Here is a 69,297-nt window from a genome sequence, read left to right as displayed (position 1 = left end):
CCCCCCATGTATTTCTTTTCAGATTTCACATTTTTTCTGCAAACCTAGGGCCCTTTTCAAGTTTGTAGAAAGATCAGTCTTGCCTGTTCAGAGTTCAAAGATTGGCCGACTTCACTATTAGAATAGAAGACAAGTGGGGACCTACAAGAAACTTGTGGTAGTGGCCATCCCATTTCCCCACCTATGCTTCCTCTTCCTCCCCCCTTCAAGTTCTTTCCATCTCCCTTTCTCTCCCTTCTCTTTCTTTCTATCTTTCTCTGTCTCCCTCCCCTCTGCCCTCTGTCACATCAATGGCAGCGGTAACTTTCACAGCCGCTTGCCCACTCAGCAGCCCCTGCCTACTCAGCAGCTTCCCCCAGCTTCCCCTTCTCACACAAAGCAACGGCAGTGGTCATTTTCCCTGCCGCCTGTGCAGCAGCTTCTTCCCTCCCACATACATGCCTCAGAGCAGGCACAGACTTAACCCCTCAGTGTATTTCCCCTCTCATGCCATTCCCCATCCCAATTGCTGCTGCTGCTACTCCCAGCCTTTGTAACTAGGCCTGTTGCGGCTCCCTGCCCCCATCATCCCTGCTGCTGTTCCTGAGCCAGTGAGGAGGTATGTTTTTATGTTGTCTGCACATGCACAGACAACACTTTTATTTGGGGGGGGTGATTTACATCCCCCAGATTAAATTTTTAAGGGTTTCAAATTTTTCTGCAGTCATGGGGGTTCCCCTAAATTTGCAGAAATATCTGTGTTCTTTCTGTGCGGCCCCGATTCATTCTCAGGGTGTACACTTAGCAAATTTCTATGTCCCTTCAGGGAACCTGCCTGAGCGCACTTATAAAATAAAACATAATAAAAACAGAACATTTAAAAAAGCTTAAAATCCAGCACTAAAACCCAGGCACAGCATAAGAATATAGACCACTGAACAGCCCAAAATAACACTTTTCAGACTAAAGCACTAAAGTGGTGCTAAAAGATTGCTTAATTAAAAGTCTGGGTGAACAGAAACATTTTGGCCTGGCACCTAAAACAGAGCAGCGTAGGCGCCAGGCAAGCATCAAGCAGAAGCACATTCCATAAGTGAGCTGCCACTACAGAAAAAGCCCTGTCTCTGGTAGCCCCCCCCCCACCTCGCTTCTGAAGTCAGGGGTACAGAAAGCAGGTGAGCTGGATAATATGGGATTTAGCATAAAGAGCATAAATGTTCTGTGTATCTACTCAAGTGTCAGGAAGCTAAGTAATACCACAAGTGTAAAGAAACAGCCCTTACATTGCAATTCTTGACTTCTGCTTTTGACAGGAAATTGAACTTGGGTCCCCAAAACATAGGCCCAGAGCAGCAAACCTAACTTGAGTTCGCAGGGCCCAGCAAAGAAACAGGATACTCAATTGTCATCCATGTATGAGGCCATTTGCAAAGTAGTTCTCTTAAAGAGAATGTGGGGACATGATGCCAGTCTATCTCAAATGCACCTTTTGGTCTCTCTGGGAATGTGTCAAGAGAGAAGCCATCTTCTGAGTAAAACGCCAGTTGAGACATTTTTTTCTCTCTGCTATGTCCAGCCCAAAAAAGGTGTTAGGTACGGGAATGTGTCAAGAGAGAAGCCATCTTCTAAGTAAAACACCAGTTGAGACATTTTTCTCTCTCTGCTATGTCCAGCCCAAAAAGGGGTTAGGTATCCACCCTACCTCCCACACATAGACTGTTATTTCACCAAGGTTGTTTCCTCAAGCCTACCAATTAGCTCACTGGTTTCAGTTGCAACATGTTTGGAGGGAGGAATGTGCTCACTGCTCACCTTCCAGAAGATACCTTGGAGACAGTGTGACAATTGGTTGAATGAGGCCAGGGTTACATGGCCTGTGTTTTCTATAAAATGTAGCCTATCCTACTAGGCCATACCCCATCCCATCCTTATTTCCCTTTCTCCATCCCTGGTACCTGCTTTTGCCGTATGCCACATCTATAATGTATTTGCTGCTTATTTTGGACTGGGTCTGCCAGAGATTTAAGAAGACTTCACTGCAGAACCCGTAGGAAGTGTATTTAGGAAGCTAGTTTTGTTATTTTCTGTGTGCTTGAGCTATCCACTGGAACTATATTATTTTTAAAAATCTTTTTCATTATTTTCTTTCCAATAAAGCTTTATTTTGCTTTGATGTGTCGCTGTGAGTTTACTGGTCCAAACCCAGGTTAAGCTTGGTTATGTTATCACAGAGAGACTTGCTCCAGGGTGTCCTTTTGAAGACAGGAAGAAAATAGGAAGATGTGTAGCCATTTTTAACAAGTATCAATGTTTGACCAGGGAAGCAGATAGTGATCCTGTTGAGAGATTTCCACATTCAAAGCTCTTTTCAGTTATGTCTTCTTGAGGAGGACCTAGTCACTATTATGAATTATCCATGCTGAAAGTGATAGATTCTGGTGCAGTATCATTCCATGATTGTAAATGTAGGCTGTATATAATCACTGAGCACAGCTGGTAAATCTGGACTCATCAACATATAATCATCTGGGTTGATTCAAGGTTTGCCAAGTGGAGCTTCACATTCAGCTCTCTTACTAAATTGCAATATGAGGGGGGAAAGGTGGAATCAGCTGCTGTTAGTAGGAAAATGTGGTGCTTAATTAGTCTCTGTTTTCTGTATTTATTTAGGCTGTAGACTTCTGAAGCTTCCCAAATAGTTTTCCACTTAGGGTTGCCAAGTCGACTTACCTGGAAAGCGGGGGGATTCTGCGCTCCATCAGGAGTCTCCCCGTGTGCGCGCTTTACACGCGCGCCATGACAACATCACCGGAAGTGACATTATTGCGTTGCCCACATTTATTTATTTATCCTTAGATTTGTATCCTGCGCTACCCCAAAGGCTCAGGGCGGCTAACAAGGGCACAAAGTGCCAAGATTAAAACAATAAAACACATAATATAAAGCAGTAAAATACAGTAACAGAATCTCAACGCTCCATTTGTCACAAGATGGGGTAGATCTTAAACCCAATGGTAACTTTCCCGAAATTATCATCCATTTCCTGCCACGGGCACCTCACCCCCCAAAGGGACCAGATAGTCGTGGTAATGGTGCGACAGTGCATAGATAGCAATGATGGAGTAGTAGTGGCGGCGGCTCCTACTCGAAGGCCTGGCGGAAGAGCTCCATCTTGCAGGCCCTGCGGAACTGAGAAAGATCCCGCAGGGCCTGGATCTCCTCCGGGAGCTCCTTCCACCAGGTAGGAGCCACCACCGAAAATGCCCTGGCTCTGGTCACCGCAAATTTAACATCCCTGGGGCCTGGAATCCCAGGAGATGGGGGCGGGGCACCGTGACTCGAGGGAAAACTATAGAGTTTTCCCTCAATTCACAGAGTGTGCCCCCCACAACGTGGCCAGCGTGATGATGTCACCTCTGGGTGACATCATCACTCTGGGGACGCCCTCCGGCAGGGGGTAGAGTTCCCCCTAGGGCCCGATCCGCTGGCGGTGGGTAACGGGCTTCCCGGGCGGGAGTTTACCCGCCTCCAGAGGGGGCTTGGCAAGCCTATTTCCACTAGGAAGGAACAAATTGGGCTTAGTAGAAACTTTCATGTTATCTTCCCTGTATTTCTCCCCTACCTCTCCCAATATTTTAAAGGTGTAAGACCCAGATTAAGTATTCTATCAAGAGAATGGAAGACCCAACAGTTTCAATTATACATATAATGGAAACGATACAGGATTATGGGACAGTTGCTGGATTTAAAATTAATTTGAAAAAAGTTAAAATAATGACTGCCTACCGAATGTGATAAAAGAAATACAAAGGTTATCAGAAGTGAAGAAAGCTAATGCCTAGGAATTATATTATCTAGTAAAAATACTACACTTATAGAAGACAACTACTATAAACCTCTGGAGGAAATTAGGAAAGATCTACAACGATGGAAAGATACACAGTTATCATTGTTAGGTAGAATAGCAACTATAAAAATGAATATCTTGCCAAAGTTTCTTTTTCTAGCTCAAAACATACCCATTCTAAAAAATACACAATTCTTTATAGAAATGGATGAAATTATTAAGAAGTTTATTTGGCACCCAAAACGGGCAAGGATTAAATGGAAAACTCTCCAAGATAGGAAAGAAAGAGGGGGCCCGGGGTTCCCTAATTGGAACGTCGGTCCTATGCTGGATAAAAGAGTGGATAACTTTGGATAATATAAGAGTCTTAAATTTAGAAGGGCATGATTTGAGTATGGGTTGGCATGCTTATGCATGGTATGGGAAGGATTACATACATTCTAACTTTAGATATCACATGGTAAGAGGAGCACTTCTAGGGATTTGGATAGATATAAAAGATAGATACTATAGGAGGACACCAAAGTGGATATCTCCCCTTGAAGCATTCATAAAACCTTCCCTTCTTAATACATGCAATAGAGTAAGTTATGAAATATTAGTGGATAGTAATAATGTTAAAATCAGAAGAGACTCTAACATCATTGTATAAAATTAAATTAAATTGGTGGGAGAAGTTACAAATACAGTCTAGATATTCAAAAGATGCAATAATAGGGTTTCAAGAAACCAAGACGCAACAAGATAAGATTTGGCTATCAAATGATAAAATGGTGCAAAAACTTTATAAATTTTTGTTGGAAGAATATATGCAAGACGAAGCGGTAACTTCAACAATGATGTCTTGGATGAAAGATATAGCCACACTATTGACAAATGGGCAGAGATGTGGAAATCGGTTAAGAGTATGAGAGCTACAAATTATAAAGTAAATATCTATAAGGTCTTTCATCGTTGGTATTGGTCGCTGGATAGGTTAGCAAAATGTAATCCTGCGGTTTCTAAATGCTGTTGGAAGTGAGAACATTTTGACACCGAATTTTGACAAAGATTCAGAAACGAACTTGCAAAACTCGAGATGTTCGTCAATTTCACCTAAATTCACCTATGGAATAAAGAAGAAAATTATTACAGCTTCAGGAAATTTTTCCTTTGTTCTATGTATGCGTGAACTTTTTACAGCAATCACCCTTGATATATATTAACATCTGCCAGGATATTACTAGCCAAATATTGGAAGCAAGAAGAGCTTCCCACCAAAGAAGAAGTAATTGTTAAGGTATTGGAGATAGCAGAAATGGACAAATTAAGCTTAATACTTCAAGGAAAGGATGATAACATTTTTCGGGTTAGATGGGTGTGTTTATATAATTGGATTAATAAGAAAAGGAACCTAGACTCAAATGTATAGATGTGACCTATATTGGAAATTCTTTAATTTGTGTAAAACTGAAAAGAAACGTTATATATATGAAAAAAAGAGAATGGAAGCTTCTGCTCTCCCCCCTCCCCCCAAATTGCACCCCACTGATCGCCACAAAATGTTGCTCCTGGGAGCTGGGAACTCTGAGGAACAACACGAAGGTAATCTGCAGTGGAAGTGCATGGGGTGGGGGGAATCAATAGAAATTACCTATTAAGGGCTTTTCTGCATGGGTTTTTCATTGGTTTTGGCCCCGTAGGGCTTTGGTTTATCCCCTGATTTCCACACACATTTTTGTGCCTTTAGTTTTTACTTCTTTTGTTTCCCCCTTGGTTTTCTTCCAGCTATTTTGAGACTACTTTTACCCTGATACTTTTTGGAAATTGATTTTGAATTGGCTTTTTCCTAGTGCATAATGTTTCTATCAGTTTGGTTTGTTCCATCCACCTCCAGCCCACTTTTCAATTATTGGACTCTTGTCATCATTAAACCACCCCTCTCTCCCCCACAAGATGAGTGATTTAAATTTTTTCAAAGAAATGAACATAAAATATTGTTATAAAGCTGTAGTGTTGTAAAAATAGGCTTAGCAGGTCCTCTGAATTCTCAGCTTTTATTTTAAAAAAGCAAATCTCTAGCTTCTCCCTTTGCAGAAATATAAGGAAAAAGGCATATCTCCATGAGGGAGTAGGATAGAGACTTACTCTTGAAAAAAAATGTAAGAGAACCTGCTATATCTATTGTTATAATACTACAGTGTTATATCGATATTTTAGGACCATTAAAAAAAAAACAACACAAGAGGGGTGCTCTAATGCCACTGATTCCAATTATGACAGCACCCTCCCTTGAAAATCCTCATTATTTAAGCCAAGTGCAGAAGAAAATAAATTGGCTGCAGAACTGTGAAAATACACAGGGGGGTAGTAGACATGCAGAAAGCCCTGCCCAAACCAGTCCCAATGCTTGTGGATTGACTCCCAAGAAAATCAGGAGTAACTCAAGCATGTGGAAAAGGTCTTAGTCTAGATCAACCACAATGACACCAAGCCAGGACCGCCCTAGTATGTGTGTCTAGGAAGAGACCAGTAGTTAGATCCAGCAAGGATATCCACTCCCAGATAAGGATCCCATGCCTGACATTCTGGAGATTATCAGTAGAAAAGAGCAAGAGTTCAGTAGCACTTTAAAGACTAACAAAAGCTGGAGATTATGATTGTCTGAAAGTTTTGTATCTTACCTTTCCATGGACTTCCTTTACTTTTTATTCTGTATCCAAGACCAGTGGTAGGGTTGCCACGTCTGGGTTGGAAAATACCTGGAGACTTTGGGGGTGGATCCAGTAGAGGATGGGGTTTGGGGAGTGGAGGGGTCTCAGCATGGTATAATACCATAGCATCCACTCTTCAAAGCAGCCATTTTCTCCAGGGATCAGTTGTAAAAGCAGGAGATCTCCAGGCCTCACCTGGAGGCTGGCAACCCTAACCAGTGAACTACAATCCCAGTGAGTCAACTGGGTAAAGTCCATAAGTTACAGTGCAATAACGTTGATAAGAGGTCTTCCAGTATCTGACAGGTAAGGGTGGGAGGATCTAGGGATCAGATGAGACCTGTGTCCTTTAGGGCTTTTTGTAACTCTGATGAAACCTGGCAATAGGCTCATGGAAATGAATTTTCAAGGAAACAATAGCAATGATCCCATGGAGTTCCTTCAACTTACAGTGTAGATAAATTTGAGCCATGTTGTGCTGATAATAACAATGAAGAAGAAGAAGAGGAGGAGGAGGAGGAGGAGGAGATTGGATTTATACCCCGCCCTTCACTACCCAAAGGTGTATCAGAGCGGCTTACAAACTCCTTTCCCTTCCCCTCCCCACAACAGACACCCTGTGAGGTGACACCCTGTAGATAAATCTTGGGGTGGAGAAATGCCAAGGCAGCGATTCCCAAACTGCTTACTATAGTGTAAAGCAATTGACTTTGGTGGGGATTAAAGATTGATGGTTGTAGTCAGAAAGGAAACACTTTTATGGAAAGTTTTAGGGATGCAGCTGGTAATATTTTGAAAGTTTAAAAATGAATACATGTTTAAATTAGAAATTATTTGACTGTACAAAAGGAAAGAAATTCTATGCTAGGGATTATTAGGAAAAAGACTGAAAATAAAACAGCCAGTATCACTACGCCCACTTACATCTATAGTGACTTCGGTTGAATTTGAAATGCTGTGTACAGTTCTGGTCACTCTAACTCAAAATGAGCTAAAAAGGGTAAAGCAAAGGTAACAAAAAAATTAAGGGGCAGAACTCTCAAGAAGGCTTAAAGAGTTTGGGGCTTTTCAGTTAAAACAACAACAACAAAGAAGCAGGGGATCTAAAAGGAGTTTTGGGGGAAGGCATATCATTTCCCCTCCCCCCACTATTTCCTCATTCCCTGAAAGTTCCCACAGCCTCTTCCTGCTTCCTTCTCTCCTTCCTATTCACCAGCCAACCTACATTTATCTGTCCCCTATCTTCAGATTTCCCTTCTTCCCTCCCCTGGGCAACTTCTTCCTGTGAAAACGCTAGCCAAGCTGCTTTGGGCAGTGCTAAAACTCAAAGCTGATTGGAAATGCTCTCCTATCTACTTCCATTTATCTTACCAGAAAATGTTTGAATTGTCTAAATATTCCTTTTTTTAAAAAACAGCCCCAAAATATCACCACTCTTTCCTGTTACTTAGATGCAATGCATTACCTTTCGCTGAGATGAAGGGCCATTTCAATAGAATCCCCACTGGGACATGCTTTTGTACTTACTGTAAGAATCAAATTGACTCAATTGCCCATGTCCTTTTTAACTGCCGCTGTTATAATTAACTTTGCAACCAATATATTATGCCCTGGACTGACTATCTACAGGACATTTCTGAACAATGGAAACTAAAGATTTTACTATCCGGCAAGATGAAAAAATTTACAGGTGATTTAGCCATATTCATCTATGCAGCTGCAAATTACTCAGAAAATACTCCAACATATTGCTTGCAAACTGTTAAATCACAGGGAAAGCAAAGCGGGAGACTAATAAATGGTCACATGTGTGAAGATCTATTCACATATAGAAGTCTTTTTTTTTTTTAAAGAAATATTCTCATTTCTAGGATTTTCCTGGAAAGCTTTACTCTTAGGGCATATATGACACCAACACTCACCAGGATTTCCTTTGGAAACCTGAGCCTTTAACTGTTAACAGGTAAATGGCAGAAAAGATGGGGCAGTTAATAACTATATGCCAAGTCCCTACCACCACCTTTTCGGGGTATAAAAGTTAAACCCCCCCACCCCGGTCATCTGATAATGTGGCATAAAGACTTCGAGGACTTGAGAACATTTTATTTCTCAGATGCTACATTTCTAAACCGTTTTGTGTTTTATAAGCGGGGAGGTGCAAAGAAGTAAATAAGATCACAAGATTTCATTCTGTATCAATTAATCTGGAATTAATAAGAATCCAATCCCTGCTGGAGACTCCATCTGTTCTGCCATTCTGTTTCTGACAATGCCCAGCCAGATGCTTCCAAGTATCCCACAAACAAGACACAAAGGCCTTCCCCTGCTCCTTGACACCCACCAAAGGGATTTTGCTTCAGAACAGGGACAGCCCCTTAATCGTCATAGCTAAATGCCACAGTTCTGCTCTTGGAAATCCTAGCACAGATTAAAACTGGTCAAGTGCATATTCTAAAAGGAATGAGGTCAAATTATAACATTCACATTGCTCTACTCTTTTCAAACCTTTTTACAAAGAGTATCGAAGGCCCCAGTCACACAGGAGGTTTTTGGCCCGGAAGAGGGACGGATCGGGGGCGCAGCAAATGGGTGCGATCACACTGCAACATCTGGGAATCGGTGCGCACCTGTCCCCGATCCGTCCTTTCAGGCCTAAACCGTGCAGTGAAAAACCCCCAACGAAAAGGTAGCACCAACCGGAAACGCTGCAGCAAGCGCGGCCGTCGGATCACAAGAGCGCCCGTCTTCAGGAGCATTCGAGGCTCCCAGCCGAACTGCGCATGTGCACAACATGCGCAGCCGGCTGCCTCGCGCTCCCTTCTGTGGTTTTCCCCCCGGCATCTGATCGTGCCAGGGAGCAACTGCGCGGCGGCTCACGGGATCTGTCTGATCCCGCCGCCCCGTGTCTCTTTTGGTGCGACTTTAAAAAGCCGCACTTTGGCCGCATCAATTTCCCCTCTTGTGGCAGGGGACTTAGTAATTTTTGTAACAATTCAGTCACGTAGAGTGACAATAAGAACATAAGAGACGCCTATGTTGGATCAGGCCAAAGGCCCATCCAGTCCAACACTCTGTGTCACACAGTGGCCAGAAATACCAGTGCCATCAGGAGGTCCAGCAGTGGGGCCAGGACATTAGAAGCCCTCCCGCCGGCTTCTAATGCCATCCTAAGCAGGCTTTCACCTAAATCCATTGAAATCAATGGCTTTACAAGTTATAACCAATGAGTTGTAAAAGTTACATTAGCCGCTGGTTAGGATGGCTCCACTGTGCTTCTACCCCATATGGAACTGGTGATAAAAGCTGGGCAGTGTAGCTGTGGGACAGACTCTTCTGAGGTTCCATTCTGTCTGTGGGAGACCTGAGATATGAACTAGATATGGATCCCTCAGCTGACACTATTAACAGCTGTACTACAACAGCATTATCACTTCTTTATTCACACAAATCCAGATCGTGACAGATTTTTGCACTTTTTTAGGGGCCGTCAATAGAGCTGATGCTAACCATCCTGAATTTACTGTCCTTTTGTGTTTTAGATTGATTGTTTTGGGAATGTTTTCAAAATCAATAAAACCAATGAGAATCTTTCCTCTTCTCCCACAGTATTTTATGGAGAAATATGGACATACACACACCCAAGCAACTTCTTGTTTCTTCCTCTCTTTATAAGAACAACGAATGTGGATAAAGAATATTATGTGGTAATAAATCTCTACTTAATATTCTGAGATTTGTCAGACTAGTTTCTTCCTCTGCTTTGCCTTTATTCCTTTCCAACTCTCTTAAAATAATTACAATTGTAACCATTTCGACTGCCTTTTTAGTCTCTCTGCAATCTTTATTGTCACAAATGAATGCTTTACTGTGGCTGTTTCCCCCCCCCCCTCGTTTTTGTTAAAGGAGAATTGTGTTTTGCCTCTGCTATGGTAAAAGTGGGATCGCACACTGGGATTTCATTGTAAGATGTGTATTTGGGTTTCTCTTCATGATGATGGTGTCATGGTGAGTAACGGCTGCTAAAGGATTTTGAGATTATCATATACTCTCTGTATCACTCAAGGAAAAAAATAATTAAAGATGGTAAATCCCAAAGCTTAATGGCTGCAGCAGCTAAAGCCTCTGCTTAATCTTATATCTAGGCTGCATTTGACTGGCATCCTCACTCAGTTAGTTTTTCTACAATCACACCAATCCAATAAGTGTGATATTGGTATGTGCAATACCAATATTAGTATGTGCAATACTAACTAGCAAGCAGTAAAGATAGCCACCATCAAGGCTGCCTACTTTGGACTTGCAGAAACCATAACTTCTGTGGCAAACCACCCAATCAAAATAAACAGTGGAAGCTGTTGATGTCAAGTTAACAGCTAAACCCCAGACCGAAAGGGTTTAGGATGATGATCAAGTGCTATGCTGGTGTACTTCTGGGGGTCGTGAGAGTCAGTTTGGTGTAGTGGTTAAGAGCATGGACTATAAACTGGGAAAACCGGGTTTAAGAACATAAGAGAAGCCAATGTTGGATCAGGCCAATGGCCCATCCAGTCCAACTGTAGAACTTTGGGGATATATGCTGTTGGGTGGAGCAATGAAATACTTAAATTGCATATTGGGAGGAGTGTTTGTAGTGAGTGACTGGAAAAAAGTCAACCTGGGGATGGGGTGGAGCAAAGAGAGGCTTAGTCGTTTGTCTCTCCAAGGACTGGATCACTGAAAGGCCTCAGCTGAAGAAGCTTTTGTCTGGTGGGGGCCCTTCCTTGATGGACAGCACTTCTTCTGGAGGAGGTGAGCCCCCAGACATATCTGACTTTGAACTGACGCTGATTCCTTCTCTTGGATGGTGAGGAGAGAGGCCCTGAGAACTTCCCTTCCCACTGGAGGCCTGCTTCTGAGGGATTGTGACTGGACCAGCTCCAACAAGAGAACAGTACTTCTGGAACACTGACTACTGGACCTTTGGTTTGGGAAGGGAAAGGAGTTTGGGGTTGGGAAGTACAATACCCTGTGTGCAGACCTGTATTTTCCTTGTTGTATTAAATAGTTGCTTTACTTAAGCCGTGTGTGACTGGGAGGGGGTCTTTAAGAAAGGAGGCCCTAAGTCTTGCCCTTATTTCCAATGCCTGGGTTATACAACACTCTGTCACACAGTGGCCAAAAATACCAGGTGCCATCAGAAGGTCCAGAGGTGAGGCCAAGATTCCCCACTTCTCCACATGCAGCTGCTGGTGTGACCTTGTGTCAGTTACAAGTTCTTTCAGAGGAGTTCTGGAAAGAGCAGTTCTCTCAGAGCTCTCTCAGCCCCACCTACCTCACAGGGTGTCTGTTGTGGGGAGGGGGAAAGGAGATTGTAAGCTGCTCTGATCTCGTCTCTCTCTTCTTCTTCTTCTCTTCCAAGTTATGGCAGTGTATAACAAAGGTACACCTGCAGCATGCTGTGGCAGCATAGACCTGGGTGGCGTTAGGGCCACACTGTAGGCAGAGCAGGATTTGAACAAATTACTGCAGCCCAGGGTAGGACCTCAACACTGATATAATATTAACAGCAGTGAAATCCCTGACATAGCCATAGAGGACCACACAAAGGAAAGAATTAAGGGCCCCCCAGCCCCACATAGTTTAGGCTGCTGACTGTGCCTGCAGCCCATAGAGTCCCCTCCTAGAAGCTAGTCACAGCCTGACCAAGCCCTAGATGAAACCCAACTAGGATACCCACAGCTCTGATTATAGTATGTGCGGCATACATCTTTATCTCTCTGGCCCATGTCACATGTGCTGAGAATACTGAAGCTTGGGCTTTGGTAGTGAGGAGGGACTGTGGTTCAGTGGTAGAGCATCTGCTTGGCATGTAGAAGTTCAATCCCCAACATCTCCAGTTAAAAAAAGGATTAGACAGTAGAGGATGTGAATGACCTCTGCTTGAGGCCCTGGAGGGCCACTGCTGGTCTGAGTAGACAATACTGACTTTGATAGACCAAGAGTTTGATTCACTATAAGTTAGCGTCATGTGTGTTCACAAGACTTGCACACAAAGGGCATTTTGAACCACACAGAGAGGGGTAATTAGCACAAATCCATCAGCAAAAGGTTGGTCCTCACAAGCCCCACCCTTGCTGGGAGCCAAATCCTTGGTAGGAGGGGTTGGGGATGGCCCACTGTTTTCACATGTGCCAAATGAGCTGCAGGAGCATGCAAGTGCTGTGGGTGGACTGGCCGTTTTTCAGCCCTTGTGTATTGGCAACTATTTGCCTGGTCCTACAGATGATCTGGAGGTGCTGTGTGACAGTGAATTTTGGGACTGCTTCGACAAACTGGCTTTTTAAGAAACATATTTTTGAAGAAAGAATGGTGGGAAAACTACATTTATTTGCAAGTCGTGTGTCTCTTAGACAACACATGCCATTTATTTCAGATCATTTGCCCTGGACATGTTCCCCAAAGATTGTGATCTCTCTCCCTCTCTCTCTCTCTCTGAATTGAAACGCTCTGCCCATTCGTAAACAGTGATCTCTTCCTGCTCTTTAGGAAGGATTATCATTTAAGCAAACAAATTAACTGTATTTATGTTAGGAAAGGCTAGCTTTAACATACTTTATTAAAAGATCAGTCTCATATTAGCTGCATTTTCCTCAAGTTTTCCATTGTCTCTAATCCTTCCTTAACGACAATTCCAATTTGCAGAAGGAAGCCGGCTGTTTTCATGAGAGAAAGACAGCCGAAGACAGCCTTTTATTATGTATAGACAATACATGGCAACTCATGTGGTGTCCAACGTTGCTTCCTATTGGTTGGCTCTGCTGTCCATCAGGTGGATCCTGAGAATACTGGCTCAGGTTTCTTTGCTACACATGAACAGATGTGCTGGGTCTGGAGGGACAGATTGTTCTTTCAATGGAAAGCAACAGCACCTTTAGGCTTTTTCTTTTCTTTTTCTTTGTAGGCTCTACAGCGTCCGCGGACCAGTTGTTGGGAAGAATGGAGAGGAGGTTGGTGATTTCATGCCTTTGAATAAAAAGCATGGGTGTAGCTGAATGAATGGTGTGTGTGTGTGTGTGTGTGTGAGAGAGTGTGGTGTCTGCATGGTGGGGCTAGAATTTTTAAAAGGTAAAATAGGTAAGGAACATACTGTTTTATTTGTCTTTAAACAGTGCAGAATTGATGCAGAATGAAATTGTTTCAGAATTAACCATAGGATCTGCTGCATGCCATTTATTCAAAAGCAGGACTATAAACATCCGTGGGACTCCTCTTGAGAAAACTCGATTGTCTGTTGCTGATGAAATGAAGCATCTTTCCCTTGGTTTTATATCTAAAGACTGGATGGTAACAGTCTCTATTGCAATCCCCCCCCCCTTTGAGTTTGTGACTTCACCATCCTTCTGAAGTGTTAATAACAGAGATAAAAATAAAAGAGCATAGGCGTAAAACATACTCCCTAAAACACAGTTAAATGCAGGGTTGTAAACAAATTTCTGAACAGAAGTGTGTTATATAGAAGTAGATATACTTTCAGTGTTACTGGAAAATAAGACAATCCAGTGTAAGATCTGTTCATTCATGCAATACAAACAGGCTCTCAGATATTTCAGCAAGTGTTTGAGCCAAGGAAAGTTATACAAAGAAATCATTCTGGAGGGGAAAACAGCTCAGCTGAATTAATGTGCACTGTGCCTCACAGCTAGCAATAGCTGGCCAGGTAACAACGCTGAGGATCACCGTGAGTGATCAGGACTGTGCATTTAGGGTAACAGGGGCATGAGGTGATTTGCTTAAGCTTGTATTAAGAGATCTGTGGCTCAGTTAACTGATAAATTAAAACATAATGTAGCAGTTAAGTTGTTTGTTTGCTGTGATTGTGGAGTGTTCCCACACAATGACTATTTTTCTAATAAGGTATCCATGAAGTATGGTCATGTCCCTAGGTTAAACAAGACATTTCAGAGTATCAGGCCCTGGGTCCTAGCTTTTACTTTCACAAAAGCAAGATCATGCCTTTAAACCCAAAACATAACTTTGGTTCTTTTTATTTAGAAAGAGTCCTCCTGATCATCACTAGCCATCAGCTGGAAAGTAAGACAAATATAGCATCAAATAACCTTTCATGTGCTCAGTGTAATATAGATACAGTTGTAAATAAAGGAACTGGAGGAACAAGCAAAACTTCGAAAGAGCTGACCTTACAAACAAACCAAAGTCCTTTGTAAGAGTGTGTTCCTCAGCTTCTTAAAAAACCTATTAAATTAAGTTATTGGATCATACTTGCAAAAGAGCTCTGTAGTCCTAAGCATGTTGCACCTGCTGTTTTTTTAAAAAAAGGAATATATTCTTAAAACAAGGAATGCTTGGCAATTCTTATTAAAGCATTAGTGGAAGACATATTTGAATCTTAAACCCTAATTTGAACTATTTAGGAGAGGGAGTTGGAGTTACTGTTTCTGTGCTACCTTCACTACCCAAAGGTGTCTCAGAGCAGCTTACAAACTCCTTTCCCTTCCCCTCCCCACAACAGACACCCTGTGAGGTAGGTGGGGCTCTTGACAGAAACTGCTCTTTTTCAAGGACAGCTCTTATCCGAATTAGGGCTTGCCCAAGGTCATCCAGCCAGGAGGAGTGGGGAATCAAACCTGGTTCTTCCAGATTAGAGTCCGCGCACTTGACCACTACACCAAACTGTTGTAGCAAAAATGTCCCTGAGTTGCTGTGTGTGATATGCTCAAATTGCTGTCTTCAAAAAATTTTTTTTTGTAATTTTAGATCCCTCCCATAGCTACACCATAAAAGAACTCTAAGTAGGATCCATAAGAGAAGAAAGGGGGGCTATAAATACTGCAAATAAACTTGAGCCAACTCTCCTCTTTTTAGCATGTCTATAGGAGAATTAGAACATAGGTATCTTAATTTCCCCCCTTATTAACAAGTCTGAAGCAGGTATTTCTTCTATAGGACAACCCTGTTGGACCAGAAGGAGTCCTTGTGCGAGTGGAAGGTACTTCTGCTCTGCCTGCTCCAGGGACGGGAATTGGTGGTTTCTGCAGATTTTATATATATAAAATTTGGTTTTACAATGTTTAACATTGCAATACATAAGTAACTATTTTAGATCCCTCCCATAGCTACACCATAAAAGAACTCTAAGTAGGATCCATAAGAGAAGAAAGGTGGGCTATAAATACTGCAAATAAACTTGAGCCAACTTTCCTCTTTTTAGCATGTCTATATGAGAATTAGAACATAGGTATCTTAATTTCCCCCCTTATTAACAAGTCTGAAGCAGGTATTTCTTCTATAGGACAACCCTGTTGGACCAGAAGGAGTCCTTGTGCGAGTGGAAGGTACTTCTGCTTTGCCTGCTCCAGGGACGGGAATCTGTGGTTTCTGCAGATTTCCCAGGAACTGCAGCCTCGTGTGCTGCATCCCATGCATTTCCTGAGGGTCATTTGGCAGATTTCTAGGTGATGGGTGTGTTTGTGTGTGTGTGTAGGATTAAAATACCTAGGGAGGTATGAAAGATGAGCTCCTCTTGCAGTTCTTTGGTTCTTGACTGCGCTATTGAGAGCATTTCGAACATGAGGATGAAAAATTGGCATGTCTGGTATCCTGAATGCCCACCTGCATCCTGTGCAGATTCTATTTTGTTGCTAGCCCAAATGTTCTAGCAGGTTCAACGTGCAAAGCTTCCTGTCTTGGTAGGTTATCAGCATTGGTTGGAGATGATTCAGTTTGGAAGTGCCCTGAAGTTTATCAGTCATAAAAAAGAGAATATACTTGGTCATTAATAAAACAAATCTTGGTTGCTTAGCAAGAGGGATCCCTGCCAGCGACACTTGTGAATTGCTGGCACAGATATGCATACATTTCTGGATACAAGCCTTTTTGAACAGAATGGATGTGTCTTTTAATGTGAATGGAGATGTACACCAGTATCCAGGCTTCTGGTTCTTATATGCCATTAGCTGTCCACTGCTAAAAAAGTAAAGAGACGAAAGTTTTGGAATGATGGGAAAGTTAATACAAGAACCTGTTTGACTTTGGACTTTAGGCTACTTGATTTTCCATTTAAGCTTTAGTAAAAATCAGTGAATATCTTCAGCCCCAGTTAACCTAATGTTACAAACAGTTAATGTGATTTTTTTCCTTTGGCAGGGCTAATGCCATAACTACCTGTTTGACTGAATTAAGTTCATTTAAAATTTAGCAGTTTTCAAAGCCCATTCTTTAGCATGAACCTGAATAAGTAAGTCATTTCTTATTATCTTGGTGATGACTAATATAATTTGATAGCAGGCATTTACATTCTTTTTTACAGAGGATATTTACAGTCTGATATCACACAGTAATTAGCCATTTTATTTATTCATTTATTAATTTACATTTATGCATTTTACAGAAGGCTAGAATTATGCAAGTGTATAGTAGTCAACAACTGAATTGACCTCAACTGTTACCTGATACTGATCTTCAGCTTTAGATCTAGAAGAATGGAAGAGAAGACTCACTGAGACGAGGAGCTCACACAAATGGTTTCCTCTGGTTCTATACATGTAATTAGACAGGTGAAATCAACGAAATCAGATTGCAGGCTGCCTTTGGTCTAGTTAATATCACCACCAAAGGGAGACTCTGCACTGTTCTCCTTAAAGTTATATAAGTGCATATATGAGTGCACATATTTTAACACTAAAAAAATAAATTGAATTAAAAATTTTTTTAAATTGTTCTAAATGGGCTCTGGCCTGGGATGGGTGTATAAGAAATGTGTTACTTGTTAGTGCCAGTACCCATCAGACATCCAGAACAGTTACATCAGTTATGCCAAAGTTACACCAAAGTATACAAAAGTCTAAGACAGTATTTTACTTATTTATTTCTGCTGCCTCATCAGAGTCATACTCAAGATGGCTTACACTTCAAAAGAAGCAAGAAGAAAAGACTCTGAAACAAGCATGACTTTTTGAAAATGCAGTTTATTACTCTTATTATTTTTTTCCTTTTTTCCTTTGGTATATGTTAATTCTGAGAATTCTTAGGTGTAATAGCTGAATATCTTAATATATAAATAAAATAATAAAAATCCCCTATGGGGGGCATAAAAAAAAGATGGCTTACACTTAAAACATTATCACAGTATAAAAACAAGACATTGGACATATGTACAAAAATGCTGTTGAGTCACAGCTGACTTAGGGTGACTGCAGTAAGGGGCTTTCAAGGCAAGTGAGAAGCAGGGGTGGTTTGCTTTTGCCTTCCCCTGCAGTCTTCCTTGGTGGTTCAGCTTCCGAGATCTCATGAGATTTATTTATTTATTTATCGTACTTATATCCTGCTCTATCCCACGGTGGGCTCAGGGCGGCTCACAACAGAAATAAAAACAATAAATATATGATTAAAAACTAATTAAATAAAACAATATGGCAGCAAAGAAACATAACACCAGTTCAGAGCAGCCCAGTTCACTTCCTATTAAATGTTAGCAGGATGGTAGGCATCTGTAGGCCTACTATGGGCAGGGGAGGCCGAGATGGTAAAAATTCCACCACCTCAACCAAAGGTCTGGCAGAACAGCTCTTCTTTACAGGCCCTGCAGAATTGTAGCAAGTCCTGCAGGGCCCTGATCTCAATTGGCAGTGTGTTCCACCAGGTGGTGGCCAGGGCAGAGAAGGCCCTGGCCCTGTTTGAGGCTAAGTGGATGTTCTTCGGGCCAGGGATTACCAGTAAATGTTATTCAGTGGAGCGCAAGGCTCTCTGGTGAATGCCACACAAAAAACTATTCTTGTACAGAAGCAGACCATTAAAAACAAATGATAAGATACAACCCATCATTAAAGCTTGGGTTATTTTGGCCTGGCATCTAAAAGCAAGTAAAGTATCACCAGGAGAGACTCAAAGGGAAGGGAGTTCTAGAGGTGAGGTGCCACTTCAGAAAAGGCCTTGTCTCTAGTCACCACTCTCTTCATATTTGGTGGCCTGGGTAGCATGGAAGGAGATAATTTTGGTTTACATGGGTACAGTATGAAGCACTACAGAAATGTCTGAAAACTATTTTATCACAGATAATGGTGGGGCATAAGAACTAATGTTGCTGCAGGCTATGCAAGTCTCTAAAAAGATATTACTGAGGCACAACCTGTTTGTTTATGTATTACATTTGTATGGTAGGCCTTCATCCAAGAAGTTATGGGTAATGATCATGGTCCCCCCCCCCACTTATCTTTTTAACTAGTCTGTGAAGTAGCTCAAACTGAGAGTTAAATCACACTTGGTGCTAGGGGTTCCATGTCTGGTCTACCTTTTCTTGCTTAGTAAATAACAGATCCCATACTGGGTCAGGCATGAGGAGAAGGGTTAGCTTCCTTTCTACCCATGTTATAGTGCCAGTTCAAACTGGGTCTCTATGGCTGTTGCTCCAAAAGGGAGGGGAACACTTGGGAACTCTGGGCATGGAAACTCTAGCTTTGGTCCTGACCAGTAGTGACTGGACAAGGTTATTCAGTAAACTTCATGCCTAATTTGAATCTAGATTGCCTTAGTACAAGGCTGCTTCTGTATGGTGGCAATTCTCTGCGTAGCTCTCATTGATGCTGCTAATGCAAAAGGATTCATAGTGAATGGAGTATATATACAGCAGTTTTCAATGCACTTTCCTCAGCCCCTCCTCTCATACTACCATTTCTCATACTTCCTGTACCAGAGGGCTTTTTTTATAAACAGAGGGAGTTGCTGGATCACAATAGTGTCATAATGATCTGTTATGATGCTCCACTAGTTCCGAGCTTTCATTAAAATGTCTCTAGTCCTTTTTGTTGTACTCCTTCCCTTCATCACTCTGAAATAAAAAGGGTTAGATACTTAAAAAAATGAAAGCTGAGAACTATTAAGTTGTGGTAGTAGACCATTATAACACTACTAGGAATACGGCCCATTGTGGAAATAAATACAACGAGCTCTAGAAAGAGGCTCTGGGTGGGTGCCCTGGCCTTGGGTACTCAGTGTCAATTCGCTGTGGTGACCTCAGCAGGGTATAATGAAACAGAGTTTACCATTTTCTCCAGGGGAACTGATCTCTGCCAACTGAAAAGCAGTTGTAATTCTGAGTGATCTCCAGCCCTCCCCTGGAGATTGGCAACAATGATTCTACAGGAGGAAATGGCTGGTTTGGAGGGTGGAGTCTATGGCTTTGGTTGTGTCTGGGTCTCACCTCTCCTCAAACCCCACCCTCTCCAGGGTCCACCCCTCAAATCTCCAGGAATTTCCCAACCCGTAGGTGGCAACCCTATTTCCTTCCCAAGCAACCATCAACGTACCAGCCCCTCTGACTTCAGGTTTCCATCTCTTTCCCCCTCCCTGTAGCCTCTACCTAGGAAAACTAGTTTTTCTCTGTAGTGGGGACCCAAGCAGGAGGGAAGCGACCTCAGCAGGGTATAATGACACAGAATCCACCCTGCAAAGCAGCCGTTTTTTCCAGGGGAGCTGATCTCTGCCATTAGAAGAGTGGTTTTAATTCTGAATGATCTCCAGCCCTCACCTGGAGATTTGCAGCAATGCTTCCCCAGGAGGAAAAGTACAGTCTTTCTCCACAGTGGAGACCAAAGCAGTTTACATCATTCTCCTCTCATTCTTTTGATCTGCACAATAACCCTGTGAGGGAGGGTAGGCTGAAAGTCTGTGACTGGTCCAAAATCACCCACTCTTCAGACCCAGCTCTGAAGTGCTAACTGCTATGTCTAGGGTAGCCAACCTCCAGGTGGAGCCTGAAGATCACCAGGTATCACAACTGAACTCCAGACAACAGTTCTCTCCCCCCCCCGGAGAAAATAACTGCTTTGGAGGGTGGGCTCTATGGCATTCTATTCAGCTGAGGCCTCTCCCCTTCCCAAACTCTGGCTTCCATAGACTCCACCACAGAATATCCAGTAATTTACCAACATGGAATTGGCAACCCTAGTCAGGACTGGCCCCAATGAGTTCCCCACAAAGGCCTGAAAAGGTCCTCCTGCCTTTGCCTTTTTGCTGACAGAACCAAGCATGGTTGCCTAGCAATAGCTACTGAGGGAAAAGTTAATCCCACAGGAGCCAAGCAGGAGAAGTGTCTTCGTCAGGAGAGACAGCCATTTGGCAGTTTATTCTGTGAGACAAGAGTGTCCAGGCTGGCAGGGGAGAGGAGCGGACCCAGCCCCCAGCCAATGGCACACGAGTAGTCTTGATTGGCGGTTGATGGGCCAATGGCTGATGGAGCTGGAAATGGCCAATATGTAAGGGAATTATACATATATAGGATAACACTAGATCACTCTAGCAACTCATTTTTTAATTAAACCCTCTGGTGTGTGTGAATGTTGGGGGAATGACAGCCAAAGGTGCTTTGACTTATCTTTCAAAAAAGATCATACCAAATCAGGTTTATGAACAATCACAATGAAATTGGTGGTGGTGGTGGTGGGCAGAACCAATGAAGGATGACATCATGCAATTGCTTCCAAAGCAGTGCTGCAGTAGCTAACACTGAGCAAAACGTTCATTTGGAAATAGCCCAAGTCTGAGATCCTTCTTAGTACACCAAAGTGGATATCATGGGCCATGATCCACACAGTATATTTAAAAGCCCCCCACCCTCTCCTCTCCAACGTTTAAAAAATAGCTTTTGTTCTAGTATTGGGGTTCTTCCAAATGATGTCACATACGCATTTTCCCTTTAAAGCTTCCTGATTATTTAAACAAATATGATAATATAAATAAATGTGGTCTGTGTGTCTGTATTTAAGGACCAGAAATCTTCCTGCTCTCTGTCACAGCACCTGCTCCCATAGCTAGCATGATCTAGTGCAGTGGTGGCGAACCTATGGCACGGGTGCCAGAGGTGACACTCAGAGCCCTCTCTGTTGGCACGTGTGCCATTGCCCCAGCCAGGCCCAGACCGTCATTAAAGAATTGAATTCTCTGCCAAATAATTTTAAGTAAGTGAAAGCATTTGGGATTGCTTTCCTTACTTTGTTTGGATTATCGTAAATTAATGTATGAGTTGTTTTTTTTAAGTAAAACCTCAGCATTCAGGTTAAATTGCCGTGTTGGCACTTTGTGATAAATAAGTGGGTTTTGGGTCGCAGTTTGGGCACTCAGTCTCTAAAAGGTTCGCCATCACTGATCTAGTGCATATGTAGGGTTAGCTGCTCCACCGAACTGTAGGTGCTGTGGCCATTTTGGTCCATTTGAGCACAGTGACTCAGTGGAGGGACAGATGACAAATCTGTACACCCATCACTGATCTAGTGCATATGTAGGGTTAGCTGCTCCACCGAACTGTAGGTGCTGTGGCCATTTTGGTCCATTTGAGCACAGTGACTCAGTGGAGGGACAGATGACAAATCTGTACACAAAGGCGCCCTAGGGTGTTATACAGCGACATGCTATTATTCCTGTAGGACAGTCCACTTCAGCTATTGCTAGAAATTGGAGTCACATAACAAGGGTGTCTGTGATAGTGAACTAAATTGGTATGACGTTTTCTATTAATGCCATTTCTGTTCCATGAATATGTGCTTAAAAACAAGTTCATTGAAATTAAGCCTTGAGTGGCAATATGTGAGATGTGTAGACATTGGCCAAAGCTGTTTTACTTAGATATTCACTAATCATACTTCCAACATCTGACATGGGGATTGGATGACTGACACTTGTGGTAGGTGGGATTAATTTTTGCTTGTAGGATGGCCACTCTTCTCAAAATTACAGGGTTTGTGTTAGTACCAAACTAGTAAAGTTAAAGGTTTCCCTTGCTCAAAAGCTAGTTGAATCTGACTCTAGGAGGCGGTGCTCATCTCCGTTTCCAAGATGAAGAGCCAGCGCTGTCTGAAGACTTTTTCCGTGGTCATGTGGCCGGCATGACTAAACCCCGAGGTGCACAGAACGCTGTTGCCAAACTACTTATTACTTAAAAAATACACTCAAGTTGTTTGCCTCACTGTGTTGTGCCCGTCTCTTCCCCTGAGCAATGGGATGAGGAAACTTGTCTGATTCTGAGTCCTATAGCCAGCAGGGAAAGGACTGGAGTACAAAGGTAGCTTTGTGTTGGGCCAGTTTGAGACTGATTTTGGCTGTGTGAAATTATCCTTGATAATGCTAGGGCAAAAATTCACAGTAATCTTCCTTTACAACAGAAAAAAATGTTCACAAAGCACATCTACACATTGTAAGGCAATTCACTGAAGCATTTGTAGCAGGCAGAATACAAAGAACACGTCTTATTTTCCTAGATACCACAGTGACTGCCTGGCAGTCTATAAATACTAAAGACACAAATAACAGTCATAAAAAGAGGTCTCTTTGCTGCTGTGTCTACCACTTGCCTCCTTGGAGATGCAGAAAGTTGCCAATTGTATCTGTCAGTCTGTGGTATTTTGCAGAGGCTCACAGCTAACTCTCACTGTTGGATTTCTAGCTGAGCTATGAATATTTCATTCTGGAGGTAGATTTAGCACTTTGTGGATGTGTTCCTGCTGGGAGTAGAATATTGTTACTTGTGTGTGAAACATGGTTTCATTTTCAGGTGGTTTTCTGGGAGACATCAGGTAGCCTGTCCTAAGATTCAGCTTGAACCGGGGAGTTTGTAGCAACTGTCCAGAGACATATCCCACAGTCTTGCAGCTAATAGATATTTCACACCAATTACACACCCTCTGAGATGGACTACTAAAGTGAACATCAGTTTATTATCAAGTTCTCTGGTGCCACCCTAAATCATATGACATGGCTATGTCCAGTTATTTTATCTTTCTAGACTGCTATAATTAATCATCATAATTTTGTCATGGGAGCACTTTCTGGCTTTCTCTCTGAATTGTTCTGAGTTATCTATTCAAAACATGGGCCTTTAATAATCACTAATCTTGAAGGTGGCAAATATCCTGCTTTAATATGTGCCCCTAGAATGAAAAGCTCTGTCAATGAGCACAAAGCTTATTTTAAAGAAACACAGATATACTCTAGACAGCTATAGAAGCATTCTGGGCCATTTGTGATTTGTTAATCACAATAGATTTTTGTGGTAATAGCTGACATTTGGTACAGCAGGTACTCATTTGCATATTAAGCGACACACCCCTAATGTAGCCAAGAAGAGCTCTGTAAGCTCTTGGAGGATTGGCTACATTAGGGGGTGTGGCCTAATATGCAAAGGAGTTCTTGCTACAAAAAGAGCCCTGTTTTGATTCTCACTGGCATCCTTTAGGTTTGGTGGGCAAGTAAACCCATTGCAATATGGGGTCCAATTAAATAAAGGGAGAAAAATCAGACACTTGGCTGACCAGGTTTACTTCTTTGATTTCTTTCCTAGAAGTGAATAGTTGTTGTTCTTTCAGCCCTATACACTTTAATCCCTTCCTTTTTCTAAAGAGCTCAGGGCAGCATACGTGGTTTTTTTCTTCCCTCTTTTGTCCTCACAACAGTTTTGTGAGATAGGTTAGGCAAGAAGAGAGTTATTGGCTCCAGGTCACCCAGAGACCACATCCTAGTTCAGTACTCCGACTACACCTACCACACTGGCTCTCCATTTGCTCCTATGAGGAATGCTGTGAGAGAAAATGAGAAGCATTTCACTACTCAGGGACTGTAAAAAACATATGCATGAAGGCATACCTGTGATGGAAAAGCAGACCTATATACTCCAATTTGTTTTTGATAAATGTTATCTATGAGGCATGTTGAAATTGCAGGACAGCTAAACGCTGAGATTCTCTGACTTAAACATGGTCCACAAATTGAAAAATAACACAGTTGCCTGTTGACTGTTTGTGTGTTTGTTCTGTTGCAGTTGGTTTGCATTCCCTGACCAAGACCTGCTCCAAAGAAATGGTAAGGTTTCAAAGTTCCTTTTAATGAAGTGTATTGATAGTATCACATAGAGATGATCTTAGTCACTAATATACAATTCCTAATAAAAACCATGAAATAAAAGCCTAATAAAAATATTTTGCCCATGTGAAAATCTGGTCAAGGCTTGAGGATATTACATGGCTTTGTGCTGCATTTCTCTCACAATATATAAAACAGGTGATTGTTGCTTCCTTCATTATTCACCTACATACTTATACAACACTTGTGCAAAAAGGTTTGGCTGGACATCTGACCTTAACCTTTGCATCTCCCTATCTTCTGAAAATGGGGGAAATAAAGAAAGAGCTAGAGAATACTTTGTTAGCTTTGCATACACAGTACTCAGATTATGCTTTGTTTCTTTCATAGTCTGCAATGAAATGCCTTGAATCTTTTCTAATGTAATTTGAGACTGAAAGACTCATGGAATTTCCACCAGCGGTGTGCAAGGACAAGGGAGAACAGTGGGAAGGACTTCATTCCCTTGAAGGAAAGGAAACTTAATAAACAGAAAACATGAGGCCACCTGCAACCTCTCCTGCTTTCTCCCCAACGTCGGTGGTGCCCTAACATATACACACCTCTGTTCCCTTAGGTGGGAAGAGAACTAGTGTGCCCAAATGGGAGGGTGAGTGGTCAGCAAGGAGATACGGCCATGGGGAAGTGCCACACAGGACTCAGAGTGCAGGAAAAGCAGGAAGTAGAGATGGCCGTGAGCACCAATAACTTTAAAAGGAGATTTAGGGTGTGTTCAGACGGGCAGCTAATACTGCAATTGGCCCGGCTGTAATTTGATCCCAATCTTTTTTATCTGGCATTGCACGACCAGACAGTTCCCCTTACCGCACACATACTCTGCGGTGGATTGTCTAGACAGCATCCACCTGAAGGAGCCGTGCAATCAGGTTTTTTTTTTAAAAAAAAAAATCTGTTTGCGCATGCGCATCCATGCCTCAATGTGTACTTGTTTTTCCACACATGCGTGGAGTTGAATGGTTAAAGCACCGCCAGTGGTACCTCTCTCTAGGTACCTTTTTAATTAATGCAGTTCATAAAATTCACAGGCCATTTAGAAACACGAAATTGTCCGGAACGTTTGAGCGGAGCTCTGCGACTGTTGTGCGTTTACACGTGTATGCGCATATCACTAAGAATTTTTTAAAATGACACCCGCTCGGGATGGTCTGACATCAGACCATCCCGACGGGAGGTTTGTGCGCTGGAATGATCAGACGGGGGAAAGTCTGCAATTGGCCCGTCGGGAAGCGAAAACTCCAGATTTTAACTAGTATCTTTTAAGTACGGCTCCGAAGCGTGGCAAAACGGGATGGTCACAGAACAGGCACATTTCCCAGATGTTGTTGTCTGGTCATGACCTTTAAATCCACCAGGCACAAGTGCCTGTCGTGGATCTAAAAACCCATCTAATCGGGACCTGAGACAGATTCACGGAGGAGAGGTCCATCAGTGGCTACTAGCCACGATGATTGAAGGGAGCCTTCATCTACAGAGGCATCAAACCTCTGAATAGTAGTGCTAGGAGGCAGCAAGAAGGGAGGGCCTTGGCCTCCATGCCCCTTTTCTTTGCCCCCACCCAGGACAACTGGCTGGCTGCTGTGTGAAACAGCATGCTGGAATAGATAGAGCACTGGTCTCATCCAGCAAGCTCTTCTTCTTTATGTTCTTATGCTACCCAAGAGCTCTGTGGTGGATGGAACTGCCAGAAGATACAGTAAATGAGAGGTACTCATGGCTTGCCAAGCAACTTGCAAGCTGAGAAAATAAAGAGGAAGGCGGACTTGAAAAGTTACAGAAAATATAAACTCACCATTTTTGTTCTTAGCTTCCCATTAGATTATATACAAACTACAGCAGTCTGAAATTCCTTATTATCGGAATTCCTTCTTATTAGTATTGTTTCAGTGATAGTGGACTGTGCAACAGAACTGTCAAAAGTCCCAGCCCCAGCCCTGGGAAAGGACTTTTGTGACAAGGGGAGTGCATCACAAAACAAAGTTACAAAGTACCAGAGAGAGTCTAAAACTCACCCTAGTCTTGGTAGGTTGCCACCAGGTCTTTCAATCTATCCCGACAGCCCAGGAGAGAAAGACCAAGCCTTCTGGCTTCTCAGGGAACTTAAGAAAAGTCAGCCCTGCGGAGTGGGACAGCAGTCTGAGTTTCCAAGACAAAACGGTTAGCTGGTAGGCAATCAAGAGCCAAGGCTCTGGATTAAGGCTCTGAGGTTATTGAAGGCAAAAACCAGGACAGAGTAAAAATATAATTATTTATTTAAGGTGCAAAAATATTTAAAACAAGACTAGACAGTGAAGCTTTTCCAGCATAGCTAAACATACAGAAACAGGGTTCCAGTTACCATTCCAGGTTCAACAGAGGCAGTCAGTTCCAGCAAGACAAAAGGGTCACAATTTTAGCCAGTCCAGGCAGGAATCAAGTGGGATGCCATTCTGTGAGCTCTTGAACCACTGGCATACTGTCATGTCAAGTAGTCACAAGCTTTGCACCATAGTGTGAGGACTAACTAGATTTATAGGAAAAGGGTCTCTGACTGATCCTAGGCCAATGAGATACCCGAGAGGTGATGTAACTCTCTGATGGACAAGAGAGAGTGGGAGAGAAACGAAACCATACTGCAGCTAGGTCTGTCCCTGCCCCCATACACAGGTATCCATAATTGCAATTGCTTGGAAGGTGTTACTTGGAAGCACCAAGGGTGGTTGGTACTGCCCTCAGCTGAAAACAGTTTGGCAAGGTCACCGTGCTATCTACTTCTGAGCCGTCTCTAACCATCTCTGGGAAAATTCTTGCAGGCCTCTGTGCAGCTTGAACCAAAGATTTTACTTTACGGAACAGAGCAAAAAACCATTTTTCTTTACAAGAACTTTGTATTCAAGTCTCTTATCCTTGCAGAAAATTGGACTGTTGATATGTTTCTTCTTCTACAGGCCGACGATACGATGGTGGTGTGAAGCCAAAACTTAATTTACAGCAAGTAGCGATTGCACAGGTATGGAGGTACCACAAAGGTAGATTGTAAGTTTTTCCATGGGTAGATAACAATGCCTTCATTTTGAATTCTATAGGGTAGCTATTACTCTACTCTATCTCAGTATAGATGTTGACTGTGCATTGGAATGTGGTATCATTTCTAATGTGGCTGCTTCTTCTGTGAACCTCATGCCGTATTTGTGGTCCTGGGTATGTTTTTGAAGGTGCTCAACATGTAGTCAAATCAGATTGCTATTTGCCTTGGCAAGAAAACATACATTTGCCCATTTTTTGACCTGTTAGAGAAAACAGCAAATCCAGAAACTGGTTAACATTGGGGAAAGGGTGTTTAAGGGAGAAGGGTTAACTGTCCCATTGCCTAGTGCCATGATTCAAAACCAGATCAAGCCTCCCTGTGGAGACCTACAAGAAAATTGCAGAAGCAGCCATCCCGTTCCTCCCCTTTGCTTCCTTCCCTCTCTTCCACCCCCTCTCTCATTTTCTCTCTCTACCTCTCTCACTATCTCTCTCTTGTTCTCCTTCCATCAAACACATAGTATCTATTCCTCTTTCTCCCTCACTCCTTTCATTCTTCCTCTCTCTCCTCAACGCTGTCATTGATTCTCTTTCCCCCAGTTCCTACTATTGCACCCTCTCACACACACTTTGTCTTTCTCTTTCTCCATTCACCCTCCCATCATATTTTCTCTCTCTCTCTCCTGCCTGTCCCTGATTATAGTAGTTCCACTCCCCCACCCCTCCTGAAGCACTGCCATAGGAGAGTTAACAAATGCATCTCTGACTGCTGGTAACTATAGGGCAGAAAGGAAGCTATGGGTCTCAGGGACTGTGGGGTGTAGGACAAAGCCTGCCCCATCGCAAGCAAACTCATCCACTCAGCCTTGGCTGCATCTCCCCAGCCACCTGCCCACCTTTCAGCTTCCCCTATCAACTGCCCCTCTCTCACATCCCTGCCTTCGGTGTCAAAGGGAGAGGCTTGCTGGTGGCTGGCTGCCTAATCTCTGGAAACCCCACTGACTGCTGTGAAGATGGTGGAGATTCCTGTAGCCTGACAATGGCTGCTTCTGCTGTGGTTTCAGGATGAGTTAACCTTCTGCCCAAGTATTTTTTTTTTAGTTTTTGGATTTTGGATTCTGCCCCCGTGGCTCTCGCAGGCCCCCAAGGGCAGGCCCACAATACCTGTGGAGTGGGGATTCCCTCCCTTTCTTTCTCATCGGGCCTGCACCCAGCCAACTTCTGGGCCTGCATCTCTGCTGCCAGCAGGCCTGGCATAACTTCTGGGCTGCACACTGGTGGCAGCATGCCCAGCGTGGCTCCTCAGTTGCATCAGCAGCGCTGGCATGCATAGCATGGCTGCCACTGGGCCCAGTGCTGATCCTGGACTGTGTAGCCACTGCTGGGCCCAGCACGGAGACCTGGACTTGAGTGGCTACCACCACCAGAACAGTTCCAAGGCCTTGTAGCTGCAGCTACCAGACTCTGCATGGAGCCCTAGGCTGTGCAGCTGCTGTCACTGGACCTAGTAGCACCACTGTAGACCATTGTAGGTAAGTATGTTCTTACATACGTACCTACAATGAGCCAGTTTGGTGTAGTGGTTAAGTGCGTGGACTCTAATCTGGGAGAACTGGGTTTGACTCCCCACTCCTCCACTTGCATCTGCTGGATGATCTTGGGCAAGCCATAGTTCTGGCACAGCTGTTCTTGAAAAAGAGCAGTTTCTGTCAGAGCTCTCTCAGCCCCACCTACCTCACAGGGTGTCTGTGGTGGGGAGGGGAAAGGAAAGGAGTTTGTAAGCCAGTCTGAGACTCCCTTGGGTAGTGAAGGGCGAGGTAGAAATCCAATCTCTTCTTCTTCTTCTGTGCTTGCATAATGATTGTAGTTGTAATGACTGCAGTCACAATCATATTAATATGCTTATTCCCACTGTACTGGAACTGCTGATAAATTGTCATTGTTTATACTTACAGCTTGCCTATCCCAAAAATTCACAGAAACCACCCTTGCCTTATCTTTCAACCAGCTGTGGGCACCTGGTATAATTCTGTTTCTGAAACCAGGCCAGAACATGGATGAGAAACCATAATGGAACTCCATGCTTAATTGTCTGAACTATTGAGATAAAGGGAAGGGTATAATTGAATAAAGATAGTGATGATGATGTGTTGAAACCCAAACAGTGAATTTGTTACCGAGCCAGGGATTTGGTCCAGTGTCTATTAAATCTAAGGTTAACTTACTGCCCATTGAAAGACAATATTTGAGGGCTAGGATGCACATGAAAGCTTATATCCAGTATTAAACTTTGTTGGTCCTAAAGGTGCCACTGGACTTGAACTTTGTTCTAATTCAGTAAAAGGTAAAGGTAAAGGTTCCCTTGCTCGAAAGCCAGTCGAATCCGACTCTAGGGTTGCGGTGCTCATCTCCGTTTCAAAGCCGAAGAGCCAGCGCTGTCCGAAGACGTTTCCGTGGTCATGTGGCCGGCATGACTAAGGCGCACGGAATGCTGTTACCTTCCCACTGAAGTGGTACCTATTTATCTACTTGCAATTTCTTGCTTTCAAACTGCTAGGTGGTTAAATCATATAACAATATTTCATGAACCTGTGGCCTAAAGATGATATCCGTTATTGGTGTTCTTAGCTGCTTTTTTATTTCATTTTATGGCTTTGATTTGTGGCAGGTTCTCTTTGATTTTGTGTCTTATTTTTATTGTATTGTGGTTGTTTTATATGACTTTATTCTGTATTATTTATTGTTCTTAATCTATGTTGGAAGCTACCTCGGGAGCCCTTTGTGAGTTAAGAGTATAAGAGAGGGTATAAATCTCTAAACAAATACCAGTCTCCATGTAGACTTATTTTTCTTTGCATATTAAATCCTTGATGGTGCATAGATTAATTGGGGGAGGGAAAGGGATGATGTTTTAGGCATTCTAAAGGGGCATTCTAAAGCCCTAACTGCAATTCTGATCTCTTACCCAGATTATGAATTACAACACATTCTAAAGAGGGTTTTAAATGAATTAAAAAGAACTTCAGATTTTTGTTTTAGAAGGGAATCTGGTCTGGGAACCGTTATCAAAGAGTTGGGGCTGGGGATGTAATATGATCTCTTGGTGATCACTTAGCTGTGGAATGCTTTCTAGAGGTAGAATCCCAAGTTTCCGTAGCACAAATAGTTGCTGTCTGTCTTAGTTGATCTGGAATAAGAGTGAAGTACTGAGAAGATACTGCAAAGATCTGCAAAGTTAGAACACTGCTGTAGTTATAGTTCCATGTGTCAATGCCTCTTGCTGTCCCCAAATTAGTGAATATTGTGTCTTTGTGGTTCTTGGTCTTTATTTGAGGATTATTATTCTACTATTTCTACAGTGCAGAACACCGTACTTTACAACACTTACCTCATTTCATTTTATCCCCAGGACAATCTTGTGAAATTGAGAGACCATGATTTATCAAAGTCTGCTTAATGAGTTGTATGTTTCAGCCAGGATTTGAGTGCCCACCACAGCACTTATTGTGTCTGATCCATATTGACCTCTATATTGGGTGACAGTGGTAGCACATAAATACTAAAATTTTGTGTGTCCCACAAGCCACTGAGAGTGGCATCCTTTATGGAAGTCCAATATTACTGAAGTAAGGGGGATTAGGAGTGTTTCCAATAGTTGTTTGTGGCATACTGCACCTGTTATTCATTGTTCTGTCTGGAAGCCCTAACTGCAATTTTGATCTTTTATTTAGGTTATGAATTACAACGTAAGCAGTAAAGAGAATTCAGAGAGAGAGTCCGTCATCCACAGCCACTACAGTCCTCTTAATGTCACAGTGAATGGGAGCCCTTGCATACTTTTCTGGGCCAGAAGAATCATGATTAAGTTTCAGAATCACACTCAGCTGGACTTAACAGACAAGACATTTGGTGTTCATGCGATTGTAGATGTTGCTGATTCAAACTGCAGTGAAGAAAATGCTGTGTAAGATGATGTCTTACCATGGGAAGCTGCAACATAGAAAAATCCATGTTTGTGTCTTTTTTTGTATATAAGAGCCAAAATGAGAAATTTATCCACCAAAACTAAGCTTTGCCAAAAGACAAGAATTTTGGTTTTCTTGTGGAGTTTTTGTGAATAAAAGCTTGTTTTACCTTTTAAATCTGTTCATTTCCCTCTCAGAACCTGAACTGTATGAGGTCTGGAAATATTCAAAAAATGTAGTAGTGGTGTTTTTTCTGTTGCTGATTAGGGATGGGCATGAACCACATTTCTGCGATTCATGGTTCATGGCTGAACCATGATCTGAACCATGAACCTATACAAACTGGGAGGTTGGTTTGCGAACCAAACCAGTTCATATGGGCTCATGACCCCTGCTTTCTGCTCCCCCCACTTTTCGTGGGGAGCAGACAGTAGCTTCAAGCCATTTAAGCCACTGCTTTCTGCTTCCTGTGGAAATTTGTGGAAACATGGAGCAAACTACTCCAGTGCTCAGCTGTTCGAAGGGGCTTTCTTGGACAGCCAGTCCCAGGGGCTCGCTACCCAAGAAAGCCCCTTTAAACAGCTGAGCAGTGTGGAGCAGCTGCTTCCAATTTAAACAGCTGAGCCGGTGGGAGCAGTCTGCTACTGCTGCTCAGCTGTTTGGTGGCTTTTGTGGGGAGAGAAAGCAGGAGTTTCAACCCCTGCTTTCTGCTCCCCATGAGCCTCCACGAACTGCCTTAAAAGTTCAGGGAGGTTCATGGCCAGGCTGCAGTTCGTGAACCATGAACTGGCTAAAATTCGTAATGAACAAAGATTTGAGAGACAGTTTGTGCCCTTCCCCATCACTGATCCAGTAATGATATTGACAAAAAACCTGTTCTTGGTAGTAGTGCTTGGAGGCTGTATGTGTACACAAGCACATATAGGCACAGAATCCAGAATTATGTCCAAGCAACCATGTTTATGTGGTATGTTGGGCATGTTCCCATGCAACATGACATATCATGAATTCCAGAGTCTTTATCCTGGGAGCTGAGGTGGTCTGTACTGTGTGGGCCTGAATTGCTCCATATCTTCCAGGGGGGAATGGAGGACTGTCAGTGCCTCAGATTCATTTCAGGAGGTCACAAGGTTGGCAAGACTTATGTCCTAAGGGGGGCATTGGAAAGATGTTTCTAATCAAGAAGACAGTGCAGCACTCTGTCAAGACAGGGATGGAGTAGACTGCCCACTTTGACACTTTTGTTGAGTGTCATCTGAGGGGGAAGGCAGAGCCAGAGAGTAAACTGGCACATCCTACCTGGGTGTGTCCATACTGCTCCATAACAGAGCCAGTGTGGTGTAGTGATTAGAGTGTTGGACTCGGATCTGGGAGAACCAGGTTCAAATCCCCACTCTGCCATCAAAGCTTGCTGGGTAACCTTGGGCCAGTCATACATCCTCAGCCTAATCTACTTCACAGGGTTGTTGTTGTGAGAATAAAATGGAGGAGAGGAGAGTTATGCAAGCCACCTTGGGTCCCCATTGGGGATAAAGGTGGGATTTAAATGAAGTAAGTAAATAAATAAAAATAACAGGAACATTTATGGTTCAGTCTCAATGTAGACAGGCACAGCTGTTGATGAGATTCACAGCTTAGGTTTTGTACCTAGTTCATTAGAGACTATGATTCTATCCATTATTAATGATCCTTAATGACTGATTCCTAGGTTGGTATGGTGATATATTGTCTACATGCTATTCCTATCTCATGAAGTCTTGCCATTGAATGAAAAGGGCTCTTTTCTATTGGGGGGATTTCCGCTGATTCGTCCTTCCTACTATATTCCTTTGAGCCATGTCCATCCTGTTCCCCAATCCTCAAGAATAATTTTTCAGGGAAGAAACAAAAAACGTCTGGCAGGAAAGCCACATTCTGTGACTGGAACTCCACTTGTGGTTCAGTGCATCCAAGGTCATTTAATAATCCTAAAACCTAAGAGTTTTTGCTCCATGAGTTGGTTCAACAACATAAGGGGGGTCACTTTCAGCCCTTTGTTCTTAGCCCTGATTGAAATAATCTGGGTAACACATCTCTCCAGGGACTCAGGCCAAAGCTTTGCTCTATCCTGTGATCTCTTGAGATAGTGAGGACAGAATGAGCAGTACTGAAGCTTGTTCAAAACTTCAATATGGGTGTAAAAATTCTAGATTGTATAACGGTATTAGACACCTTGTTATATATAAATTTAGTTGTGTCTCCTATTTTGTACAGTTTTACACTTTTTCATCTAAACTGGCTTTTTGTTTTTTGCCATAGGCTTTCCCTTAATTTTGGTGATGTTGACAATTTGAAGGGATTTGTTATCAGGTAAGTTTTCAGATAGGAATAATTTTTTTTCTGAATCTACAATCTTATTTAATTTTAATGTTTCTGGACTCCTTTTATATGACAATGTTCACAAGCCAGTTTACAAACATTTAGAAATATAAAGTAAATCTAACAATACAATACAATGATGTTGAATGACCTAAAAGCAACAGTAAAAAACACACCTCCAGTTAATTCTCAAATGTCTCAGAACAAAAGTTTTCTCCTGATTCCAGAAAGAGACTGTCGAGATACCTACATATGTCTGTGGAAACCACATTCCCTAAATCTGGGTTACTACAGAAGATGCCTTGTTTCTGGTAGACAACCATTTTCTCTTCCCTACAAGACTGAATCTGGAAATAGCCCTCATAGAATTCATGCCCTGTGATACTTAGGCCAACCGCATAGGACTTAAAGGTCATAACCAGCACCTAAATAGGACCTGGAACAAGCTTTGTTCTCACTAAGCTACATCCATCAATTGGCAATCGAAGTAATTCTATACGGACTCCAGGTTCTAAACAATCTTCAAGGGTCTTGTGTGGTGTAATGGAGCCGGTGTGGTGTAGTGATTAAGAGTGATGGACTCTAACCTGGAGAACTGGGTTTGATTCCTCACTCCTCCACATGAAGGCGGAGAAACCTGGGCCAGTCACAGTTGTCTGAGAAACTCTCTCAGCCCCACCTATCTCACAAGGTGCCTGTTGTGGGGAGAGGAAGGGGAGGCGATTGTAAGACACTGTGAGACTCCTTAGGGTAGAGAAAAGTGGAGAATAAAAACCAACTCTTTGTCTTTCCATGTAAATCATATTCTAGTAGTCTAATCTGGAAATTACCAGGGTATGAATGGCAATGGCTAGATCAATTTTACCCAGTAGAAGGTTCAGCTGGAAAACCAACCAGAGTTGGTAGGAAGCACTCTAGCCTGCAGCTGCCATCTAAGAATCAAGAATCAGTGATCACTGAGGAGCCCCTTTAGGCTATGAAACCTTCCCCTTAGGGTCAAGGATCCCATCGAAGTCCAAACACCTGTAGCTCCATCCAGGCAGAGTTCAGCACTCTATCCCCTCTTCTTTCGGTGGGAGAGTGAAGGATTTCCCTAACATAAATAAATATATCTTCTTTGGGGGGATTTTTGCATTTGTGTGTATGTGTGTGTTCATGCCTATGCCTGGGAGTCATGATGACTTCTGGCATCTCCTACTGGGGCACAGGGGACATTCAGAAAAGAGGCCTCTGGTCTCCCTGCCCTGGTATTCTCTGGCGGGCTCCCATCCAAATACTTGCTAGGGTCAACCCTGCTTAGCTTCCAAGCTCTGACAAGATCGGGCTTGCCTGGGCTATCCAGGTCAGGGCATAAATAAATGTATATGAGGTTTAATATTTCTTTAACTTTGGCTGACAGTATCTCAGCATTGAGCGTTTCATGGATAAATTTTATGAGGAATGTCAGAAATTATTGGTGTTGGAAAGTGCCATCTAGTCACAGCTGATTTATGGTGACCCTGTAGGGTTTCCAAGGCAAGAGATGTTCAGAGGTGGTTCGCCATTGCCTGCCTCCTCTTCATGTCCCTGATATTTCTTGGAGGTCTCCCATCCAAATACTAGCCAGGGCCGACCCTGCTTAGCTTCTGAAGTCTGATGAGATTGGGCTAGCCACTGTTAGCACTGGATTTATCCCCCCCAGTTGTACTGAAACTCCATTCGATGCTGGGTGGGTTATGAACAACTTTCAGTGTTTCTCAACAGCCTTCCTATGGAACAAATACTTGAAAGAGGTTAGAATGGGTACTTCTAATGGGTACTTAGTATGGGTTTAATGCATTGGATGAAAACCAAGCAAAATTAAACATCAGATTTGTGTTTCTCTTATGTTTTCTAGGTTGCAGTTTTTAAAGCATTAAAAACAAACATTCCTATACAATCAATGCTACCAGTGCTATTGAACACTTAATAGAGAAATGATGGAGTGGTGTTCAGAGAGATTAGTAGGAAGGCTAGCAAGACCTACATGGAGGAAACAACTTCCTTCTCCATCTTTGCTTTGGCATTATCTTATCGATTCCTGGGTGCTTGCATCATGGGAAGGTTCTTCAGAGGAGCTGATGGTAGAAGGAAACAGGATATTTTCTGGCCTGATGGGAACAGCCTATACAAAGATGAAATTAATTTGGTGAATCCCCTTGGGACAAAGTAACATATACTGAAACTGTTGTTATTTTCTCCTGTTTTCTGATTGTTTACCCTAGATTTATGCTTACAAACAGTTACTACAAGCTGTCCATTCAAAATTGGTTTACCTTGCATAGAATCCAGCTCATATACAACCATTCTGTACAAGCGACATTCAATGCAACCCGAATACATGCTCCAGCAAGTTATTCCTATCACTGCGAACATGTTAGCAACCTCCAGAGATATGATGCACTGCTGACACCCAGCTCTACAAATGATGCAGCCAGGCTCTGGGAAGTCACTTTTATTGACTTTCAGGTAATATGGCAAAAGCAAAACCAAGCAAATTTAGCGGGTCCTTATAGGAACAGTTCTCTCTGTGTGTGTTATCAAGGATGCTTAATGACTTATTGTGAGAAAATTACAGGGAACTCCAAGAATGAAATAAGAGGTAGGAATTAAACAGGAAAGACAATTCTTGCACTTGTCATTTGAGAGATTATGAGAGAACAACTGAAATATTATTCTTGAAGGCCAGCTTCAGAGGAACTCATAAAGACGTTGCTTTCTATTGTGCGTGTGTTTGTTGATGACTCTTATGAGACATGGCGTGTGATGCAAACTGGCTATCAGTGACTTTTCCAAAATCTTTGTGTAGGTTTTTGTATTCTTAAATAACAGCCTGTCGTCTTCAGTCAAGGAAGAAGGAAATAATAGAGTGATCTAGAAACTACTTACATTTAATTTGGCTTGTAAGCACAGTTGGTCAGAAGTAAATCCTACTAACTTTAATGGTAGTTACCATCATAGACTAGACTAGCCTTTGTAACAGAATGTGCCTTTACTGTCCAACATGGCAGCTGTGCGTCTGAGTCTTCAGCTTCTTGCTTGTACCCTTTAGTTAGAGAAACACATGATATGGCATCATGTTGCTGGGGGAAGAGCAGAGAAATGCACAACATGGTGACATTATGTCACATATCATGGTGATATCATGTGTCACACATTCCCTAACTAAACTCTACAGTGCATACACACATACATGATGCTGCCTTATACTGAACCAGACCCTTGGTCCATCAAAGTCAGTAGCATCTACTCGGACAGGCAGCAGCTCTCCAGTGTCTCAGGCAGAGGGGTTTTCACATCACCTACTGCCAGATCCTTTAACTGGAGAGGCTGGGGATTGAACCTGGGACATTTTGCAGGCCCAGCAGATGCTCTACCACTGAGCCACAGCCCCTCTCCAGTGAAAGGAAAGGAACCTCAACTGGGGCTGCTGATTTCGGTGGGAAAGACACATTCTCCCCTAATGTGTAGCATAAACTTTTATCTCATTGACAGTATAAGTGGTTTGGGGACTGTTCGGTGAACATTGCATCCTCCACAGATCAGTTGCTGAGGTCAGCTAAGGAGAGGATATAATGCCTGTTACTGACTCTTATCTCCTTATGAGGCTAAGGGTGCAGGGGAGGAGAGGGCAAAGCCAACAGAACAGACAATTTAGCCAAGGAGGAATCACTCAGGTTGTAAAGTACAACAAGTAATTCTGATTTGTTTGAAGCTGCAGTTGTAATTTGCAGTTATCAAATATGATACCTGTGTTGTATCTGATCCAAGGCTTGTACTCATTTATACTGACAGCTGCTAGAGTCTAGGTATTGCAGACCAGAAAGGACTGCTGCTTTTCTGCAAGAGGTCCGGAGTTACTATCCAGCATCTCTTGCTGGATAGACCCCCCACAGACCACTTCTGTAGGTGTTTCCTGTCAGGGACAGGTGGGCTGTTTTGGAGTTCCAGCCTGGCTGTTCCTTTTGTGACCAGAAGAAGGAAGTACTTGCTCGCATATGTCTTCTTCTTTCTTCTCACTGCCTGTCTTCGACTGTGGGGAGTGGGCAGATAATCTCTCCATCCTTGGGCCGCCCACCCAGCCCTTTTATACCATAGAGAATAAGCTACGCATGCCCTGTGGAGCATGCTGACCTCTTGTGAGAGATCCTACTCCCATGTGATGGCAATCTCAGCTGCAGTATCAGTCTGTTTTTCCCCAGGCCAGCTAGAGAGGCATCATTGCTCCAGGCATCTGACCTGTTGAGTTGGCCACCCAAAAATGAGCCATGACTTCATCTTCCACCGGGGGGGGGGGCTCCAGTCCTGGGCATCCTCATTCTTCTCCCCTCCTCTTTTTTCTGTCTTGAAGAAGAAGGATCTGATGGTGTCATGTTCATGGGACATCCTCATCCTGATTAAGAATCTAACCAAGCTTTCTTAGGGAGACTATTTCAGGTCCCAAGCTTACTGAGCTGCTGCAGACAGATTTATTCACATTCTTGTTTTTCAGCTATCTATGATCTGCTTTCTTCCTTGGCCACTCTGTGGTTGGCTATTGGGGCTTCCATGTTAGTGCATGACCTCTAGCTGAAGTGCCGCCTCTCAGATGATTAGCAGGGTTATTGTCACATGCCCTACTTTTCTCTTCCAGTTTCAATAGCCTCTTACTTAAAGTGTGAACTGTGAACACTGATTTGACTTCAGTTTTGATTTGTGTATTTAAATGTAGTTGGAAGGTAGCCTGGTAAAATTAATGGTCCAATTGCATGGCTTGTTAGTCTCTGATCAGGTCCTGTAGGAATTCCTTCAGTTTGTATGCTGGTAGTGATTTTACTTCATAAGTTTGATTGGATAACCTGTGGCATTAGCAACAGAAATCTGTGGGACTCTTGTTCATGGGTAGGGAAATCTCAGAGTCTGGCAATGGCATTGAGACAGGTAAGGTGTGTTCTCTTGTCTGCCCATCCAGTGACAGATTATTGCCTGTGCAATAGCACAAAAGTCACAACAAATGCCCACAGGTGGTAATACAGTGCCACATAAAAACATGAAATAGTACTTCTAAAACAACAGATCAGCTGTTGAGAGCAATACAGAACAATAGACCCAAAGGCATATCACCCAGCACTGCTATCCAAATCATGCCCCAATACACAAACCTTAGACTAACCCTAGTACTTGAGTGGTTTATACTACCCTCCTGAAAACTAAGATGGAAGATATCAGTCATCCTTCACAGGGGTGTGTGTATGTATGTGTCAAATTCCATAATTCTGGCCCTGTCTTATCCTGCCAAAGATGGTGGCACATTTTAGTGCACTTCGAAGGATTAACTCGGCTTTGAACTGCATTATGGGTATTGCATTGTAACAGAATAATATCCCAGCCTTTAGACCTGCCCCCCCAAACTTTCTCCCACTGGCCTAACAGGCTGCGTGGAAGGTAAGATGGCAGGATTTGAATGACAGACAAATGAGCCAGAACGGTGCAGTCCGTCCAAAAGGAGAACTGAGTTCAGTGGGGCCTTTGAGACCAACAAAGTTTTATTCAAAGCATACGTTTTTGTGTACGAGCACACTTCATCAGACACAATGAAATGACATCTTTGGAGAAATGAAATACTTTGAATGAAACTTCGTTGGTCTTAAAGGTGCCCCTGGACTCAAACTTTGTTCTGCTGCTCCAGACCAACGCGGCTGCCCCCGCCTGGATTGGTCCAAAAGGCATTGAGGAGAGGGTCTCGGCTTGGCTGTTTCTTGAACATGAACATTGATCCATTCCAAACAGGAAGAACTCTGCAAATGTTTCTTTCCTGACAAATCAACTCATCACAGTTTCCTTGCGTCAGCAGCAGTCAGTTCAAACCAGGGGAATGCAAACACCGGTGCCTTATAGCAGGGCTATTTTTGGGCAGGAACGCACAGGAACGGAGTTCCGGCTGGATCCTGAGTTGGCCACACCCAGCAGGAACTCATTAGCATAATAGGCCACACCCAACAGCAGAAACTCATTAGGATTGGCTACAGTAGGCGTGTGTGGCCTAACATGCAAAGGAGTCCCTGCTACAAAAAAAGGCCCTGGGTTTTGACAACAAACAAGGTAAACAGAATAAGAGGCAAAAGGTGGGTGTGGCTGGATGACCACACTTTTGGCAACACGGGGCTGCGGCCTAATATGCTAATGAGTGGTGGTGACAGGGTGTGGCCAAATATGCTAATGAGTTTCAGCTGTTGGGTGTGGCATGTTATGCTAATGAGTTCCTGCTGGGCTTTTTCTACAGAAAAAGCCCTGCCTTATACAACCATTCAGGTCTTCATTAGCAATAGGGATTAAAATGTCTTTGGCCAAGACAAGGGAGATTTTTAATTCACATTTTTTTTTCCTGCTTAATAGATCCAAGGATTTAACATTGAAGATGGACAGTTTGCTTACGCAAAAGACTGTGCCTCCTTATTCCCGCCAGCAATTCTGATGGGCCTGGTGATGTCTCTGATTCTGCTTCTTGTTCTGGCCTATGCCCTCCACATGCTGATACACTTGAAATCCCTCGACAGGCATTATGAATGCAAAGCATCTCCTGCATATTTTCCACAGATGAAAGACATGGACACAGCAGATGAAAAAGAACCACTGCGGAATAATGGGAATGAAGCCTATGAACTTACAAGCCAACAGTTCTCTAAAATTTATATTTAGCAGTGTCTATATGTTCTACGGGAAGATAACAAACTGCTCCTGAGGCACCTTCACATGCTGTGAGCTCATGTTAGAGTTTTGAGAATCTCAGCTTTGATATCAATAGAAAGATTTCTAGTCCTCATGATTGTGAAGAGAAATGTCAATGTACTACAGCAGTGGCTATTAATTTCTCTAAAAGAAACGAAGAAAAAGAGCCCAGTTATATTATGTTTCCCATATTTAAGGCAAATGTGTGCATTTGGAAGATTTTGGCTGATGGTCAGGAATGTATGAGATTGATAAGAGAGGGTATTAAAATATATGGCTAGAACAGTCAGCTGGCGAAACAGGACTTGTCGCACTTTGAAAACTGCCAAGACTCCTCTAAAGTAAAACGGCACAACCAAAGATGCAGAGCAAAAATTAACTTTTGGTTGGCCACTGAAAACTGTTCTTTCTGCTATGATACGAGAGAATTCTGAACTACTGAGGTACATAAATTGATCTGCACTGCTCACAAAGGTTGATTATAGATTCTCTGCTGCTGGCTTAGGGCGGAATGGAATGAATGCACTTGGTGTAAGCACTCCAACGGGCTTTTCCTGCTCTGCTATGTGTATGACTCCAAAATCAGTGGTTCAAAGCATTGTTAATTGCCGATCATCTGCAAAATGACCGTTCTTTGTCACAAACCAGTTTGCATCACAGAAATGCCATATGTCCATCAACTAGCAGCTGATGTCCTCTTGAAGATGTTCTGCAAACAACTGTGTCAGCTGTGTATTGATCTGTCAGGCAGATTTTCTGTGGGTCTCCTTGTGATGCTTTTTCAAGGGTGCCCTCAGCATGAGCAAATTTCTCCCGTTTGTTGTATCAGAGTGAAGTTATCAGCATTTTGTTTCTGATGTTCTGTTCTTCTGATATTTAGCTAAATGTTTTTTACTAAATGATTTCTCTGATAAATGATCAAAGGATGTGAGGCTGTTAGCATTAATTTCCAACTGTGTCATTGAGAACAAAGTGAAAGAAAGCAACCTCAGAGGAAAAGATTTAAATTAAGGTGGCAAAGATTGGCTCCGATACTGCACAAATGAAGCACTTGTCTTCATAACCTATTTACAACCCTTTTCAAACTGCATTTGATAAGGAAACTGGGGGGGGGATAGCTCTGAATAAACTTTCCTTCAGAGGTTAGGCAGGAGATGTCTTATTCTATGCAACTGCATGAACAGAGACCTCCACAAGGACTAAAAACCTGCAGTTCAGTACAAATTGGTTACAAGTGAAAGCCAATTTTAGGCAAATCTTTACAATTCTCTTGAATTTTCATGGGCAAAAATCTGGATTTCTTTGGGGTAGTATTGGTTCCCATGGAGCATATGTTTAGTCCCACATGTGATTCTTTAATTTTACTCCAGAAGAGTAACAACAAAAATGCTGGGAGCCCAAGATCTCCTGGAGGAGGGGCACACAAGACTTTGTACATGGTAGGGTTTTAAAACTTTCCTCATAAAACAGAAACTCACATCCAATTATAAGTTGCTTTTGAAACTCCCCTTAGTTTCAAGAATAGCTTGCTGTGTACCATGGGTGGTTTCTGAGGAAGCACATGGATCACCCTTTCCACTCCCAGTCTTAAGCTGTTTTTGAAAGCTCATGCACCATAGACAAGGACTTAGAGCCTAACTAGATGTTATGAATAGGGTTACCAAGTACTTACCGCGATTCAGCAGGGGACACATGATCCCCTGCCGGAACATTCCTCCCTGTAACGCATCAGGCCATCGCCTGGAAGTGATGCTTCCGCAACGCTCTGACAATGAGGCTGAAAACTCGATGATACCATTGAGTTTCCAGCCCCATTGCCAGAGCGTTGCCCGGCGTCACTTCCTGGTGACAGCATGGTGCGGCGCGTCTGTTGTCTGCGCGGGAATGGTCCTGGGAAGAAGTATGTGTCCCCCGCTGAATCATGGTAAGTACTTGATAAGCCTGGTTATGAACCATACAGTTGACCATAGGGTCTTGCAGCTATACTATAGCTACTAGTTCCCAGTGACAACTCATGAACAGACTTGCAGCAGGGTCTGATTGGCCATCAGACGGGCCTGCCTCATTTGAGCCAATGAAAGAGGAATTTGTGCCTTCTCTGTTCTGTTTTTGTGGCCCCCCTGGGCTAAAACAACCCAAGGACCACAGGGTGAGCATTATTTGCTTAGTTGGGAGTGATTTGAATTGGATCCTGCTGCACATTTACTTGTGAGCTGACTTTGGGAACTAGCAGCTACAGTATAGCTGTTAAGTACCTATGGTGAACTTGAACAGTTTGTAGCATCTAGTTATGCTCTTAATTCATCAGATGCATTAAATGGGGTTAGAACTGAATACCTACATGAATGAATAACTAAGCCCTCTGTCCGTGGCTTTTCTTCCCTCCACACCTCTGCGTTTGCACGAACTGCCTCTTTGTGATCCTACCTCATGCAGTTCCAATATATGGGTTTGTCCATGAGAATACAGGTGGGATCGTACCCAACAATGACTGCCCTCCTTCACAGTGAAATGGTGACTGAGGGAGTGAGAGGGCCCCGCAGGATTGGTCCCACCCATTTGGTTTATTCAGATACCTGCAGCAGCATGGGACTCTTTCAGGTGAAGTGACTCTCATATGGCTGTGGGTCTGTGAGAAAGAGAGAATTAGTTGATGTCAAGAAATTACTTGAGTTCTGAAGGTCAATATAATCAATATTTCTATGTAATACACAACCAAACTGAAAACACAGCACAAAGCAATTTGCTCATATCTAGATGTAACTTTTGGCTTTCCTTCCCACTTGTGAGAATGAATCTGTGAGTTTTCTGTTTCCTTTTGCCACATTTTTCCCCTGCTAAAATTAAACACATTTTGCAAAAAAAATTTGTATATCAATGGCATATAAATGATATATTGTTCCAAAAGGTACAAAAAATCAAAGGCACAGATATAGAATGGGAAGGACTTGGCTTGACAGCAGTGCATGTGAAAGGGATCTAGGTGTTCTGGTTGATCACAAGCTAAACATGAGCCTGCAGTGTGATGTGACTGCAAAGAAAGCTAATGCAATCTTAGGATGCATTAACAGAAGCACTGTGTCCAGATCACGGGAGGTGGTAGTTCCGCTCTATTCTGCTATGGTCAGGCCTCACCTGGAGTACTGTGTCCAGTTTTGGGCTCCACATTTTAGGAAGGATGTTGACAAGCTCAAGCGTGTCCAGAAGAGGGCAACCAGGATGGTGAAAGGGTTGGAATCCAAGTCTTATGAGGAAAGGCTGAAAGAGTTGGGTATGTTTAGCCTGGGAAAGAGAAGGCTTAGAGGGGACATGATTGCAGTCTTCAAGTATGTGAAGGGCTGTCATGTAGAAGATGGAGCGGCTCTATTCTCTCTTGCTCCGGATTGCAAGACTAGATCTAATAGGTGGAAATTACAAGGGAGTCGATACTGGCTGAATATCAGGAGAAACTTCCTAACTGTAAGAGTGATTGAGCAGTGAAACAGTCTGCCTCGGGAGGTGGTGGATGCTCCTTCACTGGACGTTTTCAAGCGGAGGCTGGACGACCACCTTTCGGGTATGTTGTAGGGCTATCTTTTGGTTATGCTCCTGCTGAGTGCAGGGGGTTGGACTAGATGACCTGCAAGGTTCCTTCCAACTGTACATTCTATGATTTTAAGAATAATCAAAAACAGCAACAAAAATGAGGCAAGAATTGTTTCAAAGTGGCCAGATCAGCTCCTTCCTTAAGAAAGTGATACAACTCAGAGTCATTCTTGCTGAAAGTGGAATTATAATGCTTTTGAAATAATGAATAATAATAATTGATCCCTCTTTCGAGTAGCTGTAGATGGATGGGTGGGGGAGACAAAATGTACTGAACAGACAAAATGCTTTATCAGAAGGTAAGTGGTTACAAAATAACAAAGTGCTTTATGTATCTTCCGTTGCAAAGTAGAAAAAACTGACCCTCATTGCTCTGCAAGACAAGCTCAGTACGCTTTCTGCAAGAATCTGCCGACTGTAATGAAAAATCTAAACATCATTAAAAAATGCCACAAGGGCCCAATCTTCAGCCTGAAGCATGGCACTTCCCACCCCTTCATGGGGCCATTTCAATTGCCAAAACAGCTATGGGGTGTGTGTGTGGGGGGGTGGGGGGCAAGAGTGCCTCTGCCTACCATGTTGTGGGTGCTCTCATGGCATTTTAAAATGGTGGTGGCATCTGCATGGTGGCCACAAGGACACCCTCACATCTAGTTTGGCCCTAAGTCTGGGTGGGTGATGTTCTGCATCAGATTTTCTTGACAAATTGCATAATGTGAGCACAATTCTTTGTATGGTATGATTGACCATGGCTTTATTTTTTTTTTAAAGAGGTGCCAGAACTCTCAGGAAGGAAATGAATTTTTCAATCTGTATACTGAAAACTCATGAACTTTGAATTATTTTAAAAGGAATTTTTAAAATTGGTTCTGGAACTCCGTTCTGGTGTGTTCCTGCAGAAAGAAAGTCCTGTTGACAGACACACAAAATGTCAAGTTGTTGGAGCACCACCAGAAAGGCAACTTCAGGAAGCATACCCAAAAAATGAATGCTTAGGTGGGTAATAAATAACAAGGAAAACTAAGCAAGCAAATTCTGAGGATTTTGTTTACACAGTGCATGGTTGCCCTCTAGCGGCTACTTCTACTATTTGTTAATATAAATGTCTTCAGTGACCTCTTTTAACAGGAACCAATTAAGATTACAAATGCACTTAACTCTGAATTTCACAAAACTCTGCTCCAGGTTTATTATTACTAAAAGCAACCCCCCATCTCTCTCTCTCTCTCTCTCTTTGTGTGTGTGTGTGTGAGAGAGAGGGAGAGAGAGAGAGAACGTTGCTGAAAAGCCCCCATCTCTCTCTCTCTCTCTCTCTTTGTGTGTGTGTGTGTGAGAGAGAGGGAGAGAGAGAGAGAACGTTGCTGAAAAGATGTGTTATAAGGCTGCCTTCATTTTTATCATTTAAAAGCATTCTTGAATAATTTTTGGCATAATAAAGATGCTCACATATTGAAGATGCTCAGATTGGCAGTAAAGTGATGGTACATTACCCTGACTATTTGTTCCCCCTTGAAGAAGCAGAGCAAATTATCACATCTGCTAATAAGTTCAGAAGCCTAGTGCTATAATGATACTTCCCCCTCCCATCAAGTCGCAACCAGTTCACGGCAACCCCTCGTGGGGTTTTCAAGGCCATTCAGAGGTGGTTTGCCATTGCCTTCTTCTGTGTAGTAACCCTGGACTTTCTTTGGTAGTCTCTCATCCAAATACTAACCAGGGCTGACTCTGCTCAGCTTCTTAGATCTGATGAGATTGGGCTAGCCTGGGCTATCCAGGTCAGGGAGTAATAATAGTATTTATATAATAATTCATAGGTTTTAGATTGCACTTTATAGTGCAATCCTAAACAGAAGTACTCCCTTGTAAGTACATTGATGTTAATGGGCATACAAGGGTATAACTGTGGTTAGGATAGCACTGTTAGAGTGTTAGAATTTCTTCATGCACATTGTCCTGTTTTGATCCTTGCATCCAGGGAAAATCAATGTCAGCATCCATTTCCCCACATCTTACAGGTGCTGTGATGCTGATTGTTGTTGTTCATCTCATATTTGTTCATTCAATTTCCTTTGGTAAAAAGATTTACTTGCAGTATGTCATGAACAGATGATGCTGGGCATGATCCACCTAATATGTAGCCCTTCACTGAGTGCAGAAAAGAGCACCAAGGCACAAGAATGCATCTCACCAGCCCTGAAGAAGCTGCATAGCCTACAAACTTGTTTCTGAGTGCAATTAAAAGAGCTGGTGCTTGCCTCGGAGGCCTCAATGGACCTGGCCACTTTAAGTAGCACCTTCTAATCTATATGAACTTGTCTAAATATTAAGATCCACCTCTGGGGCCTTGTAGAGGGTACCTCCCTTTATAGAAATGAGTTGGTTGGCCACAAGGTATAGAAAGGTATAGATCCTTTTTTGTGCCCCCCCCATGGACTGCTGTCCCCTTCTGTACATCTCTAGCCTTCTTTGTAAAGTGTGAGGTGTCATATAAAACTGTTTTTATTCTTCTAAGCTTTTTGCAGTTAGGTTTACATATAACTGGTTGTCTTCCTCATCCTCTTGACTTTTCTTAATTGCTTATGATTGGCCCTGTTCACACGGAGCATTTGCCGCGCTAAGGATATGGATGATAGGTGGATTTTCCAGGTGCGATCACACCTCAACATCTGGGAAGCGTAGTGCACCCGTGCCTAACCCGTGACTTCTTGCCGAAGATACGGAGTAAAAAACTAGTACATACGATGTGCTAGTTTCTGGAAAATGCGGGGCAGGGGTGGGCGTCTGATCGCATTTCCGCTGGAATCCCCTGGCATCTGGCACCCGCCCATGTCCCGTCACAAACCAGATGTGTTTTTTTAAAGTCTCCACAGGATGCGCACAAACGCCCACTGGCACATGCGCACACTGTGGTAAGGGGAAAAAAATCCCGTTTGCCACAAAAGCGGCGCCTAGCGATTGCCAGTGTGATCACGCCACACCGCTTCTTTGCCGCGCTGCAGGATAGCCGTGTAATCGGCACCTAATGGCATACCCACGGGACCTCCACGGGACATGTGATTGGGCTGCCGTGTGTTACTTTGCTCTGGGGCAAACAGCCATGCTCCCCCCCCCCCGATTTTCCGGCCTGTGTGACCGGGACCTTACTGTTGCTAAAGAGATTCTGCTGCAAAATCATTTCATTATTTTACTGGTTCTTGAACTGCTGATTTTATTGCTGGTTAATGGTTTCATCAGCAGCTGAGCTGAGTTTTTTAAAAAAAAATTCTGCTGCTGCTGCTGCCTATTTTAAAGTTTGTTGTTGACTTTATTGGTTCCTTATTGTTTCATTTTAATATTTTTTCATTTATGGTAATCAGTTAGCGTATAAATGACTTAATTCTCTTCTATTAAAATTAATGGGGCTTAAAAATGCTTAAGTTTGGCTAGACTGTGTATATTTCAACCAGCAGTGCACTTAGCAAAACAATCTCATCAAATGTTAGTAGTGAACTTGGTTGGGTCTGAACAACATTTTGGTGAATGTTTATAGCATAGACTCCTGATAATTTGATTGCTTCTCAGGCTTTCTATTTAGTGTCTTCTGGAAAAAGTTAGTCTTACGTGGATGTATTATCTGGTTAGCATTGTAGTGCTATGCAGATTTATTACGGTCTTAGCCCACTGATTTCAATGACCACTGTAGGAGCATTAGACCTAATCAGGACATAGAGTAATGATTTCAGTGGGATTATAGGAATTTCTTTGCCTTAATTGTACTACTGGAGCTATTTGCCTTCTTTGGATTTCTACAGCTATCAGGAATACAGCATGGGACATCAAGACTCAGGATGTGAAATCAGTTATCCATGTGGTTAGACACATTATGGCCAGGACACAGATCACAGGCTCTGGGAAGCTGCTGTCACATGCATCTTCATGCCATGTACAAGGAGTACTCTGACTTAAAGTACTCTCTTCTCCTAGGGTATGAGTGCCACAATGAATGGCCTCCTTCTGAGATGCTCAGTGTCTGGATAGGGGGTTTTTTTGGCAGAGAAAAAAAGAAATATTCACCTATATGGATCAGGATCTAGGAACCTCTTCCAAGTCTTGGGTTTGACTTTTCACACATTCTCCACTCCCAGTTCTAACTCACACCATTATTATTTTGATTGTATTCCAAAATATATTTGAATGAATTCAGAATTAATATTCTTGTAGGATGAGAGGGCTAATTATATAGAGGCTCCAGTTTCACTGATATCTCATACACTCCTCTTACCAGGTTTTGGGGCCAACATTAATTAGATGCACATTACAATGTGGATGATGTGGAGAGAATATAGCATGTCTTCTTTGAAATTTGTTGTTGGAGTATGTGGCATATCAATGAATAGTTTACAGCACATATGGGATACCAGTTACAGTGTCTGATGGACACAGAAGACCTGGACTACTCATTCTCTGTCAACATAATTCCTGCCTCAGTGATCTGCATATTCTATTTACATACCACAAAACTTACCTCAGTGCAGTGAACACTTGCTACCTTTAGAACACCTGCTCAGAAGACCTGGACTACTCATTCTCTGTCAACATAATTCCTGCCTCAGTGATCTGCATATTCTATTTACATACCACAAAATTTACCAGGAAGAGCCGACCAATCACCAACAGCCAGTTCCAAGAGCGGAAACTATTGTGATTGGACTTTATCCCTGCAACCTCATAGGTTGGTATTTGTATAGTAGGCGTGACTACATTAGCCGGGAGAGTTTAAAAGTGGAACAGCTTCAATGCTAAAGCTGTTCTGGCTATTCATGTTGATCTGTTTGGAGCTGAGTTACGAGTTGCTGAATAAAGCTGATCTTTTGCTGAAATCACTCTCTGACTCTTTGTTAAGTAACCGACTTAACACTAACCAAGGGGAAGGTTTATAGTTTAAAACAAACCCAGTTCCTCCAAAATTGTCAGAGGCTGTGTGGGTCTCCTCGGTTCGTAGAAAAGGCCTGTCACAAAGGCTTTTTTTTGTCCAGCTAATTTCTTTAATTGCTTCATAGTAGACTTGTGAGGGGAGGGGTGTTCTGTTGTGCCTTCTTTGTATCACAGTCTACAGAGGAAAATAATATTTCAACTTTTGATTAGTCCACCTATTAAAACTGAGCATTTAATTTGTAAAAAAAAAACCTGTGTTGTTTCCTTCTTTGTTTTCCATTTCTGCAGGGGAGATGTTACATTAACACGGATGAACCCCATAGGCAATTCTCTAGTATAGTCTTTTCTTCACTGGGTCAGCCTGCCCTTTTCTTTTGTCTTCTCACTATTATAATTTCCCATTCTCCTTAACAAAAGGTAGCTACTGAAGCCTTAGGCACATTGGCTCAGAAGGAGGTCAGGTCAGGGATGCCTTGAAGTGCCACAAAAGTCTGGGCAGAGCATATTACTTAACTAAAGGGATGCAGATGCTTAAAAAGAAACCAGCCCTTCTACTTCTGTCAGGCTGGACTTGCATAGACTGAATAGTAAACGTTTCTTCTTTACAACCTGTAAAGATTCCAGCAGATTACTGGTTGCCACCTGAGAAGGAATTAGAGAAGATTACAGCTATAAAAAGGGGGATCTGCACTCAATAAAGCATTGGAAATTATTCAGTGCCTTAGGCTGAAAACCTGTGTAATTAGAGCTTTACAAAGACTAGAGCTTCTTATTGTGAGAGGGAAAATACTCTGCAGTTTAGTGTGAATGGTAACAGTCAAGTCAGCTAAAGTTTTGCTACCTTTCCTTATGATTCTTGTAAAAGGATGGCCTCATATATTAAAGAGCTACAATCCATATTGTTCTTGTTTTAAGGGTCAAAGTAGTTATGACGGGAACAGTCTTGTGTATTCATTCATATGCCTGCCCTTCTTACATTTAATATGAGACTCAAGTGGAGTTTCCTGTTCTGTACAGGAAACAGAGCACATGGATGAAAGAACCTAAAGCCGTCCCAAACTCTGCTTCAGTGTTCTTTATTGCTTCAAGTGCTTTTATCCCCAAATGGGCTGACTTTCAGTGGGGGAGTTGAGAGGAAAGTACTTCAGACAAAAAAGTACTGAGAAGGAACCATTGAGAAGGAGAAGGTTTCAGCTCTCCTTCCCTGTATCTCATGTTAAAAAAGAGAGAGACCTCCCTTGCTTTATATGGGAATGGTTCAGACCGACTGAAATCACGTGGCTGCCTTGACAACATTAAAATTACCCCCCCAAGTTTAAGAACTGAAATATTCATGTTGCCTCCTCATAATGTGTGTAATGCACACATCACAAACTGAGGCTGTACAATGGGGCTCTGCAGTTATAATTCCAATAAGTCTAATTTTGAAGTCAATATTCTTTTATTTTAGGATATGAATTCCATCAGGACCACAAATATGCCACATTAGTTTTGATGACAGGGTTGCAAGTTCATCATTGGTTACACCTGTTGGATAGTTGCTCCTATATTTGCTCAGGGATAGAAGTCCTGAGCTTCTTGGGGTTGCTGTAAATCAGTTGTGACTTGATGGCACTCACGTACGTAGGTAGTCCTGGACAGCTGGCTTCCCCTTTAACCCATCTGCTTGTGTGCTCCTCATAACTGCCCTTTGTGGTAACCCAGATTTGTCTAACTTGCTGTGGCATTAAAGTGATAGTGATTTGGATTCAATTTACCAACACCCATGCCTTTTGGGAAATGATTATGTCAGGCCCTGGACTAACAATAGATATATTGATGGACAGTGCATTTGCAAAGCCTCCATGTGCTTCTTACCTGATGTTCTTGCTTTCCACATCCTTCAGCATTGATTCGACTGGAGCCTCTATAGACCACTGACACTGTGTGATATGATGTATGTGTCAACAGGCACAGCTTAAACAGCAGCTGGTATGTTGCCACCTGTAAGTATGATTGAAACCCGCAGCAATTCTGGACAAAAAACAAAGTGTGATCTTAAAACAATACTTGTCTCTTCCTCTGTCAGCCTCCTTTCCCCCTCAGGACTGGTACATTCCTCTTCAGTGTAGAGTCAGACTTTCAATTAATAACAGACCAGTGTCAGGACAAGGCCCGCTAACAATAGACAGCCACCTTCTATACCTGCAGGTGTTGGAAGTTCTGCCACACACATTTTGAGGTCAGGAGGATGTGACTCCTGAAATCTGCAAACATAAAGGGATAAAGACCGAGCACTACTTCAGGTAAAAATAATAGTTCCCTTGGCTGGTGTCCAGGCTTCATCTCCCCCCCCCATTGCATCTGTTTTCTGTAAGTGAAGTATTCCATAATTATATAAGGCAGGAAGGATTAGCAAAAGCAACTAAGGCTATAAGTAATTCAATACCAATCAGACTCTTCTTGTATTTTTTGTTGAACGTCAGGAGATGGAAGGGATTTGAAAATTAAATCATAACTGTGCAAATTGTGTTCCATGTTAGGAATGCATTATCTAATAGGCATGTCTACATGTCGGAAAAGGGGGGGAGGTGATTTCTGCATTTGGGATATGGAAAATAGTATGCAGGAACAGGTAAGTTCTGTGTGCCTGTAAAATGTTTTAAAATTGTGGCAGTAAGAGAAGTTATGGAAGCAGCCTGTTGTGTTAAAGCTATGGTAGCCCTTTCACACATACAGTCCTTACATAGTTGTAGTAATCAAGGAATGAACATACGCTGACCAGCTAGCCCATTGATCACTGACACACGCACATGTCGGAGCATGCGCAGTTCGGCTCCGGCCCGGGGTTGTGCTGGCGCAAGGACGCGCCGGCGATCAAACGCCCGGTTTGCCGCGGCGCGTCCATTTGAACCACCAAAGTAGGTGGTTCAGTTTGCGCCGGCTTATCCCGGGAAAGGGACAGTTCAGGTACGGAAGCTGGACGCTTCCCAGATGTTGTGGTGTGATCGTGCCGGTTTGATCCGGCCCTGAACTGTCCCGCTCCCGGACCAAATCGGCGAGTGTGAACGGGGCCGTAGTAATCAAGGAATGAGCATACGCTGACCAACTAGCCCATTGATCACTGACACATTGGATATGCTCTCATAGACATTAACCTCTGAGGGTCAATTCACACTTTATACAGTCATCATATCCCCCATGTGGATGGTTGACAAGTGGTCTGGGAGTTCCATACATGGAACTTAATTCCTGGGCATTTGGAGGCCCTATTTGGATCATGGTGCTTTGGAAAGATGAGGTGTGTGTCATTTTTCTGACCTGCAGTGGCCTTGGGCCTCTTTCCCCCACTGGAAAAATGTAAAATGTACTTATGGAAGTTGTGACAACCTCCTATTGGGGAGGACTAGGTTTCTCGTTATATTATACTGGTGTTTATAAAATAGGTAGTTCTGGCTGCCACCAGGAATTTTCTAAATTCCAAATCCACTCTCAGCTTCTTATGTTGGTATTGTGACCCAGGGTCTGGGCTTTCAAGGGTTTCTGTGGTCCTGAGGAATAATTGATATGACTTCTGGGATTAACTTAAATAAAAGAGGATTTATTGAAAGGGGAACAAAATAAGAGGTTGGTTATTATGTAACTGGTTGGGAATAAGGTTCCTGTAAATGAGCTTGTCAACTGTATCACTTTAATACACATATACCTATCCTTCTCAGATCCCACACAGATTCTTTCCCCTCTCTCACTGACTGAATTTCCACTGAACAACTTCAACCACTTTTTTTCAACTGTCTCTCCTAACTCTGACTTTCATACTTAACTTTCATAACTAACTGACACACAGATCCACTTTAAAAACTCCTCCCACACTCTCTCATCCTCCAATCACAGCACACTTCTCTCTCTCAATCAGTCTAGTCTGCTTATCCCCACACTTCAACCAAGCATTTAAAGGCACACACACTCTCATAAAACAAGGAATCATTACAGGAGTACATAAATTTTCCCTCGTAGGGCAAATAGCAGCTCCTTGGGGCTATTTCAGAATGGGAAAAGATACAGGGAAAATACTTAAACCCCTTCTTCCTGCATGCCATGGTCCTGATCCAAATAAGGCCCCAAGTGCCTGAGAATAAAGTTCTGAGCACAGGGCTCCTAGACCACATCTATTGACCAGACCCGAGAACATACTCATGAAAAGTGTATTATGTAGTTAGGTCGTGAGTTCAGAGTTCTAGTATGTCATTATAGGTGACTGAGCTATCAGTGTGATTTTCGTCATTACTTGAGCGTGATGCATCCCTTACTACATTCACTCTTTGAAAACCATACAGTACCTGTGCATAATCACTACTGATTTCTGTCTGTCTGGATAGTAAATACAGAAATGTCTGCACAGTGCATGGGTAGCACAATGTACACTGGGTGGGGAGGGAAGAATTTTTCTCCATAGCAGAGGTCTGGTTTGCCTTGATTCATAGTATCAGTGATTAATAATATCAGCACTGTAAAATGCAATAAAACAGGAAAAGAAATGGAAGACGTAAGCAAGGGGAAGATTCCTTATTTTAAGTTAAAAACTGCAAAGGTGCATGGATATACTTGTAAAGAAAGGAAGAGTTTAGAAGTTTATTTGGAAAATGTTGTAAAGTTTCAGAGGGTAGTCATGCCGGTCAGCAGTAGAACAGCTGGATAGGAGTCCAGTAGCACCTTAAAGAGCAACAAGATTTTCAGGGTATGAGCTTTCAAGAGTCACAGCTCTCTTTGTCCAACTCGTATCCAATGAAGGGAGCTTTGATTCTTGAAAGCACCTACTGTGAAAATCTTGTTGGTCTCTATGGTGTTACAGAACTCATATCTAATTGTTCTAAAGGTAATGCTTTAAAAAGTGTAGATCCAGCTTTATGGTCAACTATTAATAATCTTTAATGGTGGTTGGGATTGGGAAATCATAGCATATGACTTCCGGTTTCGGCAACTTCCATGGTGGGTGCACTCCTTCAGTGCTCCGAACGGAGCGACCCATGATGCGGCAGATGGGAGGGGGCCCAGTTGATCGGGACCCCTCCTTGAGTCCTTGTAGGGGACTCCCAGCCTGGGGCACTGGAGATTGCCTCTCCTGAGGCTGCGGCCAAGGAATTGAGGCACCTCCAAGCTCTGAGAAGTCCCACCATCGCGGCGCCATTATGGCACTAAGAGGCATACACCGGGTGAGCAAACGAGTGATCCAATGGAAATAAAGCTCTCCTTACCTCTGCAGCAGGCGTGGAACGAAGTGTGAGTGTTAATTCCTTTATGACTGGCTATTTGGCAAAGCGTATATCCGAAGCCCTGAATGGTATCGATGGAGGGGGAGGGAGCTAGCTCACATCTCCCCCCCTTATATCTTTAAGTGAGTTCATTTAGCAAGAGGGACTAGGAGAAACAGAGAGGGTTGATTGAATCAGGCAAAGTACAAATCTAACTAAAGCGAGCCTCTGAAGCAACTTTTGCTGACTTTTGAAAACTTTCATTGAAATATAAACAATGACTGGGTGGGCAGGAAAGATGGCAATGAGACTGAGACACTCTCCTTAAACTACAGATCAACACATCCGGTTACTAAACCAGAAGTAAAAATTGACTTTACGAACATGTTGGCTACTGCATTGCACCCTCTGCTGGAGCAGATGACTAACACCAACAAGAAGTTGGATGAGATCCAAAAACAACTTAAAGAGACAAACTTAAAAACAGAGGAGACTGCAAAATCAGTGAAAAAGGTTGAAGCCAAAACAAAAGAGACTAATAAAAGATTGGAGGTGATAGAAAAACAAAGATCCTCTGATAAAGACCAACTTTTAAGACTACAAATGGAAAAATCGGCGTATGTTCTGAGATTTCAAAGTGTTCTTGATCCAGAATTTATTAAGAAAAAGAACCTGCCTGGGGAGATAGTGGCGAGATTCTCTAAAAGATCAACAAGAGACGTGGTGCTCAAGGCCACAAATGGGATTACCTTAAAAATCAAAGACGAAGAATTCAGAGTCTTAAAAGACATTCCATTTGAAATAAGAAAGAAGAGTACTCAATACAAAAATGTAACCCTTTTTTTGCAGAAAATCTCCATCCCCTACAGATGGATAATACCCGAAGGATTGGTCTTCAATTACAAAGATAAAAAAGAAAAGATAGACTCTGTTTTAAAAGCAAAGATGTTCTTGGAACAACAACAAAAAGAGAGGGAGACAATGAGACAGTGTAGGTGAAGAAGTCCTGTATGACTTTTCTTTGTTCCCTATATTCCATTCATTTTGTGTACTGAGGAAAAAGGGGGAACCCTTTCCCCCACATCTTAAACGATCTTGCACCAAACACAAAAGTGTGCCTTTTTGGAACCTAGGTCCAATGGAGCTGAACCACCCGAAGCAGCTCCTTGTACCATGTATGTGCCCGTCCCGTGTGCATCAGAGCACAAAACTTTATTTCAAGACTAAGTGAACAGCATTGTCTGTTGGGATTACTAAACTGTCATGGCTGAAACGTTAGTATTTTCTCTAATGTGGTGGGACTAATGGGTCAGTTGACAAGAGGCTCTTGATACTGTATTTTTATAGTAACTTTTATAGTATGAATACCTTTTGTCATAGACTTGGGTGATTTTTGAATGTGATTTTTGGGTGATTTTTGAACTAGCCACATGTACTGGCTAAATATGAAGCCACAAGAAGCCTGTGTTGTTGTTTTTTAAAGCAAGTGATGTAATGCTAACACATTTGAATTCCCCAGGTGTTTACAAGCCAAAGGGCAAATCTCTCCATCCATTGCAAAGTAAAACTCTTCTTGAATCCAGTGGGAGTGTTCTCTATGTAAGAGCATCTTAAGCATCTGATTTTGTGAGCAAGAGTCTGCTTTGATAGAGTCGAAGACCAGTGCCTAGACTCAGAACCATAGTAATGGGATGAGGATTTTTGACCAAAGAGGCCAGAAAAAGAGGTCCATGCAGAGAAGAGAAGTTTTACTGTTTCTAAGGCTATGCGCTCCTTGAACTGCAAGTTATTCATTTTACCTGCTGTTGAAAGATAAAAGGCTGATCTCGCCCTGTGAAGGTTGAGGCTTGCATCCCTGGGAAGTGATGTCATATCTGATTCCTGAGGCATGATTGTTTCTTTGAACTTGTCTCATTTATGTGACATGCTCCCACTTGACAGGTAAGGAGTATTAACTCAAATTACTCAACTGAAGAATTTTTTGCGGGGGGAGAGAAACCTAATATATTTCTAGTCACTTGGGTTTTTATTTAAATCCAAGCACTCTTTTGCTTAGCTTGAAACACCAGCCAACCTATTCTGAAGTAATATGATGTCTACATTAAACTGTAGCGCCCACCCATAGCAATAACAATAGTTAACCACCCTTCCCCTCCTTTCCTGCTGCTATTTGCCCTGTAAAGAAGAGTCAGGCCTATATATCAAAAAGCCTACAAGAGGCTTTGTAATTAGGGAAAGTGAAAGAAGTCCCAAATGCTAATTTAGTCTGATGCAAGCTAGTCACTTATGTATTTTAAAATGTATATCCTACTGTCTTCAAACCATGAAGAAACTAACGGAAATTAAAAGATATAAACCAGACAATACTAAAATATCACCTAGTGTAACAAAAACCATACTAATTCTATCTTTAATAATGGATTCCATCAACTTACCTGGTATCCAGTTAGACGGACTGGCCTGTAATTTCCTAGATCTCTTCTAGAACCCTTTTTAAAGATGGGGGTTACATTAGCTTTCAGTCCTCAGGAACGGAGGCACATTTTAATGATAGATGGCGTATTTTGTCAGGAGATCCACAAGTTCCCATTTGAGTTCTTTCAGAAGTCTTGTATCTATGCCATCTGGGACTGGTGATCTGTCAGTTTCTAATTTGTCCATCAGTCATAGGACCTCCCCTCTCATCACCTCAATCTGACCCACATCTTTCAACACCCCTCGCAAAATCGTTGGTTCTGGAATGAGCAAGCACCTCCCATCTTCCACAGTGAAGACAGAGGCAGAAAATGGATTCTCTGTCATTTCATCCTTTAGTAATCCTTTTACCCCCTTGGTCGTCCAAAGACCCCATTCCCTCCCTGGCTTGTTTTCTGTTGTTAATGTATTTGAAGAAATTTTTATTATTGTTTTTTATGCTTTTTGCAATATGTTCCTCATAGTCTCTTTTTCCCTGTCTGATCACCGACTTGCATTTTTTTTTGCCACAGTCTGTGCTTTCTTTTATTTACCTCACTGGGACAAGCCTTCCACTGCTTAAAGGAATCCTTCTTCTCTATTACTGCTTCCGTTACTTTGTTCGTTAACCATGCAGGGCTTTTTTATATGATTTGTACCTTTCCTAACCTGCGGTATACATTTTATCACAGCTTCCAGGATTGTTGTTTTAGATAATCTCTAAGCTTCCAGAAGGGATTTGGCCCCCTTTACCTTTCCTTTCAGTTTTTTCTTCACAGGCCCCCTCATTTCAGAGAAGTTACCCCTTCTAAAGTTAAAAGTGGTTGTGTTCTTGGGTAACTTTAACTCATTATTTACATAAATGTTGAACTTAATAACATTATAGGTGGTGGAGCATGCACATTACTTCTATTCTGCAGTCACTGCCCATCAGTTATTGGGTTCAATTCAAGATATTGACTATCACATACAAAACCCTTAATGGCCTTGGACCCTCGTAACCGCCGGACTTCATCTCCCTCTATGCTCCCTCTATGCTCCACCATGGCAGCTTTGGGCATCTAAGCAGGGCCTTCTGCAGGTGCTACCCTGCAAATGGGCAAGATCAACAACTGTCCCATACACGTGCAATCTCTGTAGTGGCACAGCCTGCCTGATGAGGCCAGGAATCTTCCCACCCTCATGGCTTTTTATACTGGTAATAAGGCTGTACTGTAATGAAATGGCTTTGGAAAGATGTTTTGGTAAGGGGATAGGGACTGTGTAATATACTACTGTGAATAGTATGTACTATCCCTTGCAATTGTATTATCCTACTATGTAATTTCTGCCTCATTTAACACATCATATTAATAGTTATGCTTTGTTTCAGCTTTGTTGCAGATTTCTGCAATCCTAGTCCTATTGCATTGCTTATTGGATGACCCAGCCTGTTGACTGTATTGATTTATACTGTGTAATCTGCCTAGAGTCTCATTGAGAAAGGTGCACTATAATTTATGTAAATGATAAAGTTGAAGACTCATTAATTTGTACAATCCTTTTTAAAAGCTGCGGTGGCTCAAGTGTTTGGTGGGAAGGTAACAGTGTTCCGTGCGCCTTGGTGTTTAGTCATGCCGGCCACATGACCATGGAAAAGTCTTCGGACAGCGCTGGCTCTTCAGCTTTGAAACGGAGATGAGCACCGCAACCCTAGAGTCGGATTCAACTGGCTTTCGAGCAAGGGAACCTTTACCTTTACCTTTATTGTACTCTGTGGTTAGTTATTTGGTGTTGGAAAAAGTCTTTGCTTTTGTCTCTCCTGAGCAGTCTAGAATTAATTTAGGGTTACAAAAGGCTTTTCAAAAGGAGGTTGCAGTTGATCAGAACTGGCCTCCTATTCAGTGACTGGGGAACAGTGACTGGCTTGGGCACCTAGCCATTTTGGGGATGACTACTATCTGGAGTTTAAAGAGACACAGGGTGAATCTGTCCTTCAGGGGTAGGAGGTGGGGCAAATGATTATCTGTGCCTCAAAGGGTGGATAGGGGAAATGTCTTCTTATCTCCTCCAGGAGGTCTTCTGCATTGGTGAGATTCTGCAGGGAGTAATACTCCGTATAGACAATGGAGATGTTCATGGTCTGGGGTAAATGTAATCCTCAATAGCAAAGAAAAGTAAATGCAAATAAAAGTAAGGTTCGTAAACTCTGTGGTTGAATCACTGTTTCCAGATGGTATTTGCCAAGAGAATTCGGAAGAACTCAGATTTCTCAACAAAACAAGACTCTTAAAGACATTTGAAACTTGTATCGAAATGCTTGTTTTATTAACAAGGATTGCATTTGTTTGCTTTTCTACACATTTCTTTCTTTCTAAGGAGCAAATGAGTCATGCAATAAAGCTTCATTTACAAAAAAAAAATTAAAAGTAGGAAAATGCTTGTTACTAAGGATGTGTGTCTGTGAAGTTTATCACAATAAACTTCACACAGTACATACAAAAAATTGGTCTCCACTATGAATATGCAGCATTTTTTTGGTCTCCACTAGGGAGATACATCAGTTTTTAAATTCATCATCATCTTCACTTTTTAAAACACACCCTTGACTTAGTTTCATTAAATTAGTTATTAAAACTATGCAGGTTAATTTCATTTCCATTTCCACTGGTCTCACTGGAAACAGTATTTCTCTTTATAACTATCCCCCCTTTACCCAGCTGGGATAATATTTTCAGGGATTGTTGTTTACTCAAGGGAATCCCACCACCCCAAATTTCAAACAGACACGAGGAAATATCCTTTCTTTATATGCAATTAAAATTCTCACTTGCAGAGAGGCACAGAGATGCATTTGGCAGCCCAAGTGGGCATAAGCAGTCTATAGCAACCAGAGGAATTCTGGTTTAGGACATGAGCCCACCTGTTCAGTGTAAAGAAAGTGAGGATGAGAGAGTCTAACTTTTTAAAACTTTGAGTCCAGTGTTTTTTTTTAAAGAAATTAAAAAGCTTGTAATTCAGGATTTAATGCCTGAGGTAAAATGATAGTGTTGGTATAAAACTGTGTAGGTAATAGCTTAAAGAGCAATCCTAGCAGGTCTGTTCAGACTGGGGTTGCCAGGTCTGGGTTGGAAAATACCTGGATACTTTGGGGGCGGAGCCAGGAGAGGGCGGGGTTTGGGGAGGGGAGGGGCCTCAGCATGGTACAGTGCCATAAAGTCCACCCTTCAAAGCAGCCATTTACTCCAGGGGAGCTGATCTCTGTCAGCTGGAGATCAGTTGTAAAAGCGGGAGATCCCCAGGCCAAACCTGGAGGCTGGCAACCCTAGTTCAGACGGATATTACTTAACGGGGCTTATTCCCAAGAAAGTGTCCTTAGGACTGTTCTGTTACTGCCTCACAAATCCTTTAATTTTGTTCTCCTTCTTGTAGTTCTTTTTGATAAACTTTTCAAAGCCTGCCCTAAAATTCACTGCTGCCTGCACTGAAGATTTTCAATTTAAGAGCATGCTTTAGCTAATATTACTGGAAAGAGGGTGCTTGCTGGTGTTTTGTCTCTGGCTCCCCACTTCACATACATCAGTAGAATTCCCCTTACCTTATCAGAGAGTATTTCCAAAATGGCATCTTTGTAATGACTGGCTTCTTTCTTCCATGACATTTAATCTGAAGAAAAAGCTGCTTCCTCCTCCCGCTCAAGTGCTTGCCTCTTCAGAATTGTGTCCTGCACTACATGTCCTTGTCGTGGTACGATAATGTCCCACTCCCATGTTTTTATGCTGTCAAGGCTGTTTTCACCTATGATAAGCTATTATTGTCAGCCATCCTTTTGCCTTTAATAGATCTACTGTGGTGGGAAATCTGTTTAAGAAGAATCCTTTGCCTTCTTTGGAAAGCCTATATAGACAATGTTGTACTTCTTATTCTGGAATACTTCCATCAGCTTTGGTAGGATTATTCCAGTAAGTGCTTTGAGGCCAAAGAGAGGTATGATGGCATCTTTGTGGCATGTTTTTATTTCTGTTGGGTATATTTAATTCTTTATACACACTACCTAAAAATCTAGCCTTCAGCAGCCTGTTGCTTGATGGCCCTCCATCCCAGACAACAGGTCTGATTTAAACCTGATGCTAGCAAAGCAAAAGCCTTTTCCAGTTGTTACAATCAACTATATGTAAGAAGAGATTGCATGTAGCACTATCCTCTCAATATGCATGGCTGCCATTTTGTGAACCAAACAATGTCCGTATTTTACAGTTTCAATATGCAAAAATGGGCATCCCAACAAATCTGGGTTCTCTGTCTGCATGTACCAAAGCAGGAAAATACATGTTCACACAACATGGAAACTGCATGTATCTAGAGGACCAATTCATCTCCTCTTACATGTGGTTGGTCATAATGATGGGAAAGGGATAAAAGCCATGGGACTTGCAATCACAAAACATCTTGTTTAACATGGGCAGCTAGTCCTGCAAAGCAGCTGCACATACATACTTGGCATGCTAGAGGTGTTAGCAGGCAGACCCCTCCTCTCACTGAGGGGCAGTTTATAAACCCATAAACACCCTTCCCAATATTTATATACTAGGGATAAGGCCCATTGTGATAATAAATACAACAGTCTCTAGCCAGGCTGCCCGGCCGTGGCTCCTCTCATCTCTTCCCCCACCCCCATCTGAGACCCCAGTGGGCCAGGGCGCCAGGCCTCATTACTCCCCCCCATTCGAGGCCCTGGCAGGCCAGGTCTGTAGGGCTCATCTGTTCCCCCCCATTCGAGGCGGCGGGGGGCCAGGGCGCTAGGCCTCATTCTTCCCCCCCACTCAAGGGCCCTGTGGGCAAGGCCATCTGGCCTTATCCCTCTCCTCCCCTTCGAGGCCTCAGCAGCCCAGGATGCCCGGCCTCATCCCTTCTCCCGCCACGGCTCTCCCTGCCCCCAGTGGCATCAGCTTCGTCAAACTCACGGGGCTCGTCATTTCTCCTCCCCCCGTTCGAGGCCCCAGTGGGCCAGGCTGCCTGGCTTCGCCCCCTCCCTTGCTGCGGCTCTCCCCACCCCCAGTGTCAACTGCAGAGTCACCAGTCTCGTCTCTTCCTCCTCGCCCTCGAGAGCCCAGCGGGCCAGGCTGCCCAGCCTTGTCCCTCCCCTCGCGGCAGCTCTCCCCACCCCCAGCGACAGAGTCACCGGAGTGTCTGTCCTCTCAGTTGGGGGGGGTGGCCACACCGGCAGCTGCCCGTGGGGGAGTGGGGAATCAAACCCGGTTCTCCCAGATTAGAATCCACACTCCTAACCACTAAACCAAATGGGCTCTCCTACACTAAACTGCCCCTCAGGGATTCTCCCACTACATCAAAGGTCCAGTCTGCCCCTGATCAACCGATGACCCATGAGCATAGATCTAAGTATCCGATGGTGCCTCACCTCCCGGTGGCCAGCTCCAGTTCCCCCTCCAACCTGGCTCCTCGGCAGAAGGATGCCTCAAGAGAAAATGTCAGCCCATCATCTCCGAGGGCCACCCCTGTCAAAACCTTTCATGAAATCTAATGCCAAATTACAAGGCAATCATCTCATCATGCCTGCCGCCTCCCATCTCTAAGAGCTTTTCCCTCTGAAAACCCATTGCAACATTTGCATTGGTCGTAATGTAAAACGAGACGCAGGCATAAATGATGAGGCTGGTAAGTTTTTTAAAAAAATTTATGGCTCTAGAAAAGATTTCCTAGAACACTTCCGATCTGTCTCTGCGTTGGCAGTGGCGGGAATTCAACTGGCGCAAAGCTAGGCCGTGATGCTATTTGCGTGGGAGAGAATGTTCAGGACCATGGACAGAGCTTTTCAACGGCCAGGACCGACTAACCTACCATTGTCTAGAAATCGCAGGGTAATTCTGTATTTAGCATTCACTCCACGTTTTCTCAAGGCATATATATGTGGCCTTAGGTAAGGGATAACAGATAACTGTAGAGCCGCTCAGAGACCCCCTGTGGGGGGTTTGAGCGGGGTAGCAAGTCGAAAGTTAAATAAATAAAATAAATAAAACTGGGAGAGAAAAGCACAGCTCAAAACCACATCCAAATACCTTGGGGCCAATGTGGTACTGACTGCATAGTCACCCCTGAACGGCCATAAAACGGCCATAAATCTATGCAGAAGGTACCATAAAATCCAACGATCAAAGAACTCGAAAGTGGCATGGAGTGTGGACACTGCCATAAAACCCGATAATCAAAGGAAGTCAAATCAGCATGCAATGTAGAAGGGAATTTCTGTTCCAACATGGGTTTCGTAAAACAACCGAGGGAAAAACCAGTGCAGATTCAGCCCCTGAGGAAAAGGTGCAGCTCAAAACCACATTCAAATACCCTGGGTCAACACCGTACTGACTGCGAAGTCACCCCTGAATGGCCATAAAACAGCCATAAACCTATGCAAAAGGTACTATAAAACCTGATGATCAAAGAAAGTGAAAGCGGCATGCAATACAGAGGGTACCATAAAATCCAATGATCAAAAGAAGTGAAAACAGAGGGGAATTTCTGTTCCAATGTGGGTTTGCTAAAACAATGGAGGGAAAAGCCAGTGCAGAATCGCCCTTAGTTTATCCATCAGAAGATCATGGGGAACCCTGTCAAAAGCTGTCCTGAAATCTAGGTAAACAACATCAACAGCATTCCCTCGATCCAGTAAGCTTGTCATTGGATCAAAAAAGGAAATGAGGCAGGACCAGTTGGGGACAAATCTGTGTTGATTTCCCTGGATCACCAGGTTCTCCTTTAGATGCTCGCAGATCGATCCCTTTAAAATCTGCTCCAGTTTCTTCCCTGGGACAGAGGTCAGACTAACTGGCCTGTAGTTTCCTGTCTTGAGTTTCAAGATGGAAGAAAGGCAGGATAACAATGGAAAAGGGGCAGAAAGCGAAAATATTTTTTACTCTCTACTAATTCTATTTCATTCTAAGTTTTATAGTTTGAGTGATCCTCAGTGAAGGGGCCTCATTCTGTCTTGTCTTTTGTCATTCTGTCAGGCAAACACTCTAGCGTTAGATCAGCAGCTGTAGAATACATGCCATAAGATCTATTCTGTCCCAAACTCTGAAAGGAATAGAAGGACTGAGCCCTTTTATGACATGTCTTAGCTGTTATATGGACTCTGACCCAAATAAAGGTAACTGCATGAGGCTATTTTCTATCATTGCTACCTGTTAATTGCAGCTGAAGTATGCCTAAATTTAAGTTGGATAGGGACCTATTAGACATGGCAATTTTTCCTGTTCAGTTTCTGTCTCATATGCGCTTGTTTATTCAAGTTAAGTTATTCAGACAAAGAGCAAGAGGAAGGTCTGTGTAAACTGGGATGGGGTTAAGGAATCCTATATCTATAAATCATTTTTATTGCAACTTCCTGCTGTCTCCTAGGATGATGCTATTTAAATCTGCAAAGCACTGGTGCAGTGAGAGTGTTCATAAAAGAAGGAGACTCTCACTCAAGATGAAAAAGATGATGCACCAAAGAGCAATTTGCTCTGTGATATGTTTATAACATATCTCTTGTTGGAGGCTATTTACAGTAGCTTGTTGACAAGGCACACATGCTTATTAGGGGTGGAAATGATAGGGAGCAGAACAGCAGTATCTCTGTGGTCTATGCTGCAGAGACACAGGGAATCAGTAGAGGGCATCCCCTGCCTTTGTTTCTGATGAATATAAAGGCGGAAAACTTTTCAGAACATTTAACAAAGCTAAGAAGGGCATTGTGAGAATGGTAGCTTTTAACCAGAATTTGGAGAAACCGTGAAATAAGTGATACAGTGAGAAACCATGGAATCATTCTGAAACACCATGACATGGATGCATGCAAACACACACACCACTACGGACAGTTTCTCTCTCACTCACATTGTGACATAGATCCACGCAAGCAGACTTTCCATGACAGGCTGTTATAACACACCAAAGACTTGCATTCATGTGCATGCTGCAATGGAGGCTAACACACCCGTGCACATGCCATAACACTTTCTCTCCTCCCCACTAAACTGTTAGTTTTAGTGACATTAAATGTGACTTTTCTTCTGATAGGTAGCTGGTATTCCTATACCTAGAGCCATCATTTGTGACTTTTGTGGACACACAAATGTGGAGCGTATATGGCTGTATAAACCCTACTGTGTCTTCTTGAGAAAAAAATAAATATAAGTGTCTTATTTTCGGGGAAACACGGTAGCTGGTATTCCTATACCTAGAGTCACCATTTGTGACTTCTGTGGACACACAAATGTGGAGAGTATATGGCCAATCATTCAGAAGTCATTGAGCACAAAGTATATTTGTAATGTTCAGAAGGTCAGTCTGAGACACAGTGTTTGCAAACCTCTCTGAGAGTGGGATGGAGGCGTAAGATTTCTAGCTATAACCTTCTGCTGGTGTGACCCTCATGGGCAAAGATTGTGTGCATCTGTGTTAGTGCAGCTGTTATGGAAATAGGGCCATAGTTAAGCCTTGGATGTTTCAGACTGGAAGTCAAAAGAAAGGGGATTTGTAGATGTAACTGTAGTATCTAGCTATTATATTAAATGTGCAGTTATTGTATGTATGTGTGTAAATCCTCATAGTGATGTTAATCTGCAGATGGTTTGCACAGGATAGCAACTGCAGCAGGGATGCTTTGTTGATGCCGGATTATGTCCTATATAAACGACAAAAGAATGTCATCTTTCCTTTTAGACAAAGGACTTGACATACGTTAACTGAAGCCTTGGAGAACACTAAGGTGTTTCCTTGAATAACATTTCGAAATATATTTTCCTTTGGAGCTGCCTTTTATGTTAAAATAATGAATAAATATTTTTTAAATGGGAGGATAAATGTATTTTTTGAAGATGATACAAGTCTGAGGCTAAGGGAAATGATAAAGACATAAGAACAGCATTGGCCTGCCAACTGCATGCTGACCTTGACTAGCTGCCCTTTTTTTTCCAGCCACTGGAAAGATGCCTCTCTTTTGACAGCCTAGTTCTATCCTTTATACACAGACTATTGTAACTTGAAGTGATGGTATGAACTAAAGAAAGTAATGATTGAGACTGAACACCAAGGTCAGATTATAATCGCATGATACTAGCAACGATCTTCCAGATAGGAATCTGTAAGCCTTTTCATTTGGTACACTTAATAATGGGATTGACACAATACTAGTAAAAGCAACAGAAGGTTCTGGTGCACTGCTCTTGGGGGGGAAATAAGGAGAAACTATACCTAGGTCAATAGTCAGAGTTATGCCTGAGTAGGGAAACAATTAAACACCTTTTTATAGAAAACAAACATAAATTGTTTGGGAGAAGAAATAGGGAGGACCCTGACCATGGCAAAAACCAAAGTCTGTGTAACTGAACAAAAGATGATGGGTTGGAACCCAAGGAAGAGTTCCACATGTGCATTATTCCTTGCATAAACAGAAGAACAGAAATTATTCCTTGCTGTCTGCTTAATAATAGCACTTAAATAATAATGTGTATACAGAGCAATGGAATGTGCAACAGATGGTTCACATGATTGTGTTTAATTTGCTTTTGAAAATATATCAGGAGAAATACCTCATGCTATTCAGTACTCACCCTGATTTGGATAGCCCAGGCTAGCCCGATCTTGTCAGATCTTGGTCAGAACTTGATGCAATAAATGCACATGATAACTAAATCATTCATTCATACCGTTAATTTATGTATTTAAATATTTGTATTCCAGTTTTCTTTCTGAAGCCTTACAACAGTAGAGAATATGATACCAATGACTCAATCAAGCAACAAAGCAACAACATATTATTTTGGGTCCTGTATTCAGTGGCTGGCTCGTATGAAGGCACAGCTTGCCAGCAATAGCCTAAAAGCTTTAGTTTGGGCCCAAGGCTCGTACCACTGGCTATGCTCAAGCTTTATATCTGCAACAGGAAAGGAAAAGCAAATGCTCAGTGTGGTATTACAGCTGGCAAAGATGTTCTTCCCCAGGCTTTTCTACCCCCATTACGGGCATAGCACCAACTTGGTCTTTGCAAGTATAGTATAATGCAGGCCCATAGCCAGGATTTTTTTTTAGTTGGGGGGCATTTAAATTTCTTAGGGGGCACTGGCTAATCGAGTTAAAGGAATACCCGGCTTCTTCCCCGCATCTGCCACCGCTTGGGGGCCTTGGGCTGGATGGGAAGTTGTGGGGCCTTGCCAGTAATTAGGGGGGCCTAGCCCCGAGATGACCCACTGTAGCTGCAGGCCTGGTATAATGTAATTAACACATATAATATAAAATACAGTAAAACTGAAGTGTGGTGTTCTTAGAGTAGTGGCTATAAACAGAGAAAGAAGCACTGCTTGCTTTTAGATGTAGTCTGGCAGGAAAAAGAGAGCAGGAAGGAGGAGATTTTTCTTGGGCCTAGTCTATTTTACTGAGTGATGCAGAAGTGATGTAATATACCTGGTTTGAAACTTAAATTGTGCCTCAGTTGCTTGACTCAACAGAAAGGGAAGATATGTAATATGAGAAATGGGAAAAACCTAGAGAACAGAAATGTTTTTTGAAAAGAACAGACCAAGATGAATATGTGAAAAGACCAAGGTCCCTCTAGAGAGGCCTCCACAGTGATGACACAATTGCTAGTCAAAGTGAGGCATGATGTGGAATGTCCCCAAAGTTAGTTATGTCTGAATACAGAAAGCCACCAGAGTGACTTGCCAAGACCAGAACTCTAATATAAGAGTGTGTCTTGCCACATGTAAAAGGCAAAAGCAAAATATATATTTGTTGTACATTCTTTTAACATGCCAAGACTAAACACATAAGTGAAAGAGGAGCCCAAGCCTCAATGGCCATGAATCCAAAAAACCCACAGCTTCCCTTTTGATGTGGGAAACTCACATCTGAATCTTCTCTAAATGTTGTGTGAATCAGATGGGGTTCACGTTTAATTTCTTTTGTTTCTTTCTTAAAAGCCAGAGGTTGGGTTTGAGTGATCATAAGGCAACAATGGAGAAGACACAGTCTATAATTTATATATGAACCCAGACAGTTGACAAACCTACAAGATCTATACACTTGTCTTCCTGCTGTATAACTGTAGCACGTTTTCATGTGTCAGATCACTGTTGAAACTGGAGTGGCTTGTAAGGGTTTTCTTGGATTCAGAGTGTATTATTCTACTTTGGCCTTCAAACATTTTGCAAAGTTAAATAATGTGGAAATTTATTGAAATAAGAAAAAAATAGCGGGGTAAAAAGAATCACATAAGTTTTGTTCCAAGTTCCTTTCCAGATTATTTTCTGCTCCAGATTTCATGGGAAAAAATCTTTTGGAATTGCTATTTCTCTATTTTAGGGCTGGAACAAAGCTTTTCTTTTTTATATGATATTTTTGTAGCTGTAGATTATTATAGCAATAAAGACAGCGAATAGGTAGAAAAAGTGCAACCATAAATGAACTATATCTTGAGTTCTCAGCAGACTTCTGCTGTGTTTTAAAAACGTTACAAAGTTGCTATAAAAGAAGTGATCCAGGAATCAAGCTTCCCATCAAGCCTGAGGTAGGGAATGCGGGGAAGGCAGAAGGGACCTTCCACATGTCATTGGCCTTCTTGCACAATTAAATATCTTTGAGGTTGAATACTAACTAGATTTCAGTTTTTATGATAATTAATAACGGTCTAAAGATAAAATGGCTCCTGCAATGTCTCATTTCGCTACCTTTCTAGATCAGTCATGGTTTCCATCGGGATTGTTACCCCATGCTTACCCTCTCTGGTGCTCCACTAATCTGACTCATTGTCACAGGATCCAGATGACTCCCCCTCGCTGCTGCTGGACTCCTCCAGCCTCCCTTGCTCCGCCACCTTGGTGTCCCAGGGCAGCAAGGGCCTCCGACACCTGAACGGGGGAGGGGGGTTGCATCACCGCCCCTGCCGACCCGCTTCTTCTGGATGGATGGCTCCTCTCTGGGCGTAGCTCTCTCCAGTCCAGGTAGTCATCCCCAGCTCTCTTTCACTGCCCTCCTTTTATTCCCTTCCTGTGCCCCCCCAGTGTTCCCTGTCCTCAACCTGTCTTTCCTTTCTCCGAGCCCTGCCCCCCTACATAACTGAGGTTGCTGGCCCTTGGGAGGGGCCATGGTCCCTGCTACTCCTTCCGGGTTGGGGCAGGACACTGTTTGATGGCTCTGGCCAGGCCACTGAGCCTGGATGTGCTGGCGGGTGAATGCGCTCTGGCCGGCCCCACTGCTGCCGTCACCCAGGGAGTGCATGCGGGGCAGTGGCAGTGGCTTTTCCTCAGCTGGGCCAGTCATCTGCGATGGCCCATTTTGGATTCCCCCGGGGCCCCAGGTAAGCAGCGGGGGACCCGGGGGGTCTTCGGGTGGCGCAGGGAGTCCCACCAGTGGTGTGGGGGTGTTGGGAGTCCCAGTGGTGGGACACTCATTTTATAGATATCTCTTCTAATGGATGACTGGTCTACCTTGGTTTGAATATATTCAAATTTCCCATTAGTTTCACTATCCTACTTTATGGAAAAGTTTGAAGAGACCTCTTACAAGTTGGGAATGCGGTATGAACTCTAAATCTCTTCACTTAAAAGGCCTAATTTTGACACTTTATAAAGCTTTATTAGTGTATACAAAACTCCGTTTAACAT

At 42.8% G+C, this 69,297-nt stretch overlaps 1 protein-coding gene across 1 annotated transcript; it reads left to right on the top strand.

Annotated features, from left to right (window-relative positions):
- Positions 1 to 13,464: 13,464 nt before the first annotated feature.
- Positions 13,465 to 40,653, top strand: ATP6AP1L (ATPase, H+ transporting, lysosomal accessory protein 1-like). The gene is made up of 7 exons (XM_015412264.1): positions 13,465 to 13,505; positions 24,323 to 24,363; positions 27,348 to 27,409; positions 31,158 to 31,390; positions 33,690 to 33,740; positions 35,993 to 36,236; positions 40,143 to 40,653. Exons 1-7 carry the CDS (start codon positions 13,495 to 13,497, stop codon positions 40,443 to 40,445), a joined length of 945 nt encoding a protein of 314 aa, XP_015267750.1. The 5' UTR covers positions 13,465 to 13,494; the 3' UTR covers positions 40,446 to 40,653.
- The last annotated feature ends 28,644 nt before the right edge of the window (positions 40,654 to 69,297 follow it).

This window comes from Gekko japonicus, unplaced genomic scaffold (genome assembly GCF_001447785.1).
Source record: "Gekko japonicus isolate JY-2015 unplaced genomic scaffold, Gekko_japonicus_V1.1 scaffold3064, whole genome shotgun sequence".
In the NCBI taxonomy this organism is placed as follows: domain Eukaryota; kingdom Metazoa; phylum Chordata; class Lepidosauria; order Squamata; family Gekkonidae; genus Gekko; species Gekko japonicus.
The sequence above is the reverse complement of the archived record's forward strand: the minus strand, read 5'-3'. Positions and strand labels throughout refer to the sequence as shown.

Coding starts and splice junctions, on each gene's coding strand:
- ATP6AP1L (XM_015412264.1), top strand. Junction 31,391..33,689: donor TGCAGTGAAGAAAATGCTGT/GTAAGATGATGT, acceptor TTTTTGCCATAG/GCTTTCCCTTAATTTTGGTG. Junction 36,237..40,142: donor TCACTTTTATTGACTTTCAG/GTAATATGGCAA, acceptor CCTGCTTAATAG/ATCCAAGGATTTAACATTGA.